The 72089-nt window shown below is 35.6% G+C and overlaps 1 protein-coding gene and 1 pseudogene across 1 annotated transcript; one reads left to right on the plus strand and one right to left on the minus strand.

The window, feature by feature from the left end:
* Nucleotides 1-10946: 10946 nt before the first annotated feature.
* LOC108992902 lies at nt 10947-32855 on the plus strand (annotated as a pseudogene).
* Nucleotides 32856-59779: 26924 nt separating this feature from the next.
* LOC108992901 (ethylene-responsive transcription factor ESR2-like) lies at nt 59780-61041 on the minus strand. The gene has a single exon (XM_018967619.2). The coding sequence runs from the start codon at nt 61013-61015 to the stop codon at nt 59780-59782; it is 1236 nt and encodes a 411-aa protein (XP_018823164.1). The 5' UTR covers nt 61016-61041.
* Between the last annotated feature and the right edge of the window lie 11048 nt (nt 61042-72089).

Here is a 72089-nt window from a genome sequence, read left to right on the forward strand (position 1 = left end):
AATCCACCTCTCGGATAGACTGAATCTTATATGGAGGTGAAAAAGGTAGCCATTTAGCTGACCATATGTTAACATGTTGGCCATTCCCCACCCTCCATATGAGACCTTCTTTTAACAAGCTTAGCCATGCATGAATGCCTCTCCAGGCAAAAGATGGCCCTGTCCCTACTTTAGCTTCTAACAACCCCACCTTACTAAAGTACTTCTGCTTAGGGATCCTGCCCACCAGAGATTTTGGGTTTTGTAAAATTCTCCAACCTTGCTTAGAGAGTAAAGCAAGGTTGAAACTCCTCAGATCTCGAAAACCAAGTCCTCCCATTTCTTTGCTATGGCTGAGTTGCTTCCAATTTACCCATTGAATTTTGGAACTATCTTCATTGAAGCCCCACCAGAATTTCCTGAGTAATTGATTTAGCTTACTGGTGATGGAGATTGGTATCATGAACATACCCATAGCATAGGTGGGAATGGCTTGAAGAACTGCTTTGAGGAGGACTTCCTTACCTGCTACAGAGAGGAATTTGTTTTTCCAGTTGAAAACTCGACTCCAAGTTCTATCAATAAGAGTATGAAAGGATGCCACCTTTGCTCTGCCCACCAATGCAGGAAGTCCCAAGTATCTTTCAAGAGTGCCAGATGATTTAACCCCTGTAAGCTCCAAAATTTGTTGTTGAGCTGCCTGGCCAGTGTTTCTACTAAAGAAAATAGAGGACTTGTCTTTGTTTATCACCTGTCCCGAGGCCTTCTCATATATGTCAAATGTCAAGTATGTTGAGCACATGGCTGAGTTCCTCAGCTTTAGCTTGGCAGAAGAGCAGACTGTCATCTGCAAAAAAGAGATGGTTCACTGATATTGGACTTTTTCCAATAGGGACAGGAGTCAAACCACCACAGGCTTCAGCTTGGTTTAAAAGTGCAGTGAGGGCTTCTGCACATAAGATGAAAAGGTAAGGGGACAAAGGGTCCCCTTGCCTAAGGCCCCTTGAAGGCAAAAAGGACTCTTGAGGCTCCCCATTTACAAGTATAGAATAGGATACAGACTGGAGGCAGGTCTGAATTAAAGTAATCCACTGGGGAGGGAACCCCATCTTGATCATAATAGCTTCCACAAACTGTCATTCCACCATATCATATGCCTTACTCATATCTAGTTTCATAGCCATAAATCCTATTTTACCTTTTATTCTTGAGTTCATGGTATGTAAGATCTCATAAGCTACCAATGTGTTATCAGAAATGAGTCTCCCGAGAACAAAGGCACTTTGGTTCAGGGAGATGAGCTTAGGCAGGATAGCCTTCAGCCTGTTGGCAATGGTTTTGGAAACAATTTTGTAAACAACATTACACAAACTAATGGACCTGAAATCAGTAACTCTCTTGGGGTTTTTAACCTTAGGAATGAGGGTAATGAAGGTGTCATTAACCTCCTTCAGTGAACCACCCTGGTTTAGTACTTTGAGTGCAAAATTACACACTTGCTCACCCACCACCTCCCAATGCTTTTGGTAAAACTGAGCTGGGAATCCATCAGGGCCAGGAGACCCTAGTGGATTCATCTGAAAGATAGCTTCTTTTATATGTTCTTTGTTGAAAGGGGTCATTAACCAGGCCTGCATCTCTAAGTCCAGTTTTGATCCCAATGCAAATAGGTAGTTTTCAAAATTAGTGGGGTGTGTAGAGGCAAATAGAGAAGAGAAAAAACATGTGAATACACCTCCAATCTCTGCCTGCTCAGTTACAATCCTCCCTTGTGAGGCCTCAACCCTTTTAATAAAATTGGTCTTTCTTCTCTGACTTGCCTGCATATGAAAGTAATGAGTGTTCCTGTCTCCATTTGAGCCAGTGTTGCTTTGCCCTTTGGCGCCACTTCAAATCATTTTCTGTCATAGCAGACACCACATCCTCCTGGGCCTTTTTCATGCAAGCAAGATGACTGCCTGAGCCAGATTCTTGTAATTCCCCAATGCTTTGTAGCCCCTGTGTGATGTTCATGTTCTGCTGCTTCTTTGTTTTCTGCTTCCAAACCAGCAGCTCCTGTTGACAAGTATCTAGTTGTTTTCTCAGGTCACTATCCTCACAACTTGATCTAGTGTCCCTCCTCCATGCCTCACTGACTACCTTTTGGCATTCTTCCTTTAACTCCCATGCCATCTCATATCTGAAGCACACTCTTCTTTTCCTTCTCTTGTGGCTTGTTCTGCATGTTTCAATGAGGAGAGGTGAATGGTCAGATTTAACTGCTACAAGAGCAGTGCACGAGCTATGCTTGAAAATATCATTCCATTCCTTATTTCCCAATGCTCTATCAATCTTTTCCTTTGTGAATTCCCTGCCAGCCCTATTATTAGACCATGTAAAGCTTAGTCCCTGAGAGTGAATGTCATTAAGGCCACAAAAGTCAACTGCTTGTCTAAACTCCTCAATTTGTTTATAGGGTCTGCTTGCTCCTCCCATTTTCTCCTTTTGGTGAAGGATCTCATTGAAGTCTCCAGAGCACAGCCAGGCTATGGGCCTAGGAGGTTTGATCATCTTCAAAAGTTGCCAACTGCCTCTCCTTTTTCCAGAATCTGGGTGACCATAAAAACCAGTAAATTGACATGTTGGTCCACAGTCATCTTCCTGAATCAGTGCACTGATATGCCATCTAGTGTAATTAATCACTTTGACATTCCATTTATCTTTCCATAAGAGAGCAATACCACCACTTAGTCCCACACAATCAACTGCAAAGCAACCATCCATCATTAGAGTTCTCCTGATCCCTTCCATTCTTTTTGTTCTGCTTTTAGTTTCCACAAGGAAAACTAACAAGGGGCACTTTTCCTTGGATAAATTCCTAAGGACACAAACTGACCGAGGGTTCCCAAGCCCTCGGCAGTTCCACACCAAAATACTCATTGATTTTGGCAGGGCTGGAGACTAGCCTCTGCCTGAACCAGTAAGTCTTCATTTGTGCCAGCAATTCCCTTACTCTTTTTTGAGACCGAGTTGCTATGTGTCTTCCTTCTCTTGCATCCCCTCTGGTAGAAAACTCTGGCTGCCCTGTTAGGGGTATCAGCCATAGGGGTATCACCATTGCCTTCCTCATGGATGGCTCTTTCCCGAGCCTTTCTTTTCCACATTCTGACAGTGCTTACCAAGTCAACCCTACCAGGCTTCACATGATCATTTGAACTAGCCAACTTGCATGACTCCATATCTTGTCCCGAAACCTGCTGCCTAGGAACCTGCTGCCTAGGAACATCAACCCTCCTAGTAGGAGCCACCCCCTTCCTTTTTGAACCTTCCCACTTTCCATGATCAAAGGTGGGGGGCCAATTTCCTTCTTTGCACATAAAGTCCTTTTTTGGTGTGTCAGACCCAAAAGATGACACATGCACGTGTGTTGACTGCAAGTCTTCAGTGAGTTGATCTTCCATCTGATCTTGTAACTGGTTCCCAACTCCTACTGTTGCTTCTTCTGCTGGTGGTTGGGATTGGACCCCTTGCTTCTTTTCTTCCTCATTTTCCGCTAGGGACGTGTCCTGCTTTCCCTCCAAAACTTCCACTTTGAGAGCTTTGCCCTTGCACCTTGGTTCTTCACGTTCAAACCGATCCCTGTCTCCTTGTTGTTCATCCTTGCGGTGGTTTCCACATCCACCACCACCGTACCTACGCCTGTCAAAAATGTTTGTGTTTCTGGGTTGCCCTCGTAACCAGGGGCCAAACTGGTATGAAGCTTGTTCATCACCTTGTTGCTCAGCTCTCTGCCTTGTGCAGTTCCTTCCTTTGTGAAATAACACCCCACACTTGAAACAAAAGCTCTGTAAACGTTCGTATTTAAAGGGAATCCAGTGTTGTTTTTCACCTAGCATCAGCCATTTCCCTCTCAGAAGAGGTTGATGGAGATCCACCGCTACCCTTACTCTGAGGCACCTCCCCCAAGCTCGCCCATCAACCTCGGCTTCAACTCTGATAACATGACCAATTGCTTATGCAAACTGCTGACCAAACTCTTATGTCATGGTTGCTAATGGCAGGTTATGCAACTGCACCCAAAAGGGTTCAAACCGAAACTGTAATGCATGAATGGATATTGTTTCATCCACTTCCATCATGGTTAGAAGGTGTCTATCGAAAAATCATGGACGTCCACTCAAGACTCTCTCTTTATCTGTCAGCTTTTGAAATTCTATCAGAAAACATTGTTCTCCCAACTCCTTGAAAATAACCCACCCCTCCAACTTCCATATTTGAGATATTGTGACCCTAAATCCCTCGCTGTTAACACTCTTCTCAGTTAAGGCCTTCCCCACCAGACAATTTTTGCCCCGTGCATCTTCCTCAATATAGGTTTCTGGGTTGACATGAAAGAAAGAGCTTTCCTCCTTGGAAAGATGTAGCTTCTCCCATTGCGATGCTAAATCTTCTGTTTCCATTACGAACTCACAAGCAAAAACCGATACCACAGTGCTCACATGAAGTGAGACGTAGACCTTTGAGAGTAAACCCAAGGCACTGGAACCTCACACTTCCTCTCAGAGAAAGGGAGGCTCTCTTTCTAAGATTTATATTCTTATACCATACAAAATCATTATTTATCTTAAAAATCTAACATGATAAGATATAAATTAAATTATTTAATTATTTATATTCAATTATTAATAAATAGCCATCATGTAGCTATTTTTTACCTTCTCTTTAATAAGAGAAAAAATAAATAAAATTAAAAGTATAATGTATGATGTGTGAAGATGATGAAATAGAATTTTTCAAACAATAAATCCATGTAATAACTTTAAACTATTGAGAACGAAAGAGATCTCAGAGAGCGCCTGATGGCATATAGTACGTTCTAAAATGAAAAATCTGAGTTCCAACCTCTTACCTCTCTTATCAAAAATATAAAAATAAAAATAAAAAAATAAAAATAAAAATCTGATGGCATGGTTTGCCCAATGTCTCTTAATTTTTTTTTGCATTTATAATTTTATAAAATATTTTAGTATCTAATTATTTTGTTTATATGTTTTTAGCTTTTATATTCTCAATATACATATATCGAATCCTAAAGACCGATCAATGCTCATCTGCCTCATCTTCATCCCAAATTCCAATGGCTCAATCTCAATCATCTTGGTTAGTACTTTTAATATTTGTATTTTAAATTTTTGTTTCATCTTTATAACTTTATAATTCTAATTTATTTTATTTTTAACTTATTAATATTTTAGATTTTATAACTTATTATCTTTTATAATCTTGATTTTCATTCTCACAGTAGTCGACACAACTCACCACTCAGTGAACTCACTGCCACGGTACCATTCCAAATTGATCAAATTAAAATGTTATGATTTTGTTAATTTACAATTAATTGTAATGTTACTACAATAGTTAATAATACAATTTGTAATATTTAATATTTTAGATGAGTTTGTAATATTATAATTGTTTATTAGTTCTCTTAATTTATATAATTGTAAATTGTAATAGTTTAGTGCCTTAGTGATGATTATTACTTAATTAGTTAATACTTAATAGTATTAGTTGAAACTTAGTATAAAGTTAATAGTTCTATTTATATATTTTTTATTTTTTAAATATATATGTTTTTTCAGTTAAATTCTGAGCTCAAAATGACTAAAAACAGATTCTGAGTTCAAAAATAAATTTTGAATCATTTAGGACTAGTAGGAGGGAGAGAGGCAGACGGATGGAAATCCACCCCCGCACCCCGGGCAGAAGACGGGGTACCCCACCCCTGTCCGTGCGGGGGCGGGGTGGGTAGCACCCCTAGTATTTAACAGCTCATGCATTTTAATTTCTTTTAAATGTTTAAAGAATACCTATCTTGTGTATTTTTAATTTTATTTAAATATTTAAAAAACATTAAAAAAATAAACTGATATTACATACACGCCCAACGGTAACAGTAGAAGAACCCTTCATTAAAAAAGGAGATCACCGTGTAAATGTCTTCACCACTCACCAAGTAAACCACTTACTTGGAGCGGCAGAGTACACCGCTCATTTGGTTATGGATTCAAGAAAAAAAGCGCAAGCATTCCTGTGGTCGACAGTCCAAAGATCTTCAATCAAACTCGCTCCTTGCCAAACGGTACAGTTTACAACAACAAAAACAATAATAATGAAGGCTAATTCTCTTTTTTTTTTTAACATATATATATATGACAAATAATAGTCATAGTACTTAAATTTTGTGTATTTTATTTAAAATATATATAAATTTAAAATTTGTATAAAAAATATTATATTTTAATAATAAATCTTACTTTAAAAAAAAAAAACAATATCCTATATAACATTAATATGTATATAATAGTAATAATAATTTTAAATTTAGGTATCCATGTATTATCAGAATATCTCATTATTATTTATTATTTTATTACTACTTTTCATATATTTTTTATTACTATTTATTATTTTATTATTACTATTTACAAAATATCTCACTACCTAAACGCAATCTAAAAAAGATGGGTGTAGCACGAGGATGGCAACTGACAAGTTATAAAACTTTTTTTTTTAATTTTTCTGATATTTTTAACCATTTTTTTCATAATCTTAAATATTGTTTTTTAAAAATAAAATTCACAACATTATTTTAAAAATACTTACTTAATTACTAAATAAAAAAAATTACAAAAACAAATTTGCATCGGAATCCATCCTCGTCATGGATCCTCGGTGAGTTTATTAGGCCTCCAAATAGTGAGATGAGTTTACAAAAACAAATTTGTATAGGAATTCATCTCATCAAATCATTTTTAATTCATCTCATCAAATTTGTATAGGAATTTATTTTTAATTTTTACATAAAATATAATAAATAATTTAATTCTTTTTAATTTTAATTTAATTTTTTAAAATCTTAAAATAATAATAATAATATTAAAAAATAATATTCTAATAATATATTTTTACTTTTTATCTTTCATCAAAACCAGCCCGAAGCCAGCCCGAAGCCGTTGGCTCATGAATTTAGTCTCATGCAGTGAATGGTACAGACGTATAAGTACCATGGCTAGAGAGGAGAGAGGGCCCCCCCGGGGGAGAGAGAGAGAGAGAGAGGTCAGGACTCAGCAGGAGCAATTCCAATGCACCCTTTTGTTTTGTGTGGTAAATTGCTACTGCAAAACTCACAGCAGTGACAGATAAGTTATGAGCAAATTGTCCCCTAAATAAATCCCCTCCATGCTCTGCCTAATTAATGTTGTCGTCCATTGTTAGTACATACCCAACACCAAATTTAAGTTACCCTAAAGTATACAGCCCCAGCTTTTTATGATCTCCCTTCTGCCCAACATGCCAGGCTAAGCACAAACCCTGATCCTACACAACTGTTCTCATAATGCGTATAAATATATATATATAAATACTTTGATCCCGAATTCAATACTCAAAAAATGTTCCAAATTAGACTTTTTTTTTTTACTAAACGATAAAAAAATATTTTTTAATAATATTGTAAACTTTTTATTTTTTAAAAAAATATTTATGATGATTAAAAAAATACATAAAAAAAAAATCCTATTCGAAATATTTTTTGAATCCCGAATTCAGGACCCATAGCAGTGCTCATATATATACTAGTAAGGTACTAGTAAAGATATGTACGCTGCACGTATGCACAGTTATCTACTATTAAACATGCAACAAACATATAAATCATCAATTTATATTGACTATAAGTGCATTTATATAATACAATAAATAAAATATTCTAACAATAATAATAGATGAAATAAATAAATTCAGTATTTATAGGAAAAAAATTTGGAAGGAAAAAAAATAATACAATAAATAAAATTTATTATTAATACTATTTTTAATAAAATATATAAAAAAAAAAGAAAATGAAAAGAAATAAAATGCTGTAAAACAATCACAAAAGTATAAAACATTGAGTGCTTCCCAGGGTGACGTTTAAACAAAGTACTAAACTCTCTACACCGACCCATCATTTCATCTGAAATCTTCTCTCTCCTAACTTCTGCATTTTTTAGATGAAAAATAATACTTATAATCATGAATATATAAATATTATATAGTTATTTTAAAAAAAAATAAATAAATATGAAATTTATAAAAAAATTAATTTTTTAATAATAAATTAATTTTTAAAAAATAATTATACAATATTTATGTATTTCATAATTATATATAATATTAATTGAAATTAAATTTATTTTAAATTAGTCAGGATAAAATAGTCTTTAGGTAAATACTGTTATTATTTTATTTGTTTGTTTTGACGTGCACTAAGGGATGAGACGAGATACAAAATTCTCATCTTATTATTATATTTTTTTTAAATTTTTATATAAAATATAATAAACAATTCAACTTTTTAAAATCTCAATTCAACTTTTTTAAATTTTAATACAATAATAATATTAAAATATAATATTTTAAACACTAAAATAAAACATAAAATTTTCATCTCATCGCAAACCTATCCTAAATGAAAGTGATTTGAGTCACTTTTAAAGTTTAAAAGCTAATCATATCATACTCACGGGGCCCTAGAACAGAAATTAAAAAATAAAAAACATAAAAAATCATTAGTTCACTACAGACCTAGAACAAAAATTAAAATAGAGAGAAAAAAATTCAAAAAGTGGTCCAAGCGCTCACGGGGGCCCTTAGAACATAAATTAAGAAAAAAAAAATCAGAAAAGCGAAATAGTAAGAGTGGCTAGCCTTACGAAAAATTGTGAAGTGTTAATCGTTTTGTAAAAGAATAAAATTTATTATTAAAAAATTATAAATTTTATATTTATTTATATTTTTTAAAATAATTATATAGTACTTATTATTGTAATTATCAATTCTATTTAAATTTTTTTTAAACCATTCTATTATAATAAGATAAAATAAGTTGAAATAAAAGTAAAAAATTAAATAAAAAATTATTAAAATATATTTTTTAAAATTATTATTATTTTAAAATTTTAAATTATTTATTTTATTTTATATAAAAATTTAAAAAAATTATAATAATCATACAGGTAGCTAGCTCGTTATAGCCTTACAGGCAAGGTCTTTATAATTTAGAATTCGAAAGACACGTGGTGGAAAAACTTAAATGAATACCTAATATTGGGCATTTGAAGAAGGATTTTTTTTCCTTTGGCATTTATTTTAGAAGACACTTTTAAGGCCCCTCGTGTGCAGGGGACCCATAACGTAAGAAATGATACTAAATATAGATATCATCTTGTCCATCCATTATAAGATGTATCGTGCATTGGGACGAGACCCATCATACATGCATTCAGTACATTTATTCCCATGTCGGATTGATCGACGTGGCATCAGACACGTTGCTTTCTTGTAGATATCATATGCCACGTTTCATGATCCTGTTGTTTCATATTGGCCGCGCACTCAATTAATTTTATTCATTATTTTAATTTTTATTATCTTTATATCATAAATTAAAAATTATTTATTATATTTTATTTATAAATTTATCAATTAATATCCCATCATAAATTAATATCATATTATAAAATAATGAATTGATGATAAATAGATTTTTTTATCATAAAATTATATCCCCATCGCACACACATAATATATATATATTCTTCCGGTCCGTCGTTTACGAAAAGCCATGCTTATAGCTTACGTATAGGCTTTACCTCTACCTATTGGGTACTCGTGCTCTAAATTTTGCGGCTGCCCCGCCCTTTTCCTTTAATTAATAGTTGACTTTTGTTAAAGCCTTTCGTACAAAAAGCAATTCCGTTTTAATATTTTTTGCATATTTCAACAAACCTTCTAATTTTGATTATGAGTATATATGTATATTCTTGGACTTAATATTTATATTTAAAAAATTATATACAAAAGGTGTATCGAATATGATCAGATCAGTACTATTCTTGTTTTCTGGTAATTCTTGTTGTTTTTTGCTAACGTTTCTTACTTTTCTATTAACTCTGTTTATATTGTAAATATATCAGATGTAGGGTCGGCCGAAAGGGATAAGATGTCAGGCCCTCTCTTTAATTTTTTTCACCTTTTCTGTCTTCTCTATTTTTCTGCATATTCTCATTCGTTTCTCACTCCAAAACCAAACTCATTTCCTTCTCTGTCTCTTCGTCTTCTCTCTTCTTTGATTCTTCTCTCTTCTCTTCGTCTTTGTGTTTGTATCTTCAAATTTGTTTTCTATGGCGTTGGTTTTTTTTTTACATGTCGTGGTAGATGTCGCCGAACGAAAGCCATCGCCTCTCCAATCTCCTCTACCGCGCCTTAGATGCTACGAATTTGGACCTACTGCAGCTCAACACTCAATTCTTCAACAAAAACCAAAGCCCATAGAGAGAGAGAGAGAGAGAGAGAGAGAGAGTGCGAGGCTTCCAACTTTATTCCTAGGGTTCAACGAAAACCATCTCTCCACGGCGACCGGCAGCTAGCTCGACAGAAACTCTGCTGGCTGGATTTCGTGCTGGGCGTTTCGAATTTGATCATGTTTTGGGTTTGGATTTTTGCAGTTTCTACTGGACCTGTGTTTCGTGCATTTGGGTTCGTCTAGATGGTTTTGCATTTAGGGTTTTTGGGTTTAATTTCTTTTATTTTTTTAATCATTTAAAGCTTTACTTTATTTATTTGTTCGGCATCTAAATCTAGGGTTTACTGATATTTTAGTTATCAGGGGTGCCAATGTTTGCCCCTGTTCGATCGAGTGTAGTGATTTTAATTTTTGTTCAATGGTTTCCGAAGAAATTAATTGTTTTGAGTGTCTGAACAGTCTATGGCAAGGCTTTTTTGGAACGCTTCCATTTTCAGATGCTATCTACATATTCCGGAGGTAACTCTCTTCACCCATTTGCATACCATTTTTTAGAGCCTTTTTTCATTCAATGTTTATTCAGGGACTCTGTTTCTTACACTCTCTTTGATCACCGAGCAAGTGTTCGCACTTTTAAGAAATGGAAGTTTGGATAGATTGGAATCTTAAGTTTAGGAGCACTGAAGATAATGGTACTCGAGCAAATGAGCCTATTGCAACTGTTTGAACAAAAGGAGTTTGGACATTTTTTTATATACAAGGGATTGGGATAATATCATCTTAGTTCAAGTAGCGCCTGCAGTTTTTTGAACTACAAAAGCATGGAATCTTCTTACCTTCATCCTCATGGTCAAAATGGTAGTCATATGTTATCTCTTCTGCAGGAAATATGTCCCTTTTTGCAAAAATAATCCCAAAGAAAATACTTCCCCGTTTTAGTCCAATTCATTTCTTCTATATTGAACCCAAGAAGTACGAGTCAACACTAAGCAAGTATTTTCCTGAGGGCAAGGGACCAATAACTAAGGGTGCTACCTGCCCCCTACAGGGCGGTGGTGGGAAATTGTTCCCCATACCTCGTCCGCTCATTGGCTGGGGCCCGCATTTCATCACCCCCTACTGGGCCTTTGGCCTAGCTCAGTTTTTAGGTCCCTAAATGGCCCAAAATCTATTTTTGGGCCCAAAATCCATTTTGGGGCTACCTTGGGCCAATAATTTAACTAAAACAAATAAATATATTTAAAAATTGAATATATATATATATATAGATAGATAGAACTATTAACTATATACTAAATTTCAACTATTAACTAATTAAGTAATAATCATTACTAAGGCACTAAGCTATTACAAATTACAATTTACAATTATACAAATTAAGACTATAAGAGAACTAATAAATTATTACAATATTATAAACTCCTCTAAAAATATTAAATATTACAAATTATACTATTAACTATTGTAAAAACATTATACTTAATTGTAAATTAACAATTATAACTCATAACTTTTCAATTTGATCAATTTGGGATGGCGCTGTGGCGGTGAGTTCACTGAGTGGTGAGTTGTGTCGACTGTTGTGAGACTGAAAATCAAGATCATAAAAGTTAATAAGTTATAAAATCTGAAATATTAATAAGTTAAAAATAAAACAAATTAGATTTATAAAGTTATAAAATGAAACAAAAATTAAAAAAATTAAAATACAAAATATTAAAAATACTAACCAAGATGAGATTGAGAATTTGGGATTGGGCAATTGGAGTTTGAGATGAAGATGAGGCAGATGAGCATAAATTGTTCATTAGGATTCGGCATATATATATTGAGAATATAAAAGCTAAAAAACATACAAGCAAAATAATTAGATATTAAAATATGATATAAAATTATAAATGTAAAAAATAAATAAGGGACAAATTGTGCAAACCATGACAATGGTGGGTTTAATACAAAGTCATACTACATCGGAGATAGTCGTAGACTCTGTTTCATGTATCACTATAACAATAAAATTTGAAATGATCTTAGTGAATACCAATTAAATGAAAATAAATAAATTAATAAGAAATTAGAAAATAAAATTAAAATAAATACTAGATCCAGGTTGATCACCACCCTCATCCTCGACGTCGTCCTCCTTATACTCAAGAACATCCAAAACATGAATTGGAGTTCCCTTGGTCCAATTCTGCGTGCAAATCAAAGCTTCTACAGTGGTAGGAGCTAATGAACTTTGAAATGAATCCAATACACGCCCTCTGGTATTAAAGGCCGACTCTGAGACTACGGTGCTAACAGGGATGACCAAAAGACTGTGGGCTATCTCTCTAAGGATGAGATACTTCACAGCATTCACCTTTTACCAACTTAATATATCGAAATCTCGTGAAAATGGTAGAAGCTCTGCTGCTAAGTATCTGTCTATCTCTGACTGAACCTCTACAGACCTTCGGATGAAGGGAGTCTGCTCAAACCTCTTACCCAAGTCCAATCTATGTCTTTTCCCACTATCGACTTTGTGAACCAGCGGGGGGTAGGTGTAGGTATCGCAATATTACCACTCCGCAGGACGATAAACTCATCAAATAATCTACTAAGATTTTCTCGAACCCTTGCTGCAATAAGCTCCGCCCATGGTTGCTCGTACGCAAGGCCCAATCCAAATACCATGCCATCCACCTTAAACCTCGGGTCAAGGACGATAGTTACATATAACAAAATATTAGCTCTAGTAAAATCTCTCTAATACTTATCGTACTTTGACCTCATAATCAATGCCATCTCTCGCAGCCTAATGTGACCACCCGCGACCATGTCATCTAATTATTCTTTTATCCTATATATTTGTTGACAGAATTGATGGGATGTAGGGTACAAAGTTCCAGATATCGTCGTGGTGACCTCATAAAAAAATCTAAAAAACTCTACAAAAATATGTACAATTTCTCAATCATTATCTACGGGTTTCCCTAATTCCCGTGATCATCAAAATATTTAACATATTGGATGTCTTCATCACCCAATAGTGCAAATGCCAGCTTATATTTTTGGGCCGCCTCCAACATAAAAAAATGTTGAGTTCCATCGTGTAGGCATATCAGTACAAAGATCCTTCTTGGATGTTAGGCTAGCAGACCTCGAAGCAACCTTGAATTTCTCCAACCTCGAAGGAGAAGATCTCACCCATCTCACAATAGTCCTGACCCAAGCAATCAGGTTATGAAGATCCCTCAAACCATCAGTAATAATAAGATTCAGAATATGTGCCGCACATCTCACATGTAGACACTCACTACCCAAGATTATCTTATTTGCCTATCTAAGATAGGTTTTCAAATGTCCCAATGCGACATCATTAGACGAGACATTATTAACTGTGATTGTAACAACTCGGATCAACCCCAACTCCTTTATTGTCGCCTCCAAGGCCTTCCCAATTGTCTCACCCTTATGATCAGTGATTTGACAAAATTTTATAATTTTCTTATGCAATGTCCAATTACAATAAACAAAATACACAGTTAAAGACATATAATTAAAATTTTGGACTGATATCCAAGTACCGGTGGTAAGGCAAACAAATTGGCCTACCAATTCACCCTTCAACTTTTCTTTTTCAGACAATTTTTTTTTTACATCCTTTGCTACCATGTGGCGAGAAGGAATATTAAACATTGATTCCAAGTAGCGAGCAAACGCTTGGAACACTTTTCCATCAACAACTTGAAAATGTTGCTCGTCCATAATGATCATACGAGTTATGTGTCTTCTACACTCATCGGGATCATACCTAGTATACCCCCTCAAAGTTGCATCCCCACTAGTGTCATCCGCCATTTTTTGAAGTCCAATTTCTAGCTTAGATTGGCTCTTCTCTTGTAATGATCTTAATATTGGACTTTTTTTACATTGCTCTTCTAAGTACACATTTAATTGTGATGTGCCATGTTTCTTATAGTGGCATCCATAGATTTTTCCACAATGGTTACACTTGCCTTGGGGGGTTATTGGGGTCACCACCCTTTAGTTTGGTGAAATGAGCCCAAACTATAGAAGCAAGTTTCTTGCTGGGCTTTGGGGTGGGCGAAGGTGCCGTAGGGATAGGCGTTGTCCTAGGGGTAGGGGTATGAATAAAAGTAGGAGTGGGGGTAGGTGTAGGGGTAGGGGTAGGGGTATCCTGGGCATGAAAAGGAGAGCTCGCACTAGAGTCTGCTGGCATATCCATGAGCTCAAGCAAACAAGAAATATGAAATTATAGCAAATATAGCAACATGTCAAACAATTAACATCCAAGCATTAACATATATATTGCAAGTTGGAAGATCAAACATCAATGATCAAACATCAAACATAAAAAAAAAATAAAAATGAAATACCCAAATTAAAAACATCAAACATAAAAAAAAATGAAAATGTTTACACCCTTAGTTGAATTCAATTGATGAAAATGAATATCATTATTGGATGCTATTGGACATTATCAAAATAAAAATAAAAAGTATTTAAAAAATAAAAAAATCATTAAAGAAGTATATTCTGATAAATTCATAATAACAATTTTCATTTATAAAATATATATAATTTTTATTTAAATACTTAAAGAAGTCAATTCACTGCTGCTTTCTGGTCTAGCAACTGTCTTTTGCGATGTAACAAACACCACATGATTTGATTTATAAATTTCTTTTTACAGGTAAAAAAAAAATGTATTGAGAAATTTCTACTAGCAAAGGATTTGAAATCAAGCAATTAAACCTAGAATCATGAACATATCTCTAAATCAGGATGCTATGATAAAGACCCCCACTTGACCAGAGATTTTACTAAAACATTATTTATCACCTTTTAAGTTAAACACAGCTCAGTGATACCTCTTTAAAAAGACCACCAAAGAGTTGTTGTCACAAGTGTAGCACCCCTAGTCACAACAACCTTTTGCTCATACCTTGGAATTCTATGTATTGAAACTATCTCGAAAGTAGAAAATCAAAACCTAACAAACAATAAAAACAACTCTCAAAACCAAATATATGATATCTCTCACAATGACAATCATCTTCACAATGATTACTTGGGAAACCCTAAATCAATTTAGGGGTTTCAATCTTTGAACCCCTAAATTATTTTAGGGTATTTCGAAAAAAATGAAAAAATAAATCACGGAGTCATTAGTCACGGACAGATTCCCACACGACTACACAGTACACATTGTTCATCAATCTTTCAAACCACATACACAATCAAGTCTCCCCAGCACACAATTCACAAAATCCCATCCTCCATCTCCGATTACACCCCATCCTTCCTCCAATCTCCATTCCATAAAATAAATATAAAAAAAAATTAAAGTAGATTTAAGGTTTCTTACCTTTGGCAACGGAGATGAAGACAGAGTCACGGAAGGCTACGACAACGGCTACGATGACGGCGACGAAGACGTAGATTGAAGAACACAAGCGACCGAGCGGCGAGCGAAGGAGAGAGAGAGAGAGAGAGAGAGAGAGAGAGAGAGAGAGAGAGAGAGAGAGAGAGAGAGAGAGAGAGAGAGAATCTCGAAGGGGGGATCTAAACAAAAAATGAAACGATGCCGTTTTTCCATTGACGAAACGACGTCGTTTCATTATTTGTATATTTAAAAGAAAACCCAGGCATGAAACGACGTCATTTCATGCCTGGGTTATTTTTCTTTATATATCTACTTATATATATAATATTATATATATATATATATATAAACGGTGCGGGGGTCAGATGCAGGCGGGGCCACCTGCCCCCCGCATCTGATGGATGGGGGGCTCCACCCCGTTAAACGGGGGTAGAGCGGAAGCAGGGCGGGGCAGCTGGGGCGGGACCCCGCTGCCCACCCCTACCAATGACTAACATTGACTCGATAGGGAATTCTCCGGTCATAGTTGGAAAGGTTTGTATATGTTATGGTGATTTGGCTTAATGAAACTAACTTATTTTTTTTATAAGCAAAAGATTTTATTCATTGAAATAAGCATGGCCCAAGTACACATGGCCCAAGTACACAGAGGCTTAAATGAAAGTAGTGACAGTCTGTTTTGGTTTCTTTATAGGAATCTCTCAAGAAGATTGCTCCCAGTTGGATGAATGTTTCCTTGGCAATGAAGAAGGATCCTGAAACAGATAAGGCTTTTGGTTGGGTGCTTGAAATGTAAGGGTTCTCTAATCAACTCAATTTTGTATTGATTTTGAAGTACGGTTCTTGATGTCTACTCCATATCCTATTATGTATAGGTATGCCTATGCTGCGTTGCATCTGCTCTGTGCATGGAGTTGGTAACATCTTGTATAAGGACTTCATGATTCAGGTATGATGAAATTACCATTAATCCTGTTACTCAGTGCACATAACTTGTTTATCTTCAACGATTTGGTAATCCGGTACGTAGTAATTGGTTCCTTACTATTTGCTATTTCAAAAACATTCCGAACTCTTCAAGAATGGGAACATTTGCTACTTCATTTCACATTTCAACATGCACTCCTTTTCCCCAATCTTAATTAGCTTTAATATTTCTGAGATCATGGCTGAATTTGTCATTTTCAAGCATTATGCAATTTATACCGTTGTTTCAAATTCTGTCGAGTCCTAGTGCCTTTATGGTTCTCCAATACTGAACCTTCATCTTTATAGGAATTAAGGTAATTAATTTTTATCTGAGTGTACTTCAATCTTTTGGATACAAGCTCGATCACACTAATTATCTTTGCATCTTCTGCCATTTCTTAGTATTGGCATCTATCTTTGTAATGGTACAACATCCTTAAATTAGGATACACAGAAGGACGTATAGAGACTTAAGAAAGATATTGCTCCACTATTATTTATTTAATGCTATTCCACTATTTAATTTACTATCTGTTGCCTGTTTTGTGACCTATATCAGCCTCCATGGGAAACACAAGTTGGCGAAAAGTTCATAATTCATTACACTTATGGATGTGACTTGTTGAAATAAAGACAGGAAAATAAAATACTAAGAGCTAAAGAATAGAAGAGGAAAGAATGTTCTCTGTATTTCTTTCTTGTCTCAATACAGTGCATCAAGGTGGTATTTATACACAAAGAAGGGAATATTCTTTTCATAACAGAATGCATAGATTGCATAAAGTAATGACACGTGTTGTAACAATAAAATCTTCTAGATTATTCTTTATTGCTATCGAGTGCTTGAGTGCCTTTTGGTGGAGCAGATGTTGCGGCTGCTAGTGAGGATGGTGCAGAGGTGATAGTGCTAATACGCCCCTGCGAGCCAAGCATGACTGGAAGGACTGTGAGGCTCGATCTCAGACTGCAAAATCTGGAAAGTGACAATGGCTTTGTAAAAATGTCAGCCAATTGATCCTTGCTGGAGAGAAAAGAGACTTGAAGAGCTTTGGCATGAATCCGATCCCTCACAAAATGGTAATCGATGTCAACATGTTTGGTGCGGGAGTGCATCACAGGATTGACGGACAGATACGTTGCACCTAAATTATCACAGTAAAGAATGGGAGGTTTGGACAAAAAAATTTCCAATTCAGAAAGTAGAGCTTGTAGCCACAATAACTCACAAGTTGCATGTGCCAAGGCTTTAAATTCTGCTTCGGTACTCGATCTTGCAATTGTTGATTGCTTCTTAGAACTCCAACAAACCAGAGTTTTGCCATAAAAAACACAATATCCCCCAGTAGATTTTCTGTCATCTGGGCATCCAGCCCAGTCGACATCAGAAAAAACAGCCAATTGAGGAGAGGGAGATGAAGTAATAGCCAGACCATCATCCATGATGTGCTTGAGATAGCGTAAAATACGCTTAACTACTTGCCAGTGGGATATATAGGGTGCATGCATGAATTGACACACCCGATTCACAGAGAAAGACAGATCTGGTCTAGTGAACAATAAGTATTGTAAACTGCTAACTACACTTCTATAAAGAGAGGGATCTTCCATAGACGTAGAATTGAAAGCTGATAGTTTTGTGGAGGGGGACATGGGGCTATTGACAGGCTTATAATTGCTCATATTAGTCTTCTTGACCAAGTCAATAATGTATTTGTGCTGGGATAAAGTAATTCCATTGGAGTTTCTATGACATTCAAGCCCCAAAAACTAATGAAGGTCGCCCAAGTTTTTAAGAGGAAAGTCACTTTGCAGAATATCAACAAGTTGAGCCAAAGCATTCGGGTCATTGCCAGTGAGAATGATATCATCCACATAGACCAAAAAATAAATTGTCACAGATTGATGACGATAGATAAACATAGAAGCATCAGATTTAGAGGCAATAAAACCCAATTCCAAGAGACGTGAACTCAGTCGTGCATGCCATGCACGAGGAGCCTGCTTGAGGCCATATAGTGCTCGGTTGAGTTTACAGACATAGTGCGGGAATTGTGGGTGAACAAATCACGGGGGCTGTGACATGAATACTTGTTCATCCAAAGTACCGTGCAAAAAGGCATTTTGCACATCCAGTTGTTGGATCGTCCATCCAGAAGACACGGCAATAGAGAGCACTAACCTGATGGAAGTTGGCTTAATGACTGGGCTAAACGTCTCTCAGTAGTCGAGCCCCTCAAGTTGACTGTAGCCCTTGGCTACAAGTCGGGCTTTTCTCCGTTCGATTGATCCATCCGAGAGGTATTTGGTCTTGAAAATCCATCGGCAACCTACAAGATTTTGGTTAGATGCAGGTGGAACTAGAGACCAAGTATTGTTGGATAAGAGAGCATCAAACTCTAATTGCATAGCATGGCGCCATTCGTGATACTTGTAGGCTTCAGTCACTGAGGTAGGCTCGTGGGGTGTCTCGGCAGAGATGGTATGAGCTTGTGGTCGAGGCCACGCAATAGTGCAGTGTGAACTTTTGGAAAATGAAGATTGGACTTGGATCTTATTTTCATAGGATGTGCAGAGGAAGGAGGCGGCGGGGATGATAGAGATTGTGAAGCAGATGAAGATGATGACCTAGATGAGGTAAAGTGTGGGCGGGTTATGTTGGTGGGCTCGGATGAAGCTATAGGCTGAGAGACTAAGTCACGTATAGATGCAGGTGTGGTTGGTGTTGGACTGGGAGATATGGATTGGGTTGTGGGCCGATGATGGGGAAATATTGAAAAAGGGAATGTTATTTGAGTTGGGCTGAGAACTCGGGGACGAGGCAGAGGTATGTGTAGAAAAATAAAAGTTAGATTCATCAAATAGCACATCTCTTGATACATACATGCGAGCAGTAGGGACATGAAAACGTAGATAGCCATGATGATTTGAGCTATATCCAAGGAATACACAAGGAAGGGATCGATATTCCATTTTATGATGATTATAAGGTCTAAGGTTAGGCCAACAAATGCATCCAAAAGACTTTAAGAATGTATAGTCTGGAACTTTATGAAATAAAAGTTCAAATGGAGTTTTAAAATTTAAAACAGAGGAAGGGAGTCGGTTGATGAGAAAGACTGCAGTGACAAATGCATCAGACCAATATAAATGAGGATTGGATGAATGAGAGAGAAGAGCTAACCCAGTTTCAACAATGTGTCGGTGTTTTCTTTCAACCGACCCATTTTGAGAATGTGCATATGGACAAGAGAGACGGTGAGAGATACCAAAAGATTGTAAAACAGTATGTAAAGATCTATATTCACCACCCCAATCGGTTTGTAAGGTACGTATTTTTGTATTAAAAAGATTCTCTACATGACATTTGAAGGAAAGGAAAGTAGAAGTTACATCAGACTTGCATTTTAATGGAAACAACCATGTAAATCTGCTATAATCATCTACAAACGAAACATAATAATGGAAACCACCACGAGAAAGAACCGGTGCAGGACCCCAAACATCAGAAAACAAAAGTTGAAGAGGAGCAGACGAGCGAGAGGTGGAGTGATTATATGGAAGCTGATGAAGTTTCGCTTGACAACATGAGGAACATAAGTCAGGCATGGGAGAGGAGTGCACGGGAAGAGAGACTTTGGAGATAATTCGACGAACCAATTGCATGGAAGGATGTCCAAACCTGATGTGCCATTGAAAAGGTGATGCTCGGATGCTTGTATGTGCTTGATGAGAAGAAGAAACAGTTGGAAACACATACATTCCATCTTTAGTTTTGCCTTGGAGCAGAGTTCGGTTGGTATGAGCATCCTTCACAAGGAAAAAAGTAGAATAAAATTCAAAGAAAACATTATTATCTTTACAAAATTTTTTAACAAAAATTAAATTCTTAGAAATAGAAGGAACATGATAGAGTTTTGAGAGAAGTAGTTTGCCATAATTGGAGTGCACAGTGGAGCTGCCAACATGTTGAATCAGAAGAGATGTGCCATCACTTATACACACTTGCTTGTCACCCTTGTATTCTGTGGGACTAACAGATAAGTTAGAAAAGTCATGGGTAAAGTGATGAGTAGCTGCCGAATCAGGGTACCAAAGATTGTCAACCGATGGAGTTGGGGTGGAGAAGGATGTGGGGACATTTGTGAAATGAGCTGAAAGAGAGGGAGGTGGAGGTGACTGGTAGCTGTGATTGAATCTGTAATAACAATTAATGGCAGTGTGACCTTGTTTGAGACAGACTTGGCAAGTGGGACGGGATGGAGAGAAATGGGAAGATGAAGTTCGTCCACTATTACGACCACGACCACGCCTTCGAAAACCTCCTCTGCCACGATAAAAACCACGACCTCGAGTGCTATTTTCAGTGGGAGACTTGAAAGTGGAATTTACAGAGAACTCGGTGGTGGCAGTAAGATTTGTAATCTGATGAGAGAGCCTTGATTCATGTGTAAGTAAGTGGCTGTAGACCTGAGGGGGACTAAGAGGTTCAACGAGAGTGGTTATAGAAGTGACAACAGAGTCAAAGTCGGAACCCAACCCAGCCAAGAGATATGTGATAAATTCAGAATTTGAGAGAGTTTTACCAGCCATGGCAAGAGTATCTCTAAGGAGTTTTGCCTTTTGATAGTAGTTAGATATGGAGGCCGAACCTTTTTTAAAGTGGCTAGCTGATATTGCACCTGCATGAGACGTGCTTGTGATTTGGCAGAGAAGAGATCAGTAAGAGTGGCCCACATCTCTTGAGACGTAGAAGCATCCAAAACATGAGCAATGGGATTCTCAGATAAGGATGATATTAGCATACTCATAATAGCTTGATCTTGTTGTTACCAAGTCAAGTATTCTAGATTGGCTTTTTTTGAACTTTTAGTAAGTTGCGGGGGAAGGTTTGTGGTGCCATCAACAAACCCAAACAGATTTTGACCTTTGAGGTAAGGCATAATTTGAGCCTTCCACAAGAGGTAGTTGTCATGGGTAAGTTTTATTGTAACTAAGTGGGAAGAAGATGAGAGGGGAGAAACAACAGAAGGGGGTTGGGATTGTGAAGAAGTTTCTGCCATGAAAGAACCTTAGACGTGAGTTTTATATGGCTCTTGATACCATGTTAAAATAAAGACAGGAAAATAAAATACTAAGAGCTGAAGAATAGAAGAGGAAAGAATGTTCTCTGTATTTCTTTCTTGTCTCAATACAGTGCATCAAGGTGTATTTATACACAAAGAAGGGAATATTCTTTTCATAACAGAATGCACAGATTGCATAAAGTAATGACACGTGTTGAAACAATAAAATCTTCTAGATTATTCTGTATTGCTGTCGAGTGCTTGAGTGCCTTTTGTTGGAGCAGATGTTGCGGCTGCTGGTAAGGATGGTGCAGAGGTGATAGTGCTAATATGACTAAACTATGAAGGTAGTTTTCTTTTGTGAGTTGGTTTCCACAAATTTTTTTAAGGTTAGTGTTTCTTTGGAGAGAGCAGGTGTAGATGCTTTGTGTGTGTGAATGTGTGTTTGGGTTTTTTTAGCACACGTATATCAGCTTCGGATTTTTGGCTAATATATCAGTTTCCTGTTGTATTATTTGGCTTATGCCGTCTACATTGCCTGCTCTGATATTCAGGGTGAGTTAATCTATGGGAAGATAGGAGAATGGAGGTTTGACAAAAGATCTTATGACGATATCCCGCCACCAAGAAACCTTTCATTGCCTCCACCTGGTGTTCCAGAAAGTGTGGTAAGTTCTCTTTGGCCATTTAAAGTTCAAACCTTATTGCTGCGCGCAAAATTCGTCTGGCTCTATTTTATTCATTCGTTTTGGACATGAAACTTGCAAACACGATTGTGGTGGGTGGGCTCATGTTTCTCGGGTTACTTGCCATTGGTGGGTCCCAAAGGTTGCCTTGCTGAGGTTCCTTATCATCAAAGAAGAAAAAGAATACAATGGGTCATGTTTTTCAGGGCTTGTTTATATACTATACAAAGGTAGCGATCTCAAGAAATACAAAAGCAAGGAGAGAAGGGTACCGACTTCCCTACAACCACACATCAGAATGAGAGCTTTCTCCATTCCTAATAGCAGAGTGCATTCGCCCCACTACATGGCTGCTGCACTCTGATGAATTATGTTATAGTTTTGTCTTCTTTTGTATAGGCACTTAGCATTAGCTGGTAGACTCAACTTTATTCTTTTTATTCTTTTGTTTGATAGGCTCAACACATACATATATATGGTTTTCTTGGTTGTGTAAAGACACACAATAAAGAGAATGAAATTATCTTTCTTCCATTGCGTCTCGATCTTAGACTTTTAACATGGGTTTCCTCATTCTCATATTGCCTTGTTTTCTCCTAGTCATTTTATCAATCACTTTCTCCGCATTTGATCTCTCATCTTTTTGCCATTCTTTTTCTTTACCACTGCTCCATCAAAGGTAGAGGACAACGATTCCAACAACGCTCCCTCGTCCAATGATTCCATCAATGATGTCATTTCTCCCTCAGAAAACCCAAACAACCCATATTTTCTTTATCACAGTGATAAATTCTACATTGTGGTCATCACTCCTCCCCTCACTGGGTCTAACTACCTCGCATGGCATAGGTCCTTTACTCTAGCCATTTCGATTAAGAACAAAATGGGGTTTCTAGATGGGAGCATCTCAACCCTAGAGTTGGCTGATTCTCTCTACGTTCCTTAACTATGCTGCAACAACCTGATTCTCCCATGGATACTCAACTCTATTTCGAAGGAGATAGCCTCCAACGTCTTCTACATCAACTCTACAAAGGAGGTATGGGAAAAGCTCAAGACTCATTTTGCCCAACCTCCTAACGTGCGGATTTTTCAGCTTCAACAGCAACTCATCACTCTTGTGTAAAGGACACAGATGGTAAGTGAATACTTCACTCAATTAAATGGTATATGGGAGGAATTGCACAACTATAGGCTGTTACCTTGTTGTTCTTGTGGGCTTTGTACTTGTAAAGCACTTAATTCGGTTGGGGATATACAACAATCAGATTATGTGTTCAAATTCCTCATGGGATTGAATGATTCCTATGAAACAATAAGAGGACAAATAATCCTCATGAGTCCAATCCCTTCATTAGATAAGACGTTTTCTATGGTTCTGCAAGAAGAAAGGCAAAGGCAAACCAGGAGTTTAGTCTTGCCAGCCACTGAATCTTCAGCTCTTGCTGCTTAGTTCAAAAGAAAGGAAAAAACAGATTAAACTTGTCAACAATGTGGAAAGGCAGGGCATACACGAGAGAAATGCTAGAGGCTTGTTGGGTTTCCTCCAAACTTCAAATTCACAAAGACTAAGCCAAGGTACTCGAGCAATGGTTCTTCCGGTTTTCACTTGGCTAATCAGGTGGTGCCTCAGGGTCAAGGGAAGGTGCTTTTGGAAGGTCCTCAGTTGCCATTCACTCAGGATCAGGTTCAGAGGTTGTTAGCACTTGTTGATGGTCAGTCTCTACAGCCTAGTCATAACCATCTTTCTACTCCTCAAGCCATAACCTCCACCAATGCAGAATCTACTCCATCCATAGCTGCTCATTCCAACATGGCAGGTATACCTCATTGTCTTTCTACTACATCAGCATCACCTTTTTCACCTTCTCAACATCATAGTTTCTTATCACTCTCACATAAGAAACTTCATACCATTGATGACACACCTTGGATTGTTGACACTGGAGCTACAAACCATATGGTTTGTTCTCCCTCTCTAGTCACCACAATCACCTGCACCACTAAAGCCATGTTCAAATTCCTAATGGTACTCAAGTTGCTGTCACCCATATTGGTGATGTGCAACATTCAGATATCATACTTAAAAATGTTCTCTGCGTTCCTACCTTCAACTTTAATCTACTCTCTGCGAGCAAATTCACTTGTGACCCTTTTATTTGCTTAGTATTCTTGGATCACTTCTGTTTTCTGCAGGTCTGATCTTCATGGATAACAATTGGACTAGCTAGAGGTCATCATGGGCTATACTTCCTTGATCTCAACTCACTCGGGCGCGCTCCTTCCAACCAGAAAATCAAAATTCACTTACCTTCCTCCAATACTCAGGTTTGCAATGCTGTGACACAATAAGAGTTCAACATTTGGCACTTTAGATTAGGACACTTATCCAATCAAAGGCTTAATTTAATTCAGTCCTCTTCTCCTGATGTAGAGTGTAAAGAACAAACGCATTGTATTGTTTGTCACATGGCAAAGCAAAAATGAATTTCCTTTCAATTAAGTGAATCTTCAACTTCATCTATCTTTGAATTAATGCATTGTGATGTTTGGGGACCATATTCACAAGCTTCTCTACAAGGACATCACTATTTTTTAACCATTGTTGATGATACAACCGGGTTACATGGGTTTATTTAATGAAGTTCAAATATGAAGCTAAACAGCTTCTACAATCATTCATTCACATGATAAAAACCCAATTTAACTCCAAAGTCAAGCAAATTAGGACTGACAATGGTTTAGAATTCCATATGCCAGATTTCTTCCACTCTCATGGAATCATCCATCAAAAAACTTGCGTCTATACACCACAGCAAAATGGAGTGGTAGAACGGAAACACCAACACTTGCTCAATGTAGCTCGGTCACTTCTTTTTCAAGCCTCCCTTCCAATAAAATTTTGGGTGGATGCTATTTTAACAGCCACATATTTGATTAATAGAATACCAACTCCAATTCTCCACAACAAATGACCATATGACATCCTCTTTTCTTCTTTCCCTACTTACTCACATTTGAGAGTCTTTGGGTGCCTATGTTATGTCTCTGCTCTTAAGCATAACAGATTGAAATTCGACCCTAGGGCACAAAAATGCATCTTTCTGGATTATCATTCAGGGACTAAAGGATATAAAGTGTTTGATTTAAACACTCAAACTACTCTTGTATCTAGGGATGTCATTTTTATGGAATCAGTTTTTCCATTTCAGGATTCAAACTCAGCCCTTCCATTAATACTCAACCTGATTCCTTCTCAATTAATCCACCTATTTTTTCTGACTTTAGCACCTCATCTACTCCCACTAACATCAATTCCCCTCTCGTTCCTACTTCCAATTCTGATTCTTCTTCTACTACATCTCATTCATCTCCTTCTCCTTCTCTCGGATCAGATTGTACTCCTCCCCTAGAGGCATCTGCTGCTGATATAAATGAGGAAACACACACTGAGTTATCTTCTCCTACTGCACCACCACCACAAACTGACCTAAGGCGATCCGAGAGAATTAGACACACCCCCTCATACTTGAATGATTATCATTGTGCACTTGTTGCACCCTCATTTGCTAGTAATTTGTTTTCTACCTCCACCACTCATCCTCTTTCACATCACCTTACTTATGATCAATTATCTCCCTCTCAAAAATCATATGCCCTCTCTCTTTCCCTCACACACAAACCTAAAACTTATGAAGAGGTTGTAGTTTCTCCTCATTGGTGTGTTGCCATGCAATCTGAACTTAATGCTCTTGAGGCAAATGGCACCTGGTCCATTACTTCTCTACCCCTAGCAAGAAGACCATTGGGTGTAAGTATGTTTTTAAGAAGAAACTCAAATCAGATAGATCCGTTGATAAGCACAAGGCTCGGTTGGTAGCTAAAGGTTACACTCAACGAGAAGGGTTTGACTACCAATAAACCTTCAGGCCAGTAGCAAAGCTCACTACTGTCAGGTTGTTCTTAGCTTTGGCATCCATATACAACTGGCATTTGGACTAGTTGGATGTCCATAATGCTTTTCTTCACGGAGATCTCTCTGAAGAGATTTATATGGAGCTCCCCCGGGATTTCAGGTTAAGGGGGAGTCTCATGCCAAGAGTAGTAAACTTGTTTGCAAGTTACACAAATCTCTTTATGGCTTGAAACAAGCCTCTAGACAATGGAACTCCAAATTTACTTCTTCTCTCCTTGCTATTGGGTTTCAGCAATCAAAATTAGACTATTATTTATTTACAAGGACTGATGAGAATGGTTTTATGGCTCTCCTCATAACAATTTAGCAGCTATAGAAGCAATCAAAGTTTATTTGCACACTCAATTCAAGATGAGATCTAGGAGCTCTTAAATACTTTTTGGGTTTGGAAGTTGCGAGATCATCAACTGGTATTCATATTTGTCAGAGGAAATAAACTAGAAATTCTTGAAGATGCCTGATTATTAGGGTGCAAATCTGTCAGCACTCCCATAGAGCAAAATCACAAGTTGTCATATGCTTCCAAGGATCCTTTATATGATATAACAGGCTATAGAAGGCTCATTGGTAGGCTGATTTATTTGACAATCACAAGGCCCGACATCACCTATGCAGTAAGTGTTCTTAGTCAATTTATGAACAAGCCGAGCCAAGAGCACTTGCACACAGCTCATAGGATACTCAAATATTTAAAAGGGTCGATTGTACAGGGTATTTTCTTTGCCTCTAGTTCATCTCTACATTTAAAAGCCTATAGTGACTCGGATTGGGCAGCATGTCCCAATACAAGGAGGTCAGTCACTGGTTTTTGTATATTTCTTGGAGACTCTTTGATCAGTTGGAAGTCAAAGAAGTAATTGACTATGTCTCAGTCCACTGCTGAGGCAGAATACCAAGCTTTAGCACATACTAGCTCTAAGATACTATGGTTAATCACATTGCTCAAAGATTTCAATACAAGTCATGAACAACCTGCACTTCTTTTCTGTGATAGTCAATCAGCCATTCACCTCACAAAAAATCCTGTTTTCCATGAAAGAACTAAGCATGTCGAGCTGGATTGTCATTTCGTTCGGGTAAAGGTATTGGCTGGAACTATCACACCAGTCCATGTGGGATCAAAATTTCAATTGGCGGATATATTTACTAAGGCGTTATCAGCTCATGTCTTGAATTTCTTATTGTCCAAGATGGGCATCTTGAACATATATGCCCATCTTGAGAGGGAGTCTCAAGAAATACAAAAGCAAGGAGAGAAGGGTATTGACTTCCCTACAACCACTCGTCAGAATGAGAGCTTTTTCCATTCCTAATAGCATAGTGTATTCGCCCCACTACATGGCTGCTGCACTCTGATGAATTATGTTATAGCTTTGTCTTCTTTTGTATAGGCACTTAGCATTAGTTGGCAGACTTAACTTTATTCTTTTTATTCTTTTGTTTGATAGGCTCAGTACATACATATATATGGTTTTCCTGGTTGTGTAAAGACACACAGAAAAGAGAATGAAATTATCTTTCTTCTATTGTGTCTCGATCCTAGACTTTTTGTAACAGCCCGCTAGAAATTCATTGAAGGAATTTCTATTGACTTTAGGAATCTCGTGAAAATCCCATAAGTTTTTACGAATCGACCTATTGCATAGGTTTTAGTCTGTCAACATAGTCAGTGTTATCACTCACTATGCTGCTAGAAATATGAGTTTTATTTATTTGAGGTGGTTAGAAGTGTCAGAATGCATTATGGTCTACGCCATTACACTCAGTGGATTATTTAGGATTTTATGGCACAATATCCTATTTTCATAATTCCGGACGAAACGTCTGTTGGAAATTGTGAAATTATTTTTAGGGGCACTTCGAGGTTAAATTTCGGTAAAAGATTTTCACTAAAGGTTAATATGAATATTTAGGAATTTTTAGTACTAAGTTTATGATTCACTTTTTCGAAGTGAATAGTAACCTCGATAAGCGCACCAATTGCAGTGTTTCGAAATCACAGTGTGGAATGTCCAAATTGGATTAGAGAAGTTTTATTTGGACACTTGGCAAGATCTTAGCCACACTTAGTGAATAATTTTAGACACTTGGCACCATAAGGAACGTTTGTTGGATTTGAAGGAATCAAGGTGTGAGATCATGTCGCTTAAGCAAAACTTTGTTTCATCTGCTCAACCAAATTGTGCCAGATCAAAGAGGTTTTCAATCCTAGTGAAATTCTAAATGGTGGGAATCCAATCGAAAGCCCAAAAGCATGGTTGAAATCGAAACCCTAAACGGTTTCCCCAAAACCCTAAAGTTGGCCTCTAAACATTTTCTAATCCGATTTCTAGCATTGTGTTTAATCACTTGATTAAATCACTTCCACATGCTATTAATCCTTCAAATTTGTGTTAGAACATCATTATCCAACCTTGTTAACCTTGAAAAATTGATTGGGCCAAGTGATATTGGATTTGGGCTTGATAGCAACCCAAACCCTCTTTAAACCCCAAATTTTAGGCCCATTCGGTTTAGGCCCTTTAAGGCCCACGAATTTGGTCACCATAGGATTGCTTCATGGCTAAGTTTTGTACCCCCACTTGGCTGGCCAGATCTGTACAAGAAGAGCCTAGAAGGTTCTTGAAAGACATAGCTAAAGGGCCACCTCACTCATTCACTCTTACACTCCACCTTAAGAAAAGATCTTGGTCTGATTTTTATGAGAAGAAAAGGCCAACACTCAACCATTCCTTCAGTCCTATCACTTTACATAGCTTGTGTAAGAAGCTCTTCAGTCCACTTCCCACGAAAAAGCAACTCTCCTTTACACTTTTCCTTCATAGAACACAAAAGACACTCTCGGACAGTTTTTCGTACCTCTTTTGAATGCCTGTTTCGAAGCTTTTGTAAGTGTTTCCTCGCAAAGTCATGAAAGTTGTTTCTTTTGGAGTCTAGTTTATGTGGATATCTTATTTGTTCCATTTGGAGATCATTTGATTGGTAAAAAGTTGTTTAGACCCCACAAAGGTCATTCTGGGCGATAAACTGGAGAGTGTGTTATATTTTGGAGTTTTTGACCAAGCTAATGAATAGATCTTGGTCCGAAATTTTTATGGAGTACTGTTAACATGTGTATATGATTATTGGTTGAGGATTTGTTGCATGATTAAAAGTTTTGGAGAAATATTTTCTTAGGTCTAGATACTTAGAAACTGGAAGAGGAAAAACAGTTTCTGTTTTGAGAAAGTTTAAATATTTTATGGTTTAATCTTATTCCAATGGCTTTGATATTTTTATTGGAAGATCCTAAGCATCTTATATACATGTTAGAATGTTATTTTGAAGATATTTGATGTTAGTTTCGAACATATGAAATTTTATGGAAGGAGATATTCGGTTAGGCCAAAGTGATGATGTTCTTGGCTAAATTTATGTTTTGGTTGATGTTTACCCATGTGATCTTGAGTTTGAAGCTTGGATCTGTTTTAGGACACCTTTTTGAACCATGTGATGTTTTGGTTTGAAGATCACTTCTTTATAAGTCATGGATCAAGAGGTTGATCAAAACAAGTTAGAAACAAAATTCTGTTTTGAACTTAGAAGAGAAACCAAAAAGTTCAAGTATGGTTTTAGTGATTTTGATGACTTTTGTTCATGATTCAAAACATGATTATTCTTAAGAATATGTTATGAGTGTAGTAGAAGAAAAATTTTGGTTTAATCATGAGTTTTGAGATTTGAAAGAATTACAACAAAAAGCAAAGGAAATAGCCTTTGTAAGTTTCGGCCATATAGAGTTTTGATGGTTGTGTTTAGTTTTAAATTTTTATGAATTGATATTTGAGTTTAGGACAAAATTTACATAAGGTATGTAAATTTTGGTGATTTTTGAAGTTATGATGCAAAATCCTTAAGTTAGGGGTAAAATGGTCATTTTCCCACATGTAGAGGGTAAAATGGTAATTTTACTCTAAGTTGATATTTTTCCATATTCCTAATTGTTAGTGATTAAGTTCTAATTTTTAGAAATCACTACTTTCAGTTTCCCGTGATCGCACTTGAGTTTTGTCTCGAAGCGCGAAGATCGAGGTAAGTTAGCTTTTAACTTACTATCAATTTAATGTGTATGTGTGATAAGTAAGGGAACTAAATTGTATGTATGCATGTTATCATATGTGCCATGCCAAGTCATTACATATTTATCTGTTACACAGAATTTATTCTGTCATGAATTATTCATCTGTTACACAAGATATTCTGTCACGTATTGCTATACATGCTATACATTGCAAGTATGTCATGTTAAGTTAAGTATGCCATCTGTTACATGTATTTCTTGTCATGTAATATTCATTGTCACATGTTACGCCACGTTAAGAAATGTTGTCTGTTATATGGTATGCCATGTTACGAAATGTTGCATGTTACATGTATGACATGTTATGAAATGTTCTCTGTTACATTTATGTCTCGAAGTATGTCATGTCTGTCGTCCTACGTTCATGTCACGTTATGTTACGTCAAGATTTCTGTCTTTTATGTCACGTTCATGTTACGTCACGTTACGAAATGTCATGTCTGCCAGTTAAGTCATTCATGTCAATCACGACCCTAAGCGCTAGGATGGGGTAATATCCTAGTGGAACTCCTTTGTTCACGCTGGAGTGTCTAAATAGGTGTGAAATTCCCTGGGTTGACGAAGTACAGTCAACAGGTTGCGAATGGGGCCTAATTAGCTGGTCACCGGAGCGCGCCAGGCACTAACGCCGATGGTGCCACACATTATGTTATGTGTGTCCACAGCAAGTGTGGCACAAACAGATAAGTCATGGGGCCACAACAACTGTGGAGCATGAAGTATGGGGCCACAACAACTGTGGAGCATACACTACGTGAGACACAGCAATTGTGACACGTAGAATACGTGGGGCCACAACAACTGTGGAGTACGTATTAACGCACTCACAGCTGGTATAGAAACCTGTGATGTGATGCGGTAATCGGCAGGGACACACGGCTCAAGGGGACCTGTGTAGCACCCATATGGTCATGTTAATGATTAAGTCTATTGAATAAGATTCCAAGTTCAAGTCATGTTTCACGTTATGTTATATTCAAGTTTACGTTCACGCAATCATGGTAATCCCATGAGACAAGAATATGTTCCAAGTTCATGTTATGTTATGTTCACGTTTACGTTATGTTCCAAGTTCACATTTATGTTATGTCATGCTCAAGTTCAAGTTCAAATTATGCATGTTCACGTTCATGTTATGTTTCAAGTCCATGTTATGTTTCAAGTCACGTTCATGCTAAGCTTCAGTTTCAGTTTAAGTTATGCCAGTTATGTTATGTTGTATGTCAAGTTATGCTATGATTACTTACGATTTGATTATGCATTCATGCTTTTACTGCCATGCATGCATCATTAACCTGTGTGGAAGTTTCCTGTTAACTTGCTGAGATTTGTAATCAAATCTCACTGTGGTAGTCCCAACTACCATTCCCCCCGAATGGTAGATTTTGTTACAGGATCTGAAGGAGAATCGGGAATCGACCAACTGGAAATGGTCGACTAAGCGACGATGCGATGTAGGTGTTAATACAGTAGTTACCTCAGATTACTACTTGTATTTGTAGAGTTCAATCTCCATCACTCTTTTGATCACAACCATATGGATTAATATTGTGATCTCAGTTATTTAGTATGTCATTATGTATGAAGTATGTTTTAAGTATTTGAGATATTTCGGTTTGGTGCATAGTATTGCTAAAAAGAAAAATTATCCGCTGCGAATATTGCATAATGCTAGATGCATGTTAGGAATATTGCATCTTATATGTCATGAACGGGGGCAAGTAACCTTGTGTTGCATGTCTCGACGCTTCAAATGTCCGTCCGATCCCAAGCGGAATTTGCGGGCGTCACACTTTTAACAGTAGCGTCCAACCTTAAGCTCCATCCAGACACATGCCACCCTTTTACCAACCGAGCTAGACATCCTTTAACAAATAAGCTACAGTTAGATTTGAGCCAAGTCTTTAGTGACCTAATACCTATGGACTTATACACGTATCGATATATAATTAAGTTTGTATTCAACAATGGTTGTTGAGATCCTTTGGACTAATTAGCAACACCTTGATTTCTCACCAAGAGAAATAGAAGATCAAATGATATCTCTTAACTTGGTCTCGGCATTACTTCCAAGTTTTTGGTTTTTATGGGCAAGTTCATGCATTGCAGGTGACTTTGGTGAAAATGGTCAATGAAGCCATGGCAAACATCCCAAACTGGGGGTCGTAGAGAAGAGATATGCGGCAAGGTTGATGTATGTATTCGTGTTTTGGTTTGGGGAAGCATAGGTGCTTGGTATTCGTACAAATTTTATATTTGTGAAAACCCTGGTGAATTTTTCCATTTCCTTCAATTGAATTGCAAACACTGCCAAATGTACAAGTTTCAATGCAAGTCCTTCTGTTGCCCCCAAAGTTTGTATAAGCAGTTGTCCGGATTTTAATGCGTCTGATAAATATTCAGGAACTAAGGTTCAGTTTAGAATAATTAGATCAGTGGCTCCGGGCAAGTAGAGACACAGGTGCTGCTTTATATAAATTAGTTTTCTTTCCTTCTATATATTGTAACGCCTCAATAGAATGTCCAAACCACATGGCCTATACTCTAAAAAGACTAGTCAATGATACAATTGGAATCTTATTAGAATCTTATAAAGAGCAAGAACTTCTCATTCCCAAGTAATGTGGGATCTCATACACCACCTACTATTATCCATATCATATGGGGTATCACATATATAGAGATGTTTACTTATTATGCTTTGTAGTTGCGCCATAGCTTGGCCGTTATTTTAAGACTATTTTGTTAGAAGTTTTGTCTCTTGATTTCTTTTTCTCCTGAGAAAAGTCTGGATGAAGTATTTTTTGTTTAGTTTTCCCCCACAAATTACAGAAAAATATACCTCACGACCATAAATGTTGCAACTGAAGTTTGAAGGGGTAATCGATGTACGGGGCAGAAGCACCTGAATCTGTTCCTTTGCTAATGTGTAAGATACATAGCTGCTAGCAGATTCCAAATTAGGTAAACTCAGGACCTTGCACTTGATAAACTTAGACATGTTTTGCATGCGCATCTTTCAGCATCTTTTGCCATTTGGTGATCTCTAAAATGGTTTGTGTGAATAATGGTTCACGCATATACATTTTCTAGGGGTGAAGTGTGAAACAGAGGACCTCAATACAATAACAACGAAGAAATGCACTTCCGCATGTTATTTGCATAGGCACGCAAACACAAATGAAACGAGAAAGAAACTTACTGGGTCATCTACCACCAGTCCTTCAAGATTGGGCACCTCTGCTCGTACAGGTGCATGCTTATTGGCCACAGTAAAAAATCTCAGGGCTATGCCCGAATCCTTTTACTTGCCGGTAGAGGCCAAAATTATGACCACCAACAAAATTGGTTTTTGAAAGAATGGACATTTGTTTATATACAAGGGATTGGGATAATATCATCTCAGTTCAAGTAGTGCCTGCAGTGTTTTGAACTACAAAAGCAAGGAATTTTCTTACCTTCATCCTCATGGTTAAAATGCTACCTCATATGTTATCCCTTCTCCAGGAAATATGTCCCCTTCTGCAAAAAAGACAACCTGCAAACCATTTTAATAATCCGTTCCAGCATTTCCAAAGGCTCCAGAACCTACTGAACACTCCCGGGGACTCTGGGGCACCCATTTTTCTTATGAGTAAGGATACACATTTTTTTTAACAACTGTTAATACAAGTTTATGTAAAATGATCGGTGATTTTGTGAACTTGGAATTCAAATCGGATGGAGAACTCAAAATTAAAAATGTTTTAGTTATTTTGATCCAATATTGTTTTTTACAAGAATAATTTTATTGAGACAGAAATAAGCATAGCCAAGTACATGGGAAATATATGAAAATGAAAGACATTTTTTATCCAAGATAAAATTAACCTCAAAGTAATATTAACAGGCCTTGGTGCCTGAAATATGTCCAACTATAAACGAAAAAAATAAATCTGTCTCCATGGTATATTGTCATGTCAACCAAGAAACTCAAAATAAGGAGAATGCAGCCTTGGAAACTTAAAATATGTCCAACAATAATGTGTCTCGTTGAAATACATTTTGTTATGGCATACAACATTACAAATGTGTAAGGATGCTTTTTGCTATTTAAACATTATAGCAGTTCAAATTTTAAACATTATAACATAATAACAAATAATCATTCAATTAAAAATACACTAAAATACGGGGTGTTACATTCTCCTCCTCTTAAAAAAAAATTTCATCCTCGAAATTTGTAAGGTCAAACATCACGCTATAGTAGAATACAATATACAACCCAAAACACGCTCGAAAAGACCATACCATCAACAACTCCCAACAAGCATGATTAATGTTCTCTCAAGTCTATTTTTATAGGCGATTCCATCATACTCGTATTAGTCCCCCAGTGGCACAAGACGTCCAGTATTCCTAGGATGGCTATGATATCCAAAATCTCATTTTTCCAGAAGAGCCTTAAATACAACATCTAAGGAATCTCAATGATTGATAGCTCTATTCGATAATCTATACTAACCTCAATTGACTCCTACGGTATAACTTCCAAATCTTTATTGTATTCTACCTTTGGTAACCTAATGGTTACTTCCAAAGTTAACCATCAATAACATAATTGGTACAGCTGTGTGATTAGTCTCCAACTACAAGTATCGTCTTAAAAATTCAAGTCACGACTAATTTCTCAAGATCAACACAAAATTTGAACTCCTAATTACAACCAAAATATCACGCTCCTGCTGTGCACTTCGATAATTCACTACATGCATAAAATTTATGTCCTCATAGAAACAACACCATCGAATACAAAGTGGCTCCATACCTACTGACCATAAAACTCTTATCACATTTTGGTAGAAAAATGTTTGATCTCCCACAACCATGAATTATTACAATTTTTTCCTCAAAATCACTAAGAATGCCTTCTTGAATCTACACCAACTATCATCCTTAAATTTGATATGGATCAAAACCCAAAACCTACCATTATAACCCTGAACTAATAATAATCATTATCCAAACTAGATCAATACCTTCAATCTCCAAAAATATAATCTCCTTGAAAATCCCTATATCAATAACTCGACTCTAATCAACCCCATTTTAATGGTCACATACTATTCAGTCTCCAAAATAAATCAAACTAGCACACCAAGCCTGCAGAATTAAAAAAAAAAAACTAAATCTTATTTCAATTCAGTCATTCAAATCTGTAATTCTAAAACCTTAAATTATACCAGAATAATTTTCCGAAATCTGTAAGATCGATGAACTTATATCCAATAATAAGACAAATGACTCCCGAAGCTTTAAAAATCTAAAATATTAAATGATAATAAATCATTTCCAAAAGTCTGCAAAACCTTAAACTTTTGGTGAAATTCTCGTAAATCTATCTTTAAAGTTTGTTGAACTTACAATCTCCTATTCTAAATATTTATACCTAACAATGGCATTCTCAATCGTACCCTCTTCCTGTCATAACTTAATCCTTAACCCACTTTTCAACTTCGGACTAAACGAACAAAATAAAATAAAACAAAATAAACTTAATAAATAAAATAACATAATTTCATTTCAAATAAAATAAAATAAAATAAAATGAAATAAATTCAATTTAAATAAAAATAAAAATTTCAAATTAAACCTTTAAACTTTTCTGGTACTGCACATATAGTTTTGCCCATTCTTAGCCATATCTTTAACCAACTCATATAGTTCTTCCTACCATCTAATATTGTAAACCTGACATTGCTCTAAATTCCCCATACATCTTTAGAATCTAAACCACAAAAATCTAAACCTTAAATCTTATAAAGATTATTTCCAAGTCATGTCCTACATCCTACAGAATAAGCTTACCGGATCTAAAACCTAAAATGTTATAAAAATCATTTCTTAGAATTTGCAAAATCTAAATCCTCAAATCTCATCAAAATCAATCATAAGGTTTTTAGAATCTCAAACTTAAATATCCACATGATCATCCTTAATTCCTCAAGTTCCTATACTGAAATCTTTACATCCTATGAACCCACATAAATCTAAACTTCCAAGGTTTATAGTATGCAGAATTCAAACTTGTCTCTGATACCAACTGTAACGCCCCGGTCCCGCACGGGTCGGAGAGTTACTTCCTAACACTTAAACTCACATTTCAACAATATTAAAATTGACTCGAAATTCCCAATATCATGAAGAAAAATTTGATTCAAGCCACTATACTTAAATCATCTCACCCAAAGTCTCAAAATCTTGATTCTCAGCTGAACCATCAAAATATCTGAAAAAATATTGTGGAGATAAGGGGTGAGTTATCAACAACTCAGTAAGCAGAAAGCATATACTAGCATGTAAGCATGAGCATTTATAAAGTTTGGTATGTAGAACAAGACATTTACTTTCAGAATGCAGAAACAACATATTTTCTTTCAGAATGTATAAACAAAACTTGTTACAAAACATCAGAGCGAAATTTTCAGAAAAACAAACTTATTCCCAAAAAGAAAGTCCTTTGGCCTTTCCAAATTGAAACATTATATTCATATCATCTCATAGCATCACATCGGGACAAATATCATGTTTAACCCCTATGGTAGGGTTATAAACCACCATTATACCCGTGGCTGGGCCGTATACCATGTTTCACCCCCGTGGTAGGGTTATAAACCACCATTATACCCGTGGCTGGGCCTTAACAGAAAACAGAACAGATATCATCGGAATCAGATCACAATCATATACAGAATCAGAACTTTATGCCAATGTTTTCAGATAACACCTCATATCAAAACAAAATACTTAATAGCTTTAGATCACTTCACATGTTCGAGATAAATAGAATCAAAATATTTTCATTTGTTCATAACAAAACTTTTAGATTTTCATATTCGCTCTTTTGCATAGTTTAGAAACAAAGTGTACAAAACTAGCTCATGTCTACACCAGTCATGACAGAAAAATACTTTCTCTTATATTGAATTTATGCATATGCAGAATAACATCTGAGGTTATTTTCATATCATTTCTTTTCAAAAACAAAAATGCTTATTTTCAAAGTCAACCTCATTTTATTTCTTTTATGCAAAACTAGTATATAAACCCCACTTACCTGGACAACTTAGCTTTTTAGAATTTTCCTCAAAAATGTCGAGTCGACTATAAATCGTCACCTATAAAAATAATCACACAATTTTCGTAAGTTTTCAATCAATCACGGATTTTCATATTTAAGCCTAAATTTCTAAAATAACCTATTTTAATTTCTCAAAACTTAAAACCCTCATAATCTCAAAATATATCATCACTTCCTAAAAATCACCAATATCCACCATGACCAACGTCAAACTCAAAACACCAATATTTAAATCCGAAACAACCAACAAATTCCATAGCATAAACCAATCACACAAACAACTCCATCATCCAATCCAACCTACCCCCTTATTCCTCAGACTCAGTCCGGCACAACCAACCAATTCACAGTAAATATGAGTTAGCGCGAAAATACATTTAAATCTCAAAAGTTCTTTGAGAAAATACTTACAATGCTATAATATAATTTTTTTAAAGATCACGGAGATGCTAGAAGCGGCAACGTAGCAACAAAATAGTGCCAAATGCACTGTGGCCGTGGGTCGCGGCGTGGGCGGCGGTTGAAGGCCAAAATGCTCAAATCGGAGATGGAGATAGATGGGCTTCACCGGTGATAGATCGGAGCCAAGGATGGGTGTATTAGGTTGTTAGGAGGTCGAGGATGAAGTGGTGAAGAAATGGTAGCCGGTGGTAGCGCGACGGCGGCGCGAGAGCACAAGGAACGCCGTGGCATAGTGTTGCGCGTGGGGGCAAACGGCGACGCGAGAGGGGCTGAGATTGGAGAGAGGTGGTCGCCGGAGGGTGGGGAAAGCCGTGGGCTGGGCGGTGTCACCGGACGGAGGCGCACGGCTGTGGGCTGGGAGAGGAAGGAAAACGCATGGGGAGAGGGAGAGAGGGACATTGCGCGCAAGAGGGAGCAGTTCCAAAAAAACAAAATGGAGAGAAATGAATGAGGTCTAATCCTCACAACTTAGGTCACAAATTTCCAACGAAAATTATTTCAAAACAACAGTTTTCAATAAAATAAATTTAAACACAGTGACTAAGTAAAATAAAATAATTAAATCCAACAATACAATAATTTTAAAACCCACAAACTAATTTAAATTAAGAGAAATTTAAATGCATAACAATTATTAATATTAAGGAAACATGTCAAATTTAATTTTCAAAAATTAAAAAAAAAATCATGAAAATAAGAGAATCAATTTTTAAATTAATAACAAATAATCCTTTAATTAAAAATACACTAAAATTCGGGATGTTACAATATATTTATAGCAAAAGCTAAGAAGTTGAGGATTGGCTAAACGTCGTGCCTGCTTCTCTTCCCTGAGCAAGATGTGCGCACGCATGTTAAATACAGGTGGGTGGACTTTAAGCCTTGAGCTAACACCAAGTACGTACTACTGCCAGCATTGAGGAATTTTTTTTAATATGTTTTTTTTGTTTTTATGAGCAAACATTTCATAAATAAATTAAGTGATTACAAGATACTAAATTTAATGGGATGAGAGTCACTAATAATTCTCACAAAACAAGCAAATGCAACACAAGAAATATAAAAAAGAGGAATTTGAAGCCTCTTGACGCGGCTTTTGCATAGTTTGATAAACAGACTATAAATATACGACTAAAAGTCAAAGTGGATTGTTGTGTGCTGTATTTTTCTGGTCTGGATTGCCTAAAGGAGACTTTCACGACCATTTTATCTTGATCATTGGTTAGGAAAAACGGAAACATAGAGAAGTAGTAACTGGAAGATGGGTCGATACGCCGACATAGGACCGTCAGCACACGCGCCACTCTTAAAAAGAAGGTAGAAGTCGGATCTAAGAGATCTGCTCTGGGTCTTTATTATAGTGAAAAAAAAAACTTTTTTGGAGAGAGAAAAAAAAGCTCGGGAGCTGTCTACTAAATACCTTTCAAAAGAAAAAAACTCCTCGTTTGGTTGTAAATGGATCTTTGGTCCCTGTTAATTTATTGGAAGAGGTTGGACTATCTATATGTAGTCCATGATCTCTCACCTTTTCAAAATTTCTTTTGCTTACCTAAATATATCTCTAATTTAAGAAGAAAATGCTTATATGATTACTTAAAGGCTCAGATTAAGTATTTAACATGATGTACCTTGTTTTGATCTTTTTATTATAAGAAAATATTATATTGATAAGTTGAATGCTCATATTTTACTTTAGGTTAATTGTGAAGCCCCCAATTCTGCTTGGGATTTGGTGGACTCTGAAGCGTTAGGACATGCAATACAAGGTTACTTATCCCGTTCATGATAAATAAAGATGTAATGCACCTACCATGTATCTAATAATATGTAATATTCGCAGCGGATATTTTTTTTCTTAAGCAATACTATGCACAAGATATAGCATATCTCAAATTAACACAAGTATACTTTATAACATATAATAACTGATGTCCAACAATATTTGTCCAAAATGTATGTAACGTCATTAGTACTGGAGATAGGGGTGCTACCCGGCCATGTGGGGGCGAGGTTGCCCCTTCCCTGCAACTAGCCCCCGCATGGGCCGGGGGAGGGGGGGTGGGCGGGCAGAGGCGGACCCATCATCCGCCCCGCCCACTCCAATAGTGCCTATGGCCTATTGGGCCCAAAAATTTTTCCTGGGCCTAGAAGTGACCAAAAATACTATTTTTTTTTATCCAAATTGTAAATTCCAATTTGTAAATATGACCATAATTTAAAAAGTCATAACATAGTTTTTAAATTTTCTAGTGCATATTTTGTACAAGTTATGATGTGGTCTATATTGGCCTTTATATAGGAGGTCAATGCAATATAAATGTCTCACTTAAGCAATGTGAGACTTTTGTATTGCCTTGACATTCTATGTAGGCTAAGGCATCCCGTTGGGGCCCGCCCACCAATCTCCCCTGCATGGGTCGGTGGGGTTGTCTGCCCCAATATGCGGGGTCGGGGCAGATGGAAGCGGGGTTGTGGGGTGTGGGCGCCCATTGCCCACCCCTAACTTGAAACGGACTTCTCATGTACATAATAAAGCTAAAATAATAACTACTAGGCTAGATAAGGAGTAGCTCGTTCAACTCGGCCAGGATAGCCATAATCTTATCCAAAAAATGGAGCATTGACAAGATGAGCTCCTCGTGGTTACGTTGTGGTCTAATTGACCTCGTCCAGAAGATCTCCTCAGGTCCTCTTGATCCTGACACATGGTCTATCATTCGGGAGGAATGGTAGTTTGGACTACCAAATCTCAGAAAGTTAATGACCAACTTAAACTAACAATTTGCTGATGCATGCATGACTGTAAAAAAAACATAAATGCTGACGTGAAAATGAATGAGTATGACATGTGCTGAGATAACCTGGAAACTAACATGAGTTAAATTGACTTGAACTGTAACTAACGTGAACCGAACTGACTTGAAACTGAACTGAATGCGAGATAAATATGACGTGAACTGAACATGAACTTGAAATCTTGTTGAATAAATAAACTAGTTAATTAAACATGACATGCAAATGCAGATGCTACACAGGTCCCTTTGAGCCGTGTGCTCCTACTAATACTGCATCACATCATAGATATCTACACTAGTTGTGAATATGTTAACATAGGCATCACACCACAAGTATTTGCACCTGCTACGAGTATCTAATGTACGCATCCCGAAACAGGTATCTACACCTACCTGAGTGCATATAACATGAACATGAATTGTGGTTGGGACCATCGGCATTGGTTCTTGACTTCAGTCTAGCGACCAGTTACTTAGGCCCCATTTGAAACCTGTTGATGGTACTTTGTCAATCTAGGAACTTTTATACTAGTTTAAACACCCCAACGTGAACAATAGAGTTTCACTAGGACATTACCTCATCCTAACACTTGGGGTCGTGATAAACATAAAAGACTCAACTGACTTGAAAATACTATTTTTCGTGATGAACTCCATACTCGTGATATGACGTGAAGTGAAATGAAATGATAGATGAGACGACATGTAAGTATAACTAATAACATGACATGTAACAATTAAACATGGCATGCCATGACATAATGTGTAATAATAGATAATTATGTATTTAAAAAGGAAAGATGGTGTGACATGACATAATGTGTAATACATAATTATGAACTTGAAAGGAAAACACGGCATGTCATAACTTAACACGTATATATATAAATCTATCAAACATGGATGGTGGTTCCTTACCACCATACATACACAAGTATCCTGAAAGTAAGTTAGAGGCCAACATATAATGATTGTAGCGTGACGTAAACTAGCATGAAATGACGTGAACTAAAAGAAGATAATTCTAAGAGTTAGAAACTTCTCATTAACAAACTTAGAAACATAAAAACACTGACCCAAATTCATATTCTCATTTAAAAGAAAGCAAAGTACATAACAACATGAATATGTAGGCTTGTAGCAAGATGAGATAGTTACTCCAAGTGGAAAGTGACACCATAAAATCTGAAAAAAAAAAATAACACAAAGAAAATGAGAATATGAATTAATAACATTATTAACATTTTTATAAACTACAAAGAATTAACTAACAAAGTTAACAAATCAATGATGGTGTATCAAAGCCAAATTGCAGCCGATGTCAATTGAGATGGAGCCTAATTTCCCGAAGTTGTCCCTTGAAACTAAGTTTGTCAAATAATTATAACACAATCTATTACAAATAAAAGCAAAATAATGAATTAAGAGTCATTACAACTTTGAGGCTGATCAACATCATCCTCCTTATAGCTCTCCACGAAGTTTACCACCACCAGAACTTAAATTGAATTCCCTTTGATCCAATTCTAAGTACAAATGAAAGTCTCAACAATGTTAGGAGACAATGAACTCCGAAATAGATCCAATATGTGTCCTTTGATGCTAAAAGCAGACTCTGAGGCTACAGTAGAAATGAGGATTGCCAAAATACTACGGGCAATCTCTCCAATGACGGGGATATTTGAGGGCATTTACGTTCCACCAAACTTAGATATCAGACTGCTCCATATATGGTTGTATGTCCACTGACAAGTATATCTCCAAGTCTGATTAGCCATCTAAATTCTTCCGAAGCTTTAGAGTATCGCCAAATCTCATATTAACACCTCTATGTCCACTTACACTTTTCCGACTTATTGGCTTTGGGATGAATCAATGTGGTGGATAGTGGAATCTCTATATTAACACCTTTGAATGCAGCAAACTCATAATACTACCTATTACAGGTGTCTTTAATCCTTACCACAAGTTGATCCACTCATTCCTTCCCGCTAGCGCTTTCCAAGCCATACACCATGCCATCAATTTTGTATCGCGGGTCAATAACAATAACCACATATAGGAAAATGCTGATCCTACTCAAATCTCTCCAATACTTCTCATACTTGAGCCTCATGATCAATGTCATAATTCATAAAGTAGGATCAACACTCTCTCACATGTCATCCAATTACTCTTTTACCTGCTAAACTTGCTGACAGTATTCATTGAATGTTATAGACAAAGACTCATAAATGGTACATGTTACCTCATGAAAAAGACTAAGAAATTCTACAAAAACCCGCACATCATAATTGTTGGGCCGTCCCGATCTCTGTCGTCCTCTTCGAAATGGCAAACATATTGCATCTCCTTCTCATCCATGGTATCAAAGGTCTTTCTATACTGCTTAGCTATTTCCAACATCAAGAAAGTTGAGTTACATCTTGTAGAAACATCAAGGCACAACATCTTCTTGCATTCAATGCCTGCAACACGAACAAAGATCTTGAACTTTTCAAGCCTAGCCAATGAAGATCTCAATCACCTCACCGCATTTCTTACTCTTGCAACTCACTCATGAACAACTCACTCATAAGATTGAGGATATATGCACAACATCGAACCTGCAAAAACTCACCACCTAATATTGACATATTGTCCTCCTTAACCTTTTTCTTAAGACAATCAAGTACAGTTTCGTTAAACGAGACATTATCAACCGTTATTATCATAACCCATTCCTTTATTATGAATGCCACCATCTTCCCAATGGTCTCACATTTATGATTGAAAATTAAACAAAACTTGAGAATATTTTTGTATAACTACTAATCACTATATAAAAAATGAGCAGTCAAAGACACGTGTTCAATTTCTGGACCGATATCCATGTATCAGTGGTGAGATAAACTCTTTGACCCTACAATTGGCTTCTTAACAAATATTTTTGTACACCGTAAAATTTAAAAACATCATTCACCACCGTGAGGCTAGAAGGAATGTTAAACCTAGGTCCCCAAGTACATAGCAAAGGCTTGAAATCCTTCACCCTCCACAAACCGAAATGGTAGCTCGTCTATTACGATCATACAAGCTAAATGAATCCTGCATCCTTCTAGACCATACTAAACAAACCCCTTCAATGTACTTCCCCTACTACTCTCATCCGCCATCTTCTTAAGTCCAATATCTAATCTAGACTGACTCTTTTCAACTAAAGAATGCCTTACCAGAATCTTCTTGCACTATTCTTCTCAATAACTTTTAAACTAGGATGCACCATATCGTTTATAGTGACATCCATAAACCTTACCACAATTATTACACTTTCCTTGTGGATCATTAAGGTCACTATCTTGTAACTCGGTAAAGTGGTCCAACATGATGGAAACGAGTTTTTTCTTTGGTGGGCCCATGGGTGTAGGGGTAGGTGCAAGTATATGGGAACTAGCACTAGTGCTAGTATTCTAACTTGAGAGAGAGAGAGAGAGAGAGAGAGAGAGAGAGAGAGAGAGAGAGAGAGAGAGAGAGAGAGTTGAGAGGGTGAGAGTGAGGGTTGTGACACAGGGAGGAAAGGGTTTCATTAACCCTGTAATGGAATTACCCAAAGCTCGGGCAAGCTTGGCCCTAGCTCGAGCCTTCTCCCCTAGCCCTTTATAGCATAAGGGCGGATGCCCCTGCCAGCCTGGGGCAGGCTGGATGTAGGGCCCCGCTTACCACCCCTACTACCTGGTGGGTGACCCATCGTAGAGGTCTATTTAGGTAATTTTAAGCTTTAGAGGGAGAGGGTCGTCATTATGTCTTTGTTGTATGGTAGATCCATATCGTTAAGCAAGTTTTCTATTGAGGAAGATGCTCCCACTTGCTGTCATCTCCTTGTATTTCTCCATTAAGTCCCTCGGGCATTCATGAATCCTCTTCTTCTTGTGTTAATCATTCTGAGTGGACCCGCCTTCACTCTGAGACTCTTCATCAAGCTACTTGTCACAAGCTTTATCTCCAGCTCCTTCTAAGCTTGCATCTCTCCACTTTAGGTCTTGCCTTAAGGCTTTGTTCTTTCTTTATAGGGCTTCCACAATTAGCATCATTCTCTGGAACTTTTCCTCCACTTCTGTGAATCTCATTTCTTTTCCATTGGCCATTTGCCCATCCATTATTACCACATCTGGATCGTGAAGTGTGTGGGAAGGCATGGTAGCAAGCATCTGAGTCCAGTCTCAACAGGAAATCAATTTGAGCAAAGGAAAGCTCTCGTTCCCCACAGCTTTAGCGGTGTGTGTAATGCTTCCGTAGCCACTTGTGATTAGAGAAACGACCTCGAATGACCCAAAAGAGACGCCTCCAATGGTTATGTCAGAGAGAAGCTAGGATCTCTTGATCAATCTAATGAATATCGTAGTGCAAACTCGACCAGGAATTTTGAGTCTTGAGCCGACTTGAATTTGGAATGTCTTTTTCATGGTTAAACCCACAAATTCAATCCGATCAATATATGAGAGTATGGGCGGTTTGGGTCAAAACTAGATCGAGTGGTAGGGTTGGAGAGTAGTGTCGATAGTATTTCCATAAGAAAATCTGTAGATTTTTTTAGCTTTTAATTTATTTTTTCCACTTCGAGCCCATGAGAAATAAGGAAAATGATTTAATCAAAATATAAGAAACCCAAATTTAGGTACAAAATGTTAGAAAAGAAAAACAACTCAAAAGTCCAATGTGGGAATGGTAACCCAAATAATGCCCTAATATTCACCCACCTTTGTAGCTTCGAATATAAAATAGAGAGTCGCTTCCATACCAAAACACTTTTTGTAGGCCTTTTTTCTCTTTCTTTCCTTTCCTTTATGGGGGCTTTTAAAATATGAGACAAAGAAACTTTAGCCGCGATATAGAAGCAAATCAATGGAACACAATGGAAAAGAGGAAAATGAAAAGCGTGTCAACATCTCTATCTAGCCCTATTTGTTTGTCTTTTATAATCACTTCCATGCTTAGGCCATTTTGTTCTCCTTCATAATACCCATATCAATTTATTTTGCTCTAGAAATACCCTTTTGTAGAGAAGAAAAAGATACTCAAGATAGTGAGAATGGTGAGAATGGTGACTGGGTGAAGAAGATGATTCTACACGTCCATCCCTGAAGATAAAGAAACCAAAATTTTTATCAAAGAACATCATTAGCATATTAGTAGCGGCTTCATTCAGAGCCCAAAATTCATATCCAAATTTAGGTTTTCCCAACCTATCCACAACTTGGTTGTAGTCTCAATCAATCTATAGCCTTAGCCGCCGATGCCAAACCACCACCACCACCACCACACCCTCTTCAAGTACAATAGATGAGCTTTACTTTGTTAGTTCAATTATCATAGGTGGAATAACGGACAAATAAGTGATTAATCACCCAAGATCACGCAGAGAGTGAAGCAAAGATGAAAAGAGGTGTTAGTGGGGTTTGGGGATCGCAACGCCACAACAGAGACAAGGATTGAGCATAAAATAGGGTTTTTACGCAAAAGAAAATGAAAAGTGGATTTAAGGCACGTTGGGTGGAGTTGGTTTAAACTCATAGTCGGACAAACTCTTGTGCAGGTTGTTCTGTGCTAAACCAACTTGAGCTGACATTGATAAAATTCAAACTTTATCGATGCTAGTTGGATCGGGGAGAGTCGGATCTTTGGGTTATCTGCACATTCCTAGTATTTATAAGGATCAAGGTGCCTCATATTGTGAAGTGTTCATCAAGGACATGATATTGGAGTTGATAATGTCTCATCGGTGAAGGAATCCCTACAGGGCCTAGTTTGGTTGCGTGAACCTCTCAAGAGATAAGCCTCGTCGGGTTTAGATTCCTTGCCAACCATATATAATGATTCCTTGCATTATTCCATGATCTCCAAACGATGTGTTTTACTTAGTTTCAACCCTTCTTCACCTTGTATCACGTGAGCTTCAAGTGAACGTTCTTTTGGTTGCCTAACAGCCTTTCCTCAGCCATGGCGTTCACTTATGCCTAACAGTATCCGTAATAAGAAGGAAAAAAACAAACCATAATGACATTTTAATGAGACACCAAGTAGCAAACTCATGATTTTCCCATTTGGGTTTAATCTTGGTTTCGAAAAATCAAAAATTACTTTGGTCTCATATGAACAGAAGAAAAGAAAAATACACCAATTATTGTGAAACTTATTACAATTACAATCACAACTCAACAAATCAACGAAAGATCAATCTAGAGATAGAGAGCACAGAAAGGAAGAATATGTTTCTTCAAAAATACTTACAAGCTTAAACTTCTCTTTTTTAAACTTCAATTAAAAAGACATACATAACAAGCTCAAGAAAAAAGATCATTTAAAGTGTGTTTAGTAGAAACTTGCTGTAATAAGGCTACAAAAGAAGGGAGCTCTCTCTCTGAGGTGATTTTTGGTGATTTTCATATTCTGTTTTGGAGCCAATTTTGGTTGGTCCGTGATTTATAGAATTACCAATTTTGGCAAACTTTCGTTGGTTTGCTAGGGTTGGCCATGGAGGCCAGCCCTCCCCCTTCTTCAGTGGGGGCTGTAGAGGCTCAAGGCATGCAAATGTTTGCACAAGTTGTAAACAACGGAGCGGGACAATCTACTTTTAGGCTTTCGATGAGATATCCGGTGGAGGTTGATTATGAATAGGGGTTTGTTTTTTCAAAGGTTGAAATGTCGAAGGTTGCGGATGATTTCAAATATGCACTGGTTCTGAAATTCTCTCGTACGCTATCGTCCATTGATGCTATATGTTCCAATGTTGCGAAATCTTGGGGATTAAGTGATGTCCCGAATGTGAGCTTTATGGATGATTTGCATGTCCTTGTTATGATGAGATGTAAACGTGATTTCTTGCATGCTTGGGCTCGTGAAGGACATATGATGTGTGGTTCTACTTTTTGGTTGTTTAGATGGACCAAGGACTTTGATTTGTCGAAGGAATCTCCTATTGCACCTCAATGGATCTTTCTTCCAGGGCTGCCACTTCATCTATATCGTATGGATTGTTTACAAATTATGGCGACTCAATTTGGCCATTATTTAGGTACTGACCATGCCACTCTTCATAAGACCAGGGCATCTAGAGCAAGGATGTGTGTAGAGGTGGATCTATTGGAGGAGCCGGTACAGGGGTTTCTTATTATGATGTCTGCAACGAAGAAGCTTTGGCAGAATGTGAAGTATGAGAAACATGGTTTCTATTGCTTTAAGGTACATCGACAGGGTTATACCTCGGTGGTTTGTAGGACAAGTGTAAGGAAATTTGAGGGGGATTAAATTCTGAAACCTTCATCAAAACGGGTATGGCAGGAGAAAAATAAGATTGTGGAGAACACATTGAAGGAAGGGGAGCATGTGGTATCTGGAAACAAAAAGGATGAGGGGATTGTTGTGCCTGTACAGGGTGGTACCTCATCATCTGTAGACGTTGTGGAGGAGGGAGGTAAGAATGTGGAGACTTTGATTACTAAAACATTATTGCCTGAACATGAATTGGAGGATGAGGAGGTTTGTGAGGAGAGCGAATGTGAAGTTGATTCGCGAGTTAATCAATGTGGTGTTTTGAATCAGCTGGGTGCTCCACAAACTCTAGAACCGGATATGATTGAATCTGAATTGTTACTGCAAGGTTTTTCTGCTGATGGGGTGGTTGATGGTGGATAGTGCAATGTGGTTTCAGAGGTTTTGGAAATGGAAAGTCGTGGTGGGAACTCTGAACGGGGATTACAATTTGAAGAGTTTTGAGATTGTACATCGGATAGAGCAGAGGATGACCACATAGGGACATTGATGAAAGAAAAAGTCTATGAGTCTGATCCGGAGAATAATACTACTAAATTCAAATGTAAAGTTCAGTGTTTGCAAGGTCTTCTACAGTCACATCGGGTTGCAACCCGCACCTCTAAACTAAATTTATAATTGATATGATTTTGGTGTGGAACCTTAGGGGCTTGGGACGTTCTAGGAAGCCCCTTAAGAGTCTACTCTGAAAACACAGTGTGGGTATTGTGGACATTCTGGACCAAGATGCTAGGAAAATGCCTTAATTGGCTTCTTATTTGGGGTTATCTAAGTTTTGCTATAATGAATCTTCGGGTGGGAAAGTCTGGATTTTTTGGAAGGATGTATATGATTTCGGGGTAGTGGATATGTCTAATCAAGAGCTTACGGGTTGGCTGAGTTTAGATTCTTACCGCATTATGGTGACCTTCGTCTATGCAAAATGCACTCAGTTAGAGCACAAAGGCTTGTGGGAGGAGCTAGAAAATGTTCATGTTGATGAGTCCCCATGGTTGGTGGTTGGAGATTTTAACGCAATTTGTTCGGATTCTGAGCGTATTGGGGGCAACCCACAGTCGTTGTTGGCAATGTCGGATTTTAATGTTTGTTTGGATAATTGTGGACTTGTTAAGATGAGCTCTCAGGGCAGAGTCATGTCATGGTGCAATGGGCACGAGGGATCTTCAAGAAGTTGGGCACGCCTAGATAGAGCAGTGGTAAATATTGCTTTTCTAATTCATTTGGGCCGGCTTATATGGAATATTTGACGAGAAAGTCGTCTAATCATCTGTGGTGCATTTGAGTTTGCCGAGATCATCATTTGGTCCATCTCCTTTTCGTTTTCAAAATATGTGGTGTTTGCATGAGTCTGTTTTGAAATTTGTAGAGGATGTTTGGTTGCAAGCAGAATGTAGTAATGGGTTATTAAGGTTGGTAGCAAAACTCAAGAAGCTGAAGATTGCATTGAAAATGTGGAATAGAAATATTTTTGGCAGGGTGGAACTCACTATTAAGGCATTGGAGGAAAAGTTGGAACTTTTGGATTTCCAACTTCAGGAGAGACGTGAGCCGGAAGTGGAAGCATAATTCTTATTGATTAAGAGGGAGTTAGATGATTGGGAGGCTTGGGAAGAAAGTTGATGGGCACAAAAAGCAAAGAGGAAATGGCTTCAAGAAGGGGATCAAAATTCTAAGTTCTTTCATGCTTCTGTTAACCAAAGATGGAAGTCCTCTGTAGTTTCATGCATGCATCTTTCGAATGGGACTATTTTAGCAACACCGGGGGAGATTCACTAGAGGGCCCTGTTCATTTTAAAAAAATTTAACCATGCAACTAAATGTGCAACAGGCAAATTTCTCAGATTTAGTTCAGCCTATAATTTCTGACGAGGACAACATATGGCTTTGTGAGGTTCATTCGGTTGAGGAGGTTCGGGTAGCAGTGTTTTCTATTCCAAAACATAGTTCACCGGGTCCAGATGGCTTTGGGTCCAGTTTTTATATGGCTTGTTGGGCAATAGTGAAGGATGATGTAGTGGAAGCGACGAGGGATTTTTTAATGGGGTTTCTTTGCCGAGGTTTTATTCCTCTTCTTACATTGTCTTAATACCAAAAGTGCCGGTCCCAAAAAGTTTTGACAAGTTTCAATCCATAAACCTTTGTTCGGTGGCTTATAAAATTTTCTCTAAGATTTTGGTTCAAAGATTGACAAATTTGTTGCCTAAGCTGATTTTGTAGGAATATGGAGCATTCATTCTAGGGCAGAGTATTTTTGAAAATATTACGCTTGACCAAAAGATGGTTCATTCGATGCATAGGAAAAATAATGGCGGCAATATCATGATGAAGATTGACATGCCAAAGGCTTATGATAGAGTCCATTGGCCATTTCTTTTGGAGGTCCTTAAGGGGTTTGGTTTCAATGTTTGTTTTTGCAGGCTGAATGAAACCTATAAAGGTTTTTTCCAACCTACTAGAGGCTTGCGGCAAGGCGACCGTCTTTCGCCTTATCTTTTTATTATTATGGAAGAAATTCTCTCTCGGCTTTTGAATAAAAACTTTGTGGAAGGGAGCATTGGTAAGTTTTATCATCCGATTGGAGCACCTTTGATTTCCCATTTACTCTATGATGATCAATTGATTGTTTCAAATGGAGATATACGGTCATTTCAGAATTTGTTGAGAACTTTGGAGCTCTATGAAAGTTGGTCTGGGCAACAAATTAGCAAGGAAAAATCTTTTATTTATTTTTCCAAGCATATTAATTTGTCGCGTCAGAGTGCTTTGTTGAGGTGTTCGGGCTTTGTTGAAGGGACTTTTCCTGTGACCTATCTTGGGATTCCTTTAGTTTATGGTCACCTTAATGCTCGAATTCTTAAGCCTCTTGTTCAAAAAATACGTAATAAGGTGGCGGGGTGGAAATTCAAGTTGCTTTCTCAAGGGGGTTGTTTAGTTCTTTTAAAGCATGTACTCTCGTGTATGGCAATGCATTTGTTAGTGGTGCTTGATGTGTCGTGGGTTACTTTGAGGATAATCAACGCCATCTTATCTACCTTTTTTTGGGGAGATGTTGATGTTAAGGCTAAGAAGAAATGGTTCCCTTGGACTAAGATGTGTGCTCCAATTTTGGAAGGGGGATTGGGTCTTAGGGAGCTTGGGGATGTGCAACATATGAAATTTGGGTGGTGCTTGTTGGCTATGGATAATCTCTGGACTCGCTTTTTCAAAGCGAAGTATGTGAAACGTGGTCATTTATCGCTTACAAAAAATACACAAGCTTGTTCGAGATTCTAGAGGTCGGTAATGAGAGTAATGCTGGATGTTTGAGATAATATTAGTTGGAGGGTGAAAGAAGGAAGGGTGTCTTTTTGGTTTGATAGATGGCTTGCATCAAGGCTGTTTTGCTTGCGTGCTTCAGTAATCTCTAATCCTCTTCTTAAAATACAAGAATGCTAGAATGCGACTAGTGGGACTTAGATCAGTTAGAGGAGTTGGTTGGTGTGGAGACTATGGGGGAGATTTTATGTAGTTTACCTGCACAGAAAGAAGGGACGAACGTCCTCATTTGGAAGCCGACGTTGGATGGAGCTTTTGTGGAGGGCGAGGTTTAATCTACCTGTGAATGCTAAAGTTCTAAAGTGTGGAATTTAGTTGGCATCTAGATGTGATTGTTGATGCACTACTTGGCAGTGTGAGACTTTGGCAGATGTTTTATGCATGGGTGAATTTACATCACAAGTCTGGGATCATGTTGCAGTGGTGATGGGGATGCCAATTATGACTGCAGGAACCTAGTGGGGGCGTGTTTCCAACTAGTTTTCAATGGCCAAGAAGTCCTCCCAAAAGGGTATACTACTTGGTTTATTCCCTACGATCTTAACGTGGAGGCTTTGGCAGCACCAATGTAAGGTGTGCATGGAAGGCCTTTTGAAGTCTATTGAAGGAGTATGGCTTTCTATTAAATATTGGCTCAGACTTTTGATGGCTGAACATGCCAAAGTTGGCTCGGTCTCGTCCAGTGATGCACAGATTCTTGAATGTTTGGATATTCCTATGGTGCGAAAGAACACTTGCCGACCATGTCTAGTTCTGTGGAACAAACCCAGTTTTGATGGTGTGAAGCTGAACGATGATGGGAGTTGTAGGGGTAATCTGGGGTCTTGTGGGGGAGGAGGTGTTATCCGAGATGATTATGGTAAGGTAAAAAGTGCTTTCTCTGCTTGCTTTGGACAGGGTACAAGTAATGAGGCTTAACTTCAGTTCTTACTTAAGGGAGTGAATTTATGTAAAGAGTTGGGTTTCATTAATGTGAAAATTGAATGTGATTCCAAAATAGTAGTTGATTGGATCACTTCTGGGAGCTGCACGGTTTGGTACCTTTGGGAGTTTTGGGAAGTGGTGGTTAAGGAGCTTCAAGGGATACATTTCACTATCAAACAAATTTATAGGGAAGCTAATCAAGTTGCGGATTTTTTGCTTCGGCAAGGGGAAGCTGGCTTGACTTGTTGATATGCGGAAGGAGGTGTTCTTCCACAACAGTTGAGAGGTATTGTTAGGATGGACAAGATTAGTCTTCCTAATCTTAGAACTTAATTTATGGTTTGTTTCTGGTTTTGTTTGCAGGGTTTTTTTACTTAAAATAGGCATTTCTAGGTTGGTTTTGGTTTAATTGTTTAGTTTTTTTGTATACATTTGTTTTATAGTTTGGTTTTAAGATGCCTGGGATGGTTTCCATTGTTTTTCTTGTAAATCCCAAGTGTCCTGGCTTGTTATCACGGTTTTCCTCCGCCATAAGTGGGGGATTTTAATAAAATTGGGATACCATTCTCTTCCTTAAAAAATATATATATAGAGCATTTGTGACGGATTATTTGCAATGAAAATGACTATTTGTGACAAAAATAGACTCATTTTAGTATGAAATAATCATTTTTGCAGGAAATAATTGGCCACAAATAAGTAGTTTTCTTGCAGTGAATTTATTTATGCCAAGTGTGGTGTGGTCTCTGATGAAACTAAAAATTACTATAGTACCCTTGAATTTGGGACAAAGCCAAATGAGAAAATAATCAATAGAAAACGTACATCTATTTTCAAAATAGTTTTTGAAAAGTAATTGGTACAAATATGGAGATAGGAATACTAAATATTTCTATGCTTGTGCCAATCAAAGAAGAAGAAGAAACTTTGTTAAAGAGGTGGAAGATGAGAGTAATAGAATGGCTGTTGGACATAAGGAAATTGAAGCAACTTTCAGAAGTTATTTTGGGAAGCAGTTTTAGACTACAAAGCCAAGAAGAGAAGAGAATGAGAATTGTCTCGTGGGCATGGATACAAGGGTTACAACTGAGATGAATGAAAGGTTGTCAAGAAAGTTTACTGAACTAGAGGTGGAAGAAGCTATGAAACAAATGGCTCCACCACAAGCCCCTGGACCAGATGGGTTTGGCCCTTCTATCCAAATGCTAAAAGAAAATAATCAATAGAAAACATACATCTATTTTTGAAAAGTTTTCAAAATAGTAATTGGTACAAGCATGGAGATAGGAACACTAAATATTTTTATGCTTGTGCCAATCAAAGAAGAAGAAGAAACTCTGTTAAAGAGGTGGAAGATGAGAGTAATAGAATGGCTATTGGACATAAGGAAATTGAAGCAACTTTCAGAAGTTATTTTGGGAAGTTGTTTCAGACTACAAAGCCAAGAAGAGAATAGATTGAGAATTATCTTGTGGGCATGGATACAAAGGTTACAGCTGAGCTGAATGAAAGGTTGTCAAGAAAGTTTACTGAACTAAAGGTGGAAGAAGCTATGAAGCAAATGGCTCCACTACAAGCCCCTTGACCAAATGGGTTTGGCCCTTACTTCTATCAAAATCACTAGAGTGTAGTGTCAGTGGAGGTGTGTAAAGCTGCTTTGTCTATATTGAATGGTAACCCTCTAGAACCTTTTCTTAACTACACTTACTTAGCTTTGATTCCTAAGATGAAGACCCCAAAAAAAGTGAGTGAGTTTAGGCCCATAAGCATGTGTAATGTTATGTACAAAATAGTTTCCAAAGCCATCACAAACAGGTTCAAATTAGTGTTATCTGATATTATCTCCCAACCCAAAGTGTCTTTCTCCTAGGAAGGTTGATCGATGATAATATCATAGTGGCCTATGAGTTATTACATTCTATGAAGAATAGTAAGAAGGGTAAAGTGGGGAGTATGGCCATGAAGCTAGATATGTCTAAAACCTATAATTGTGTCAAGTGAGAGTTTTTGGAGGCTGTTTTGATAAAACTGGGGTTTTGTGAGCAGTGGGTGAGTTTAGTGATGAAGTGTGTGAAGTCTGCATCTTACTCAGTGTTGATTAATGGGGTACCTGGGCACAAGTTTTGGCCTACAAGAGGGCTGAGACAAGGTGATCCCTTGTCAACCTATCTCTTATTATCATGTACTGAGGGCTTGAGCACTTTATTGAACTACTATGAGAAGTAGGATCTTAAAAAAGGGGTGCAAGTGGCTTGGGGGGTACTAGCATCAATCACCTACTTTTTGCATATGATTGCATTTTATTTGGTAGAGCAAAGATTGAGGAGTGGAGAAGGATTCAAGAGGTTCTGAAAATTTATGAAAAGACCTAAGCCAATTCCTTAATAAAGATAATACTTATGTTTTTTTCAATAAAAACACTAAGTCAGCTGATATGAAGGCCATAAAGGAAGCTGGCAATTTTTTTGTTTGCGGAACATATGAAAAATACCTTGGTCTTCCTACTATGGTTGGAAGATCAAAGTTAAATACTTTCAGGAATCTTAAAGAGAGGATTTGGCAGAAAATGGCATGCTTGAAAAATAACTTTTTATCACAAGCTGGTAAAGAAGTCTTGATTAAGGCAGTTTTATAGGCCATCCCTACGTATACCATGTGTGTCTTCAAACTATCCAAAAAACTGTGTCAGGAGATTAATGTTTTGTTCTCCATATTTTGGTGGGGTAGACAGCAAGAAGGGAGGGGGATTGTGTGGAGGAAGTGGGAGAAGTTGGGCTTGCAAAAAGGAAGGGGTGGCATGGATTTTAGGGACTTGGAGAGTTTTAACATAGCTCTCCTTGCTAAGCAAGGGTGGAGGTTGTTTAAATACCCTAACTCTTTGGCAGTTGTGATATTCAGAGAAAAGTACTATAGAAATTTTGGTTGTATGGAAGCAAAACTGGGCACGCAACCTTCTCTTGTATGGAAAAGTGTATGGTCAACTAGGGACCTCTTGAAAGAAGGGATAAGGCAAAGAGTGGGTGATGGGAGAGACATTCAGATCTGGGGTTCCAAGTGGTTACCTAGTTCCTCTTCTTTTGTTGTCTAGTCTCCAGTTTCTTTGTTGCAGGAAGACTCAAGGATCGAAGACTTAATTTATAAACAGAAGGGGGAGTGGGATGAATAAAAGATCAGAACTATTTTTTCCAATGAAGAGGCTGAGAAAATCCTTAGTACACCCTTGAGTAGAGGCAGAGCTAAAGAAGATGTTTTGGGGTCCTTCTAAGAAATGTACCTTTTCTGTTAGAAGTGCAAACTTTTTGCACTTGGACAGAATGGAGAGGAGTAAACGAGAGAGCTCTAAGGAGGTTAAAGTGGATAAAAGGTGAAGGAACATTTGGGATTTGGATGTGCCAGGAGTGACAAAATTGTTCCTTTGGAAAGGTGGTAATGACCTGCTTGCTGCCTACTAAAGTGAACCTTTACAAGAGGAGAGTGGTGGAGGCCGATAAAAGGTGCCCTATGTGCAATGTGGAAGAAAAGTCCTTGTGCATGTGTTGTGGCAGTGTCCTGCAGCAAATCATATGTGGGGAGATGACAAAAGCTGTGTTCAGAAATGGGATAGATTAGAAGTGCATTTCCTGCTAGCTGCTGTGGGAGAAACTCATGTCTATTTTGAATAAGTGTCAGTTGGAAGAGATGGCAGTGATGTTTAGAAGGGTATGGTTGCTCTCAAAGAAGACCGGCTTGCCCCAGGAACTTAATTATATCTACTAAGGTTGCTCTCAAAGAATAATGTGGTTAACATCTTGAAGTGGGAGAAACCAGAGAGGGGGTTTGTAAAGATTAATTGGGATGGTTCTCTAGATTTAAAAATGAAGAGAATGGGGATTGGAATTATGATTAGAGATGAGGAAGGGGAAGCCATGATTGCTATGTGTGATCAAAAAGCAAATGTGGATGATGCAGTTGTGGCGGAATGTTTTGCTCTGAGGAAAGTTGTGGAGTTGTGTAGTGACATTAACATTCAGAAAGCCAGATTTGAAGGTGATGCAAGGGATGTCATTTTGGCAGTGAGTATTGATGAAGTCTTGCTATAGCTCTCTAGTAGAGGATGTCAGATTTTATTTCAAAAACAGGCCAAATTGGCTCTTATAGTTTGCTCATAGAGAAAAGAATATGGTAGCTCATACTTTAGCAAAGAAAGTTTTAGTTATAGAAGAAGAAAAAGTGTGGATGGAGGATGTCCCAAATTTTATTGTGGGATGTCGAATAGAGATAACAGTTGTATTACTTGATTTCTTAATGAAATTCTAAGGTTATATTTAAAAAAAAATCAGCAATCAATTCAAAAAGTCAACATATCTCTTTTAAGAAATAGTTTTCGAAATATCAGTGAGGCTCCCAATTCTAAATGGAAAATATTATATCTAGGCAATTTTTAGAAAAGTAATTCTACATTATGAAATGGCATATTTTCATGATTTTTAAAAAATTCAAAAGACGACACAATGCTAATAAATGTTGGTGCCATGTCAGTGTGTACAATAACTTTTTATAAAATTTCTGTATAGATTTACTATTCCTCGTGATTCTGAATATGTTAATAAAACACACAAAGAAAGTTGACACATAGGCTTTGCTTTTTTTTTTTTTTTTTTTAAGATAAAATACGTTGAAATAAATTGAGATTAAAATTAAAAATTAAATAAAATATTATTAGAATATATTTTTTTAATATTATTTTTATTTTAAGATTTAAAAAAATTAAATTATTTATTTTATTTTGTATAAAAACTTAAAAAAATTATAATAATTAAATAAAATCAGATAAAATAAAATCAAATAAAATGATCAAATAAATTTAAAATAATTATAAAAACAAACAAGACCTTAATACAGAGGAAAGGTCTGAATGCTGTTAGCACTTCAAAACCCAAGCCCAAGCGTTGCCTTCAAGCTGGGATCTCATAACTAAACTTTATGATAGCCCATGACTTGGTTCTTGTTATATAAAAGCAAACTACAAATAGACGTGACTTGTAATACATCAGACCGTTAAAATTATTTTTATTATAAAGTAGATCTAATAAATTTTATAAAATCACGTTAATTTATAGATTTACTTTTATATAATCTCTTTATATATATATATATATATATATATATAGCAGTCGTCACACTTAAAATCAACAGCTTATTAATTAGAACCCCGGCCCTATATAGTGTGTTGATTAATTCCATAACTGGCTTTAAATTCTGTATATATATATATATGCGCTCGAGATCTCTTCCGACCTACCGATTCATCCAGAACCAACGCGGCCGGCCCCTTTTCTTTCTTATACGTCTATATGCATGGCTGTTGTTGATGAAATTTGTGGAAGGAAATGGTTCGTGAGACCTTTAATTTATTAATTTTAAGTTTTGCATATACAAAAAATTCTAATAACTAAAAGTGAAAATATTTAAATATTAATGCTTCTAGCTAGCTAGGTAGTGACAAAATTTCTGGAGATAATGCAGATTTCGCCGCTAAAAACAACGTAGTATTTAACGACTATTTGACCTACGAATTAAGTACTTCTTTTTATTATTTATTATTTTTTTAAAAAGAAAAATAAAGATGTCACTAATTTTATCCTAGTATATAGTAGTCTCAAGGGAATTAATGCAGATTCGATGATCGATCTGTGCATGTGCTTATATAAATATATATATATATATATATATATATTATATGTGAACGCATCGATCGTGTACATGCATGTAGCTTAATTGCATGTAGATTAATTAACCGTCGTAAAAAAGCAACGTGTCAATTAGCGACTTTATTTAGTCTAATTTGACCTTTTTACAGATGAGATAAATTGAGATAATGAGATGAATAAAATATTATTAAAATTATATTTTTTTAATATTATTTTTATTTCGAGATTGAAAAAAATTAAATTACTTATTTTATTTTATGTAAAAATTTAAAAAATTATAAAGATTAAATAAGATAAAATAAGAATTATTGTAAAAACAAACAGGTCATGGCACGATCGATTAAGATCATCAGTATGCAGTACATATGTACGTACTCACAATGATTTATGCAAAAGTTTCTAATAGCATGTCAAAATAAGGTCTCGTTGTATTATATTATATGTAAATAAAATCAATGCAAATAATTAAGGTATATAGCTCTAATATTCATCAAGATGATCTTATCATGTACTTAATATTTTTTATTAGTTTTTTCTTTTTTCCTCTTTCTTTATTCATTTTTAAATCTTGACACAAGTTATAATATATGAAAATATTTATTTTAATAGAGATTAAAAAGTCCACATGATAAAATGTATAAACTTTATAAAACTTGAAAAAAAGAGTAACTTAAATAAATGTATTAATTTCCAGCTTAATTATTCAAATCGATCCCTTTTTCTTCAGACTTTGAAGAAGACAGCTTTAAAATAGCTAGCTCTAGCTACATGATCATGTTAGCTAGCTTCTTAATTAATCCTATTTTTATTAATTAATTTTATTATCTTTCTTAATTATAAACTTTTTAAACCAATAAAAAAAAATATGTAAAGTCTTTTCACGATCTCATTCTAAATATTTCTTCTCATCACAAAGTACTCTTTTGTAATTTTCATTTTAATTTATTTGTTATTTATTCGTTAGATTTTTCTAAGCCTATATTGATGATCATGACATCTAATTAATTTTTAGGAATGGAGAGAATAAAGATAAAGTTGGAATGAATTTAATAATAATAATAATAATAATAATAAAACCTGCTTTGAAAACTTGATGTGCTAGCTGGTGCTTGAAATTAAGAAACAAAATATTAAATGGATTCGAATTAAATTGAGACAAAGAAAACCTTTCGGCGAATGGCGAATACAAGGTCAACGTACGCAAAGCCAAATTAAGCTAGCTGGCTACCAAACAGTACTACTACTGGATCAGAATTTGTTCTTTCATCACGAAGTATTAATTTCCATGAAAGAAGCAAACAAAAACCAAAATCCAAGAAACCATGAGCAGCTTTTAACCTAGACAGAGAAGAAAACCTGATCATGGAGAAAAGTCATTACAAAAAGATCAGACAAACATGATATATATGGCGACGGAGATCGATCGATCGATCGTTCATTATATTATTAAGAGATCGATCATAAATTTATAATAATATATATAATATTATAAAATATGAATATAACATCTTCACCGAAGAAGTACATAAGTACCTGCATATAACATGATATCAGACATATATATCTTTCAAAAACCCTAGGATCATGCAGCTTCGAGTTAGATTTCTTCAAAAGCTGGTAAACTACTTGAACAGAGATAGTTTTCTTAGAAGCTCAAGCATTCTGCACCCTAGCTGCAAATGCACTCAACGGTTCCTGGTACTGGAAGAAGTCATCCATTAACATAGATTCCGGCCCCCCAACCTGGTGAAGATTCACCGCCGGCATCTCGTAACTGAAAGGCACCGCCGCCGCTTGAGTCATGCCAAAAAGCTCGCTTCTGACCCCGCTTAGATTCTCGAGCTGATGTGGAACTTCTTGGTAGTCAAAAGAGAAGCCAAGATGCTCGTTCTTTTCCCACCTCTTCATCTCATCCAATGATTGAGGAATAGATATGTCAGAAATCTGCGGCGGACGTGAATCAAAGGTGCAAGTCTGGGTTTTTGGAGACTCACACTTCTTGGTTGATGGTTTTGGGAAAAACCCATGAATAATCTCTTCCAATAGGCCTGAGTCTGACGACTCTTTGGGAATGAACTCAAAGTCATGAATTTGTTGAGCGGTTGTTCTATTGGAAACCCCACTGTTATAATTGATCAGGTTGTTGTCAATGGGTGGAAGACTCATGGAAGAACTTACGAAAGTTTGAGAGATATTTAAATTACTAGACTGATTCAACAAAGAACAGTCGGAGAAGGCACTAGCAGAAGAAGAAGAGATATTGATGCACGGAAGCTGTTCATGATCAAGACCCTGAGGCTGAGTGGGTGAGACCAAGGATGGGTTCGAGGAAGAACTAAGCAAATCACGAAGGAGCAACATGTTCAGAGAACTATTTTTCTGTGCCGCAGACCCAGGAAAGTGATCACCATCACGATGGTTAGAGAAAGCTGACCAACCTGAAGCGGCACCAAACTGATGACGGTTTGCTGGGATCTTAACAGGCCGCTGAGATTGTCTGGGGAAGTTAAATGGAGGGAGGAACGTATCGGTTGCAGAGGGAGGCGGCGGAGCCGGGTAAACGAAGTTGGTCCGAGCCTTGAGTCCACGCATGGCTCGAGCGGCGAGGTCGTAGGCGCAGGCGGCTTCTTCAGCTGTGTCGAAAGTACCGAGCCAGCGGCGCTCCTTGGACTGCGGGTCTCTGATCTCGGCTGCATAACGGCCCCAGGGCCTCCGGCGAACTCCACGATAGCTCATTGTGCCACCGGGTTGATCTTTCAAGGACCTCTTGTTGGTGGTGGTGGTGGTGGTGGCAGCTTCGGTCGCCGTGGTGGTGCACCTCTTATGGAGGTCGGAGATTGGCTCCAGCGAGTGGGTTAGCCGATTTAGCCGCCTGAAATCGTCTTCCATTTCTGTACGACTGTACGTTTGCAGAAAGATAAGTGTTGCTGAAGGAGACTGATCCGAACGAATCAACGATCCCAAAATATTACCTAAGGGAACCAAAGGGCTAGTTTCTCGCACCTAGTTGCAATATTAAGAAATAAGGATGCAAGCAAATTAAGAAAAATTTTATTTATAAGTCTTATACACTATATATTATTTTTTTATAATTTTTTTAAATTTTTTATCTTATTAAATATGTGGTACATGAATGATGAGTAGAAGAATTTAATTATTTTAAAAAAATAAAACCAAATAAAATTTAAAAAAAATAAAAAGATTGTGATATATGATGTATGAAGCTTATAAATAACAATGCTCCTAAATTGATCACAGGAGGGCCCCAACACCACAAAATAATAATTATAAAGAATTAAAAAAACGACGAGATGTGGAAATTAGTTAATATTTGATTGATTAAGGCTTCGTTTGGATTATCAACTCATCTTAGAGAAGTTCATTTTTAGAATGCCTCGACATCCAAACACAAGGTTCACTTTTATTGAATGAAGTTCAATAAACAACTCATCTTTGGGCCCCACACAGACAAACATCATATCAAGTTTCACTTCTATTGTTTCATTTTACCTCGGTTTCTTCTTTTCATTCCTCGATTTTCGTGTTTCCATTTGATCGTTTTACACAATTGTGAAAGAATGAAAGCCGACTGCATGGTTTTAATTTTTTTTTTTATCGGTTGCGCCAGCTATGACGTTACATATATTTATAATTTTATATAAATATATATAAATTCATCTTAATATCTAAACACACTTAAACTCATTTTATGTGGACCCTACAAAACTCATTCAATTATCTCAACTCACTACTATTCATAAAAAAATCAATTCAACTCAATTCAATTCAACATCCAAACGCAACTTAAATACATGATTAATGGATAAATTAACTGAAGAGTTTTGGAAAATGAAGGGTACATACGTGCGTAATTATTGGTGATCATAACATTTTCCTTATAGTGTAGTGCAATATAAGTGTAGTATTACGTATACCTATAATTTTATTCACAACATTATAATTTATACGTATTGATTAAAAGACTATTTTATCATTTTTTTTCTTTAAGTTTTGAATTTCAAATTTAATATTCTTTAGCATATATATCAATATCCCAAGCACGTCGTGTTGTTATATAAGTAAAACTTATAAATATAAATAGTGTTTTTCTTGTATAAATAGTAAAACTCGTGTTGTTTGAACAATCATTAAACGTTCGAACATATATACATACATAACCGTTTGAGTTTGTAAAAAAATGTTGCGATCCGTTCGAACGTGCAACTCACTATTTCCATCCCAAACACGTTGGAACGGTTTATTCAATAATAAAAATTAATATAACTTATGTTCAATCATCAATTTGTTTGTTTAAACGTTTCTTCATTTTTATTTGGTCGAATGGACTGGTATCGATCGACTGGTCATGAAGTACCCGTTCGATCAGATATATTGTTCGAACGTTTTTTTGATCGTTCGAACGATATTTTGGGACGAATTTCAATTGTGCCAAAAAAGAATTCCATTTGACCATGATTGAACGGTCTGACAAAATCTTGTTCCAAAAAATATTTTTTGAAATGAATTTTGATTTTTGCCCCAAAATATCTTTTGGAATAATGATCTTGGGACAACTTTGAGACATTTTTTTCGTCTCAAAATATATTTTGTAACGAAAATCTAGTCTTTTGAGATGAAATTTTTTGTATCGAAAGACCTTATTTATTGTAGTGACTAGCTAGTTACGATTACAATGTGCCAATTTAGTAATTATAAGTACTTTTAACTACCATGCATCCAACTTGATCGATCTTTCTTCTAGAATTTGGGGCCGACCTTAACAGAATCTAGTCCTTGGTAAATATTGTTTTTTTTTTTTTTCCAATTTGTAAAGGCTATAAATAGAGTTATTGTTAACAGGATATCGTGGTATATACATTTTAAAATATATGTAATATATGGTTTATTGCAATAACTAAAAAGTTCTAGATTTATACTTGAATTTTATAAAGATAAATTTATAAATATTATAAGTTCATATGATACGTTAGATCTATTTTATATTAAAAATCTTTTACAATATATATATTGTACCATATCGTAAGTTTATAAACTCCATTTTATAAAATTTCATTATACACCAAAAATAAATAATAGTTACACACAAGAGGCACAGCAAATGATGGTGCAGGTGGAGTTCGGGTTTTTAATTAAGAGGCAAAAATAAATAATTAGAATTGGTAATTTTTGAACAAAAATGGTAAATCACCCGGGTAAATCACCCGAAGATTTGTTTCGATACAATTTTTTTTATTAATAATTAAGAAAGTATTTTTTAATAATATTAAGAATTTTTTTTAAAATATTTAAAAATATAAAAAAATCATTTAAATAAATAAATAAAATTTTTTGTTCTTTATTCTTCCAATCAAGAAGAATAGATCACATTTTTCTGTCTTTGAATTGTTTTCCAATGCCTTGAATTCCGAGATGCGCGGAGGGATAGAGAAGTAGGATGCCCGAATATAATATTTAAATATAAAAAAATTGTGTTGTTCGATTTGGAACCGAAACTCATTCAAGAGCCCTTTAATGATGGTGCCGGTGGAGTTCGGGTTTTTAATTAAAATAATTATTTTCATCAATAATTATTTGCTGTACACATTTCACTCTCTATTATAAAAATAAATAAATCAAATGTGGAGTATTAAAATAAATAATAATTGATCCATAACAAATTTTTTTTAATTAGTTTTCATTTATTTTTATAGATGAGATGAATTAGGATAAAATTAAAATTTGAATAAAATATTGATAGAATATATTTTTTTAATATTATTTTTATTTTAGAATTTGAACAAATTAAATTATTTATTTTTATTTTATATAAAAAATTATAATAACTAGATAAAATAAATTAAAAAATTTTGTAAAAATAAACCAGTGATTAGATATGAGAGGGCCGAGAGTCCGAGACGCTAGGCAGAAAAAGTTGAGAAACCTCAAGATATTATCGACAGAGCAATGATAAACTAACAAGTTAACAACTAATCTACAATTTATCTACTACTTTCTCATAAAATATAATTTTTTCAAATTTTAGATACATCAAATCAAAATAAAAATTAAACTCAAATTTTAAAAAAATATTATTTTAATGAATAATAGTTTACTAGTAGTAAATTACGCTTCGGTTACTCAATTTATCATTATAATTTTTTTAAAATTTCAACATAATATATAATAAATAATTTAATTTTTATAAATTTTAAAATAATAATAATAATATTAAAAATTAATATTCTAATAATATTAATTCAACTCAACTTAATTTAACATCCGTACTCACAATTTATAATTTATAATTTCTATCATCGACAATGGGAGATATTGTCAGAAGTAATAAAATCTATAAAGTAGCCAGCTTTTCGTGCTATACATGCATTTAATATTGTTTTTTTTTTTTTAAATAATCAATTTCCATTAATCATCAACAATAGAAACTTTGTCCTTCATAATAACAGACATAACCTCACTTAGTCCTCTCTCAACCCACACTGACTTAGAGTGAAGCCTTTTTGCCAACTGTGCAGCAGCATGAGCTGCCATATTTTCATCTCTCTTTGTAAACACTAACTTCCACCCCATGTCCTCAACCAATTGACAATAATCTAAGTTTGTACCACGTATGCTATCAATTATCTGTTTAGCATCACCTTCAAAAATTACATGATGAAATCCCAACTCCTGAAACAACTGCAAGCCCCAAAGCAATGCATAACATTCTGCCTAAAACACAGAGGCAACATATCATCTAGGAGTTGCTAACACCATCTCTGCATCACCCCTACAATCTCTTAGAACAATACCAATCCCCATAATACTATCATTAGAAATAAAAGCAGCATCAAAATTAAGCTTAAAGAAATGATCCTCAACTGGTTTCCATAAGGTTTTGTAAACTGTTTGCATCTCAACTCCATACCCAGTGTATTGTTGCTTTTGGAACTGAACAACCTCCTTATAGACAGCAATATCATCCAAACCATATTGATAAAGTGTAAAGGGAGCATATCGTCTCAAAGATGCCGCCGGCTGTGAACTACCTCACCTTTGGAATGCCAAGTACCTAAGAAGATACTACGTTTAACCCAAGGTGTATTACATTCAGTACAATGAGTTGAAAGCATGTGAACATTGTGTTGTTGTTGTTATGTCGGTTAAATTTGCATATTTATGCCAGTTAATTTTGCATATTTATGTTAGTTAACTTTGCATATTTATTTCCAGTTAATTTTGCGTACTTTGTTGCATTTAACTCTTATCGCCAAGGTTACGCGGTGGAGGCATCCTCCCGCTACACCACTCACCAATCGCCAGAGTTACATAGTCGAAGCTACCTCCCGCCACACTCTTATCGCCAAGGTGATGCGGTGGAGGCATCCTCCCGCTACACTCTCCAATCGCCAGAGTTGTGCAATCAGGGCTACTTTCCACCACACTTTTATCGCTAGTCGCTAGAGTTGCGCAGTAGGTAAACATACATATCCCAATGATTAGTCACCTCCTTCAGGAGGAGAAAAGCACGGGATAGAGCCATATATTTGATATTTCGGTTGAATTCTTTTAAGAAAATAACACAATATATCGTAAGATAACAAGGCAAATAGTGCAACAATATTGAAATAACATTTACATCATTAAAGTCAAAGAAGAAAACATAGTCCTTTGAAAAAAAAAAGAAGTCTTAGTATGTGCCCTTAATACGAAGTACGGGAAGAAAAACTTCTGAGATGTACGAGAAGGGGGAAAGGCATACGGCATAGTGTCCCTTCCAAAAGAATAAAAAATATTTTAAGTAGAGGGGCTAGCTCGGAATGATTTCCAGTTCAAGGTGCAAAGATCTGCCTCCGGATGGTTGAGCAATAACTCACGCAACTGTTTGATCCTGGGCTATAAATACTCACGACGGTTACAGGGAAATGTGCTAATGGGACCGAACATGAAATGACGCTTTGACAAAGGGGAACAAATAATAGATAGTGAAGCATTGCAATAAATACAAGTCCCATCACCCTGCGCGTGATGAAACTCTTTTTTTTTTTTTTTTTTTTTTTTTTTTTTTTTTTTTTTTTTTCGGGAGGTCGCTTAATACCACTCCAAGGCTTATTGGGCCGCTTTCGGGCTTGGGCTGCAACTCAAGCCAATAACCCACTCCCCTGAGAGCTTAATCCATCTGAACCATTGAAGGGATAACCGATTGAGAATATTCCAGACAATAAGCGCTATTTGTTAATTTTGATTTAATTATATTCTCTATCCTGAACTTGAATTTCAAATAATAGATAAATCCGTTGTTGCAAGGTAACATAAATCTCATAGAGCCTACATATACTTATCCTCCAGGTATGTGAAGATTATTTAATTCATTTGTCTAGAAAAAGAGATTCTTATTATGATCATTGACTAGGCATAAGAAGTGTTCCCTAAAACTTACAAGCTACACAATTCTTTAGTTGCAGATGATTGTGTGTATGAAATTGTGAAATACGTCCATATATAATAGTCATAGCAGCTTAATTAACAACAAAAACGATCCTAGGTTATTGACCTCTTTTAAAAATTTCAATGTTTTTTGTAACAATTATCAGGTTTGTATTTGTTATCAAAATATATATCACTCCGTTCACGTTTCATCCAAAGAAAGAATAAAGAAAGCCTCGATTAGGGGTGTAAATTTAAACCGGAAAACCGGACCGGACAGGACCGAACCGGACCGGTTGGTCCGGTTTTGAACCGGTCCGGTCCGGAACCGGTTCCTATTTTATGAAAACCGGCCGGTTCCGGTCCTGTTCCGGTTCCGTAGTTTTTGGGACCGGACCGGACCGAACCGGACCGGTTGGAAAAAAAAAATATAAAAATTAATTTATATATTATACAAAATATTTATATATATAATATATAATTATATGTTAAATTTTTATATATAATATATATAATTATATATCATATATGAAAAAATTTTATATTATAATTTATAAATAATAACATAAAATGTTAATCTTAAATATGAACATTTGTAATTTATTTGATCATATGTTATTAATATAATTATATATAAGATAATGTTGTTATAATTTATAAAATAAAAATTTAATCTTAAAGATAAAAATTTAATTGATCAAATGCTTTAAGCATAATATATATATTAAATTTTTAATAATATTTTATAATAAGAATTAACACTTTATTATATGTTTTTTACATTTAAAAAAAACCGGCAAACTGGACCGGACCGGACCGGAAACCGGTAAAACCGGAAGTACCGGTTTAGGAGGGTAATCGGGGCGGGGCGTAATCGGTTTTGAAAAATACAAAACCGGTACATACCGGTTCGGTCCTAGATTTTGTCCAAAACCGGACCGGACCGGACCGGTTACACCCCTAGCCTCGATCGTCACAAATTCCATAAGCGACCAGTCAAAATGTCATCAATTTTTTATTTTTTATTTCACGTGTCGACTCTAAACTTAAAAATAAATCAATAATAAAGAAAATATTAATATATAGTCTAAATTTATCTCTTCATTTTAATTGTTCATATATTTAAATTTTTTTAAAAATAATTAAAAAAATAATTTTTAATACATTAATATATATATTTTTTAAGTATTTAAATATATTAAAAAAACATAAAAATAAATAAAAATAAATAAAAATAAAATAAATAACTTTATACTAGCAAATATACCCAAAGGTCAAAGTCAGGCCGCAGGCTAGAACGGCTCAAATATTAAAAGTATGTTTGGTTACTAAACTCATTTCAATTTATCTTAATTTATCATTATAATTTTTTTAAATTTTAATATAAAATATAATAAATAATTTAATTTTTTTAAATTTTAAAATAATAATAATATTAAAAAATAATATTCTAATAATATTTTATCATCTAAATTCAACTCAACTCAACTCAATTTAACATCTAAACGTAATGTAAAAAAATTACCTTACACAATTAAAAAAAAAATATCCTTTACAGTTTTGGATCATTGTACTCTGCTGTCTATCATGTATTATTGGACGTGTCCCAAGTGTAATTGTAATTTTTGTTATTTTCTTTTAGATATGCTTTAGATATCTTTAATTTTTTTTTTAAATACATAAATTTATTAATAGTTACTTTCTATGAAAAAAATAAAATAAAGGAGTGGTCAAATCTAGAGAACAAAACCAGTAGGCTACATAGTAATTTCCTTACAGTTTTACAGGAAACGAGGGTTTAGAAATTCCTATAATTTTAGAAAGATATTTCACTAAAATTAATAGTTGAATTAGAATACGCATTATTTAATATTTAATATCACGGAGCTTATGTACTATAATTATCTCTAAAAATCATAAAAATACTTAAATAAACAAGTATGAGTAATAATACATGTATAATTTCTTTTATATAAAGAAAATTTCTATAAAACGGTATTATTTTTAGAAATTATTTTATAAAAATGTTGCTAATTTAAAATATTGTTTAAAATATCGTTTAGGTATTATTTTCCCAAAAATATATAGGATATTAGTTCAACAGGAGAGATATAGAGGGGGATTGGCACCATTAAGGCCTTGTTTGTTTTCCAAAAACATCTCATCTCATCTCATCTCATCTCACCTCATCATTACAACTTTCTCAAATCTCCACATAAAATAAAATAAACAATTCAACTTTTTCAAATCCCAAAACAACAATAATATTAAAAAATATATTCTAACAATATTTTATTCAACTTTTTAACTTTAATCTTAACTCATCTCATCTCATCTCATCTCTGAAAACAAACGAGCCCTAAGGAGCCGGAGAAGTTGTCGGTCCGGATCGGAGAAACTGACCGGACCGAATCAAAAAATTGCATGGTCAGTTTCGGTCTAATAAGTAGGAAAATTTCAATCTTCGGTCCGGTCTCGGGGTGGATATTTCTTGGACCGGACCAGACCGGACCGACCGAATGAAAAATAAAAATAAGAAATATTATTTATATAATAATTATACAATTAACAATATAAAATTTTAAATATATTATTAATACTTGTTAATATTTTATAAATTAACAATATTTTATACATATCTTCATCTAACCTATCAATATTAACAATATAAAATTTTAAATATATTATTAACATTTGTTAATTTCTATGAATTAACTAATATATAATATCAATTAGTTAATTATATAGTAATTATATAAATTAATAATATAATTTTCATCTAATTTATTATCCTTGTCCATATAAAATAATTTTTTATTGAGTTTGTTACATAATCCACATTAATAAGTCGCTTAATTTAATTTAGTATTTTAAATAATTTTTTTTATTAATTGATTTAAAAAAAGAAAAAAAATTTAGGCCGAACCAAATGGATCAGACCAGACCGAACCGATAGCTACCAGTCCTATCCGGTCACTATGGGTGGTCGGTCTGATCCAATCCGAAAAAATGATGTTCGCCGGATCGGACCAGACCATTTGCACCCCTATCAAGAGAACTAAGCTTTGTTTGGCAATTATGCATTTTTTAAGATTTTTCAACTTTTCAAGACTTTTGAAAAGAGAAGTGCCACAAATAAGAAGGGATCGTATAAAAGTAAATTTATAAATTGACGTAATTTTATGTAATATATTCTATTTATTTTATGATAAAAATAATTTTATGACTTGACGTACTAGGCCAAGATATGATATTTTGTGAATTTACTCTTGTATGATTTTTTTAACTAAATAATTTCTATTCCTAAATATCATAAGAGAAATGATTTATATATATTTTAAAGAAACGAGTCTCGCCCAAATCTTTATAAAAGAAAGTAGACCACACATTGATAAAGTCTAAAATAACCAAACATTTTAATAAAATCTATATAAAATTTATCAATTTAAAACTTATAGATAACGTTATATGTTGCAAGGATATTGATATACTTACACATTTTTTATTATTGTTTTATTATTTAGTTATTTTTTTATTTTACTATTTGAATCTAGGTTAAAAATTTAAAAATATGATATTCTTGCATAATTTAAAAAAAAATTTAAATAGCAAATTGATTAAAAAAAAACTATAGTAAATTAACAAAATGGGACCTAAGGATAGCACGTTGCAAACGTATGGGTGAATTGTTTTTGTTTGTACGGTTTTTCAAGGACGTAGCAGCTTTTCGAGATCCAAAATGACCAGGAAACACTTGAAAAGCCTAGCTACAAACCCTAGGAAAGCTCAACATAATAGCCGTTATATAAGATAAGATCTCGAAATGCTCTGTAATTTAGGTCCTAGCTACTAGTGTCATCATGATTGTGTACCACTGTTGCCTTCATGTAGTTGATAGTTCCAATCACTGACAAATCGGGTGAAGCGAAAGCACCATTTCCCTCCCAAAGTCATTCACAGCACCGCCCCCTTTCTGAAAGAGTAACGATACACCTATCACACATTTTACAACATATTATATAACAATATATTAAATAAAAGATATTATTATAAAATCATTTTATTTTTATAAAATAATTTTACAATAATACTTCTTATTTAACACATTATTATATAATATATTGTAAAATATATTATAAGTAAATCATTTTCCTTCTAAAATAGAAATTACATAATCTGTTACGGGTACGTTTGATTTCCAAAGTCAACTGAAATTAATTGAATTTAGGCCATCTAAATATTTAATTTTTAAAATTTTAAATTTATTTTAATTAAAAATCTTTTTATATGTGAAATTTATAATTTTTTTAACTTAAAATATTTTTATACGTGAGATTCATAATTTTTTTTTAATTTTTCATAAAAAATATTAAATTCATCTTAATATCTAAATACATTTTAAACTCAATTTAGATAGTCTTACATAACTCTCTCTACTACTCAACTCATTACTATTTATAAAAAATTCAACTCAACTGAACTCAGTTTAACATTCAAACACAATCTAATTTTTACCGTTTTACTTGACCTTTGAGAAAAAAAAATATTTTTATTTAATAATTAAAGAAGTAATTTTAAATATATTAATATATTTTTATTTTTTAAAAATATTAAAAAGTAAGAATTAAAAAATTAAAAAAAAAAGTTACAATCAAAATGAGAGGATACTTGGACGGCAGAGACTCTGAAATGATGAAATCTGCGGTTTTTGCTACAAGAATAAAGTCAACATCCAAACTGGTTTGGATATTAAAATGTAGTTGAGTTCTCTATTCATAATAGTAAATAAGTTATATAGGATCTGTTTAAAATAAATTTAAATATATTTATAAAAATTAAAATAAATTATAAATCCTACTAAAGAGGTATTAAATTAAAAAAGATTGTGTCTAAGGTATAAAGAGATTTTCAATTGAGATTAATTTAAGAATTTAAGAATTTAAGAATTAAATATTTAGATATTAGAAGATGTCTCAATAACTTATTTTCCATCAAAAATCCAAAGGCAGCCTATTCAAATGAGGGGCACCCCCATTTGGTTATTTTTTTTTACTTTTTTTTAGTTTTATTTTGATAAATATTATTTTTAAGAGTAATATTATACGAATATATAAGTTTCATGTAATTATTTTGATAAATTACTATTAATTTTTTTTTATTAGATCTCATATTTACTTTTTTTTTTAAGAAATTACACAATACTTATATATTTATTTTTTTTAATGTGAATTTTATATTTATTTATTTATTTTTTAAAAAATTGCATAACAATTACATATTCCTAAATATCATTTCTCGTGAAAATAACCATTTTCGTCGTTACCCATTAATGCATGTGATTCACAGTTCATGTTTATAACGACGGAGCAGTACTGATGGTGTGAAATCATGTTTGTAACGACGGAGCAGTAAATTTAATTATTTATATTATAGTTTTAATAATTGTTTTTTATGTATGGCTCAGACTAGATCTTAACAGGTGGACCATTACAATTATATAATTAAATAGAATGGAATGTAAAGTCAGAATTTGAATTCA

This window comes from Juglans regia, chromosome 16 (assembly GCF_001411555.2).
Source record: "Juglans regia cultivar Chandler chromosome 16, Walnut 2.0, whole genome shotgun sequence".
Taxonomy (NCBI): Eukaryota; Viridiplantae; Streptophyta; class Magnoliopsida; order Fagales; family Juglandaceae; genus Juglans; species Juglans regia.

What these genes read in the sequence shown, in the direction of transcription:
- LOC108992901 (XM_018967619.2), bottom strand. Translation starts at nt 61,015, where the DNA reads ATGGAAGACGATTTCAGGCGGCTAAATCGGCTAACCCACTCGCTGGAG.